The sequence below is a fragment of the Natator depressus genome, chromosome 7, assembly GCF_965152275.1.
Source record: "Natator depressus isolate rNatDep1 chromosome 7, rNatDep2.hap1, whole genome shotgun sequence".
Taxonomy (NCBI): Eukaryota; Metazoa; Chordata; order Testudines; family Cheloniidae; genus Natator; species Natator depressus.
Genome location: NC_134240.1, coordinates 7,501 through 72,613, shown reverse-complemented (window position 1 = coordinate 72,613; position 65,113 = coordinate 7,501). Strand labels below are relative to the sequence as shown.

The 65,113-nt window shown below is 43.1% G+C and overlaps 1 protein-coding gene and 1 long non-coding RNA gene across 4 annotated transcripts; one reads left to right on the top strand and one right to left on the bottom strand.

Moving 5' to 3' along the window:
- Positions 1–5,470: 5,470 nt before the first annotated feature.
- On the bottom strand, positions 5,471–44,365 carry CCDC51 (coiled-coil domain containing 51). Of its 3 annotated transcripts, none has more exons than XM_074957237.1 (4): positions 40,743–40,831; positions 31,835–32,181; positions 28,647–28,811; positions 5,471–7,053 (listed from the first exon to the last, which is right to left on the bottom strand). In XM_074957237.1, exons 1-4 carry the CDS (start codon positions 40,762–40,764, stop codon positions 6,271–6,273), a joined length of 1,317 nt encoding a protein of 438 aa, XP_074813338.1. In that variant the 5' UTR covers positions 40,765–40,831; the 3' UTR covers positions 5,471–6,270. The 3 variants fall into 3 exon arrangements, with proteins under 3 accessions (XP_074813338.1, XP_074813340.1, XP_074813339.1); XM_074957239.1 differs by lacking the exon at positions 40,743–40,831 and adding an exon at positions 43,742–43,805 and having other exon boundaries at positions 5,472–7,053; XM_074957238.1 differs by lacking the exon at positions 40,743–40,831 and adding an exon at positions 44,240–44,365 and having other exon boundaries at positions 5,473–7,053.
- Positions 44,366–44,381: 16 nt separating this feature from the next.
- LOC141990300 (uncharacterized) lies at positions 44,382–60,672 on the top strand. The gene is made up of 4 exons (XR_012640148.1): positions 44,382–44,485; positions 44,827–44,882; positions 54,861–54,944; positions 60,618–60,672. It is a non-coding gene; the product is annotated as an uncharacterized LOC141990300 (long non-coding RNA).
- Positions 60,673–65,113: the final 4,441 nt, after the last annotated feature.

Below are 65,113 nucleotides of genomic sequence, written 5' to 3'. Positions count from 1 at the left end.
GTCGAATGATGTATCTATTTTTAGAAATCTCACATTGGTACCTTCTTTGCATTTTGACAAATCTGCAGTGAAAGTGTTCTTAAAATGAACCATGTGTGCTGGGTCATCATTCAAGATGGCTATAACAGGAAATATATGGCAGAATGTGAGTAAAACAGAACAGGAGACATACCATTCTCCCCCAAGGAGTTCAGTCACAAATTTAATTAACGCATTATATTTTTAACAAGCATCATCAGCATGGAAGCACGTCATCTGGAATGGTGGCTGAAGAGTGAAGGGCCATACAAATGTTTAGCATATCTGGCACATAAATACCTTGCAACGCCGGCTACAAAAATGCCATGCAAACACCTGTTCTCATTTTCAGGTGACATTTTAAATAAGAAGCAGGCAGCATTATTGCCTGCAAATTGTAACCAAACTTGTTTGTCTGAGCGATTGGATGAAGTAGGATTGAGTGGCCTTGTAGGCGCTAAAGTTTTACATTGTTTTATTTTTGAATGCAGTTATTTTTTGTACATAGTTCTACATTTGTAAGTTCATTTTTCATGATAAAGAGATTGCACTACAGTACTTGTATTAGGTGAATTGAAAAATACTATTTCTGTGTCTTTTTACGGTGCAAATATTTGCAATAAAAATAAATATAAAGTTAGCACTGTATACTTTGTAGTCTGTGTTGTAACTGAAATCAATATATTTGAAAATATAGAAAACACCCACAAATATTTAATAAATTTCAATTGGTATACTGTGGTTTAACAATGCAATTAATCACGATTAATTTTTTTGAATTAACTGTGATTGACAGCCCTAATAATTATGTCACTAGGTGTGTATTTTTTTCATACCCAACAGACATAACTATGCCAGAACAAAATTTTAAAGGTAGAACAAGCCCAGGTATCTAACTTTAAACTTCCAAGGGTGAAAATTGTGATCAGCATTCTCAATGAGGCCGACTGATATTGGTAAATTGTATGATTTTCTATTTCTTTTTTTGTAAATGCATCTACGTATACTATTTTTTTAAACCTAAACATTCAGCAGACATCTTTATTGAGCTTCTCCATCAATGCTGACATTTAGACGCTCTTGCAAGACATATGAAATTAATATTACTTTACATTTATGGAAATTAAATTTAATTTGCATTTGTGCTGCCCTTGAATCCACTGGAATTTTTTCAATCATCAGTGGCACTTACCATCCCACGAAATTTCACCAACAAACGCTAACAATATGTTATTCACTTTGCCCTCGAAATAATTAATATATTAAAATGCAAAGGTCACAATACAAATTCTTAAAAGCTCTCACTCTTCACTGATATGCAGCCAACCATCGAAATGTTTCCTATTATTACTGTTTATTATTTATATTACAGTAGTGTCTGAATGCCCCAGATGAGGGTTGGGGCCCCACTGTGCCGCATTTTGTACAAAAACATAAGTGACAGCCCCTGCCCCAAAGGGCTTACGGTCTAAATATTTTACAATCTTATTGTGTAAATCTGAATACCGCATAACCAGTTTTCATCTATTTACGTCTTACCTTGTGCTTATTTTTCTTAATCTTTCACACAGGACCTTATCATAAACTTTTTAAAAAAACAGATACTTTTTTTTCACCTTCCTCTAAGCAACTGGCAGAAGATGAAAGATTCTGGACACGTGGGGAATGTCTAGTGGATACATTAGGGAATGGTATAGAAAATGGTCATCTTTAATGTAATGTATAGTGTTTAATGTACAGTCTAATGTATAGTGTTTGGTAAGGACATATTAATTAAAGTCACTTATACTAAATCTGGCGATGTAGCAAATACCAGTGAAGATAGAGAAATAATACAAAGGGACCCAAAGAGAACAGAAATAGGGGAAGGTAATAAAATCAGAGAAATGCAAACTAATATATCTTGCAAAAAGTAATCAAACAAAAACTAACTGGGCAGGAGAAACCTAGAATACAGGAACGCTGAAAGAGCCAGGTGGACAGCAAATTAAACAGGAGTTTGTCATTTTGTGATGCATACACAAAGGCATCACATCATGGAGCAAGGCAGACATAGTCTCTCTTCTATGCAGAGCTGTGTTGTGTATTCTTTCTAGAATACTCTTTTCAGTTCTGGTCATGCCAATATTTAAAAAAATTGAGAAAAACTGGAAAGTGTTCAGAGAAGAGCAACTATGAGGAGGAAAGAAAAAGGTGGTAATTGGCTAGAGAGTTAGTTAATAGACATGAACTGACTACAGCTAAGGGCTAAATCTAGGCCCTAACTACTCAACAAATGCTTTGCAATTATAGCTATATACTGGCACAGCCCCCAACGTAGACATCACTTATGCCAAGAGGAGATTTTTTGCTCAGCATAGTAACACCACCTCCCTGAGTGACATTAGTTATGCCAAGCATAGGCGCTGACTTTTATTTTTCCTGGTGGGTGCTCCAACCTCACTCCGCCTCTTCCTGCCCCCACTCCATGCTCTTCCCTGAGGCCCTATGCCAGCTGCTGAACAGCAGCCCAGCTGAACAGCTGTGACTGGTGGGTGTTGACCGCTCCCACTATTTTTTTCCATGGGTGCTTGAGCGCTGGAGCACCCACAGAGTTGGTCCTATGCCTGATTCTCTCCTCACTTGTAGCAGTGTAATGCAGGAGCAACCCCAATGAAATCAGTGGCGTTACACTGATATAAAATTATTGAAACACAGGTGGATCACCAGCCTGGGAAGCAGTCTGATGAGTGGCACTATGGTTCACCAGCAGATATAAACCCAATCTGACTAGCCAGAGAAGGCACGTCAGACTGGCAGTGCCAGCAGGAATTTGAAACACACTTCTTGAATTGAAGAGGGTAATAAGCAGGGGTGAATCTAGCCAGCACAACTATACTGTAGTGCTGTAGTGTAAATAAGACCTGTATTAACCATGTTTTTGGGCAGTTAATTTCCCTTGTTTCTTGAGGAAGAAGTGTTAGTGAGGGTGCATGATTGGAGGGCACCTATGAGAGGGGAATGATCTGTCACTTTAGATACCAGCTCTGCCCTCCTCCTGGCCCCACCATGCCCCCTGTAGGGCTGGAAGAGCCATGGGAAGAAAGGAAGATGGTAACCGATGGGCTGTGAGGAGCACCTCTACCAGTTGGAGGCAGCAAGATGAATAGGGAACCCAGACATTGTATCCACTTCAGGGAGCTAGTGCAAAGGAAGGGGCTCTGCAGTACAGGAGTACTGTTGATGTGTGGAATGGCCCATTCACCTCAGTCGGGTGTGCTCAGATGAATTAGGATGCTCCAAAGAGATGAACAGTCTAATACAATAGATCTGGGTGGTGTGAAATGACCCACTCATCTCAATGGGAGTTCCCCTCTACTTCAGTTTCAGTTGTGTAATACCATTGTTCAAGGTAATCTCACTATGCATGTCAGTTTTAGAGCAACTGGGATATTAAATGGCAGGTTTCAGAGTAGCAGCCGTGTTAGTCTGTATTTGCAAAAAGAAAAGGAGTACTTGTGGCACCTCAGCGACTAACAAATTTATTTGAGCATAAGCTTTCGTGAGCTACAGCTCACTTCATCGGATGCATTCAGTGGAAAATCGAATGCATCCGATGAAGTGAGCTGTAGCTCACGAAAGCTTATGCTCAAATAAATTTGTTAGTCTCTAAGGTGCCACAAGTACTCCTTTTCTTTCATTTTTAAAGGTGATCTGTAAAGGGGCAATAACTGAGATTGTGCCTTTGTTTGATTTTCTTCTGATGTGTTGTTTTGGAGAGGGACGAGACATTTATATTGCCTCCTTTTATATTAAAAATCCAGGTCCTGCCTAGCCTGGGGGATTTATGCTTTGTCTTTGTCTAGACTAGAGTTGATGGTCCTGTTATAATTTGAGCTAATAGATTGTAAATGCTAATTGTGTTGATAACTGAAGTTCTCCACAAATGTTTGTTCTGGGGCACAAAGTTTTGTGGTTTGCCTGAGGCTGAGCCACCATGTCTTGATAAAAGAAAAGGAGTACTTGTGGCACCTTAGGGACTAACCAATTTATTTGAGCATAAGCTTTCGTGAGCTACAGCTCACTTCATCGGATGAAGTGAGCTGTAGCTCACGAAAGCTTATGCTCAAATAAATTGGTTAGTCCCTAAGGTGTCACAAGTACTCCTTTTCTTTTTGCGAATACAGACTAACACGGCTGTTACTCTGAAACATGTCTTGATACTTTGCAAGTCTAGATTAGCATTTACAGTCACTTAACAAGGAATTGGCAATCAATTACAACAAGAGGACAAATGCCAGTCCAGACAAAGCCTATGATAACAGGAGAACTAGTGAAATGATAACATCATTCACAAGACTCAAGAGACAAAAAATTGAGCAAAGGAAAGGGGAAGGGATTTTAAATCACATTTTGCAAAACTCTGTTTTGTCTGATTTTGTTAACACCTATTTAACTTCAGTGCCAAATGAGTATTTTGGATAAAGGATGCATGGGTGCAAGGGAGAGATGAGAGAGACAAATTTGCTCCCAGATTTTTACTATTGTGGGGGGCCAGGACAGTCATCCCCCGCTTCCTCCCCTAAATGGCACCCTGAGGACAGACACTTCCCCACCTACGCAGAGCAGCTTGGCACTGGCAGAAATGCAGGAAGGGAGTGGCAGTGACTCTGCATGTCCCTCGACCACCAAACTGTGCCCATGGTGGACTCCCCTCCCCCTCTCCTGACACTGCAGCGTGCCCGCCCCCCTCCAGCTAGGCTCCCGCTGCCTGAAACAGGACTCATCTAGTGCTGCCTGCAGTTGGAGCCCTTGCCCAGGAGATATAGGTAGGAGGCGGGGTGACCAAGGTGAGCAGGGTCTCACTGCTGCTGATCAGACTGGGCTTCTGCAGAGCAGAGGGAGCCCTGCGCTCCTCCCCTCGCCCAACACTAACCCTGGCTGGAGCAGCTTCCTGAGGCTGCTGGAGGAGGGGCTGCATCCCCCACCCAGGGCTGAAGCAGGACTGGGTCAGCCTCTGCTACTGCAAGCCCAGGGGCTACAAAAGTTGAACAGCTCATAGGTGATTAACACAGCCATCTATTAGCTGATCGGTGGGGACCGGGCTGCTCAGGAACTACTGATCCCTGGCTGGGGCTGCAGCTCTATAGCTGGTGGGTGCTAAGCACCCGCTAATTTTTTTCCCCTGGAGCAGCCATGGAGTCCAGCACCGATGATGCCGAGAGAAGCACTATTCTGTCTCCATAGCTGTGTCTACACTAGGGGATTTGCCAGCATAGCAATGTTACCAAGAGTGGTTTTTTCCCCACACCCCTGACTTACAAAGCAATGCCAGCAAAACTTTATAGGGCAGCCAGTGATGGATAAGAGCTGCAGGGAAAGCATGGGATAGACTTGAATCACCAAAAGGAGATGCAACTGTCATATGCCAATCTCAATCACGTTTGTATACCTGTACCTGTCCTCTCATCATTTGGTTATCTGTCATCTATTTAGGCTGTAAACTCTTTGGGACTGGGAACAGTCTATAATTAGGCAGCTAAAGCATCAAGCATGCTTTTGAGACACTATATAATTAGTAATAGAAGTGAGTCAATAAGTTACCAAAAATATTTTAATTGCACCCTCAAGCTGTACACACATCTTGAATGGATAATCGCAGGATCATTTTCCTGTAACCTTCATCCTTCCTTGGACATCCCATCCCTATTGTTTGTCACTTCCACTCATTGTACCATATTTAAAATTTAGATAAAAATCTTCATGGTAGACATTTTTATTTGTTTGATAAATTGCCCAGCAGAGTTTTGGGTATGGACAAATTGAAAAATCAATAAGATAAGTAATAAGCTTGAATGAGGGAGAATTATATATGGAAGCCAAAGGGTATAAACACAAATAATGAAAAGTTAAAAAAAAAAAATCAATCTGAACATGAGGAACAGTCTCAGAGTAAACTCTACAGGATTGCAGAATAAACTAGAAAAAGATGATGGCAGAAGAATCTACCAAAATGAAGTTGTGGAACTCCCACTGCTTGAGACATTTAAACTCGACTGTACAAAGCGCTAGACAGAAAAAAAACAATGCAAAAAGTAAACCTGCCCGGGGGGAAGGACTAAATGTTCAAATGTGTTTTCCATTTCTATGAATTATGGAGAAAGCAAGATTAGAAACTGTTAATAGAGATTTTTAACTAGCACTAACTCCCAGTGTTTAGAGTACAAATGTAATTTTATTAACATAGGAAATTATGTTTCTCTCCATTGGAGACTAATTTCCTTTCAATAAAAGGTATAGCACGGGAAGAGTAACAGCAAACACAGTGCAGGTTAGTGCAGTGCTAAAGATTGAATTTCTTTTGATTTGTGTTTCCAGTCGCCGCTCTGCATCACACAATTCTAGAATCACATCCTGCATGGCTAAGGCCTGACCCTTTACCTCAGCTGAAGAGCCAAGCACCATTCTTTCAACAGGTCTAGAATGAACTGCATGTTTAACATTTTGTACCTCAGCAGTCATTTGTCCTAAACTTTTTTCCAGGGTGCTAAGCTGCTGTTGTAAACTCCCCATGCAGGAACTGACTTGTTTAGAGTAGTTTAGATTTTCTTTCAAAGAAACTAAAAGAGGGTCTGTGTTTAATGATGCAGTCGTGCCTTCTTTAGCTAAGGTAACATCCTCTTTCATTTCCTGTGATGTCCCAGCCCCAGCTTCCAACATGTTCCTCAGGGTCACAATGAGGTCACTGAGATCCTTCTGTTGTATGTAGTGGCTTGACGCCTGTTCTTTGATAGCCTCCTGTAAGCTTATTGGTCCCTTCTGTGCTTCAAGAACTAAGGCTTTTAATTCTTGCAGCCGTACTCGATTAATATAGGTGGAACCAAGGACACCGATAATAGCTCCCAGTACAGAACCAATAATGGACCAGTTCTTTGTTTTTTCTGCTCTTGTTCTCTCTTTTTCATGGCTTTCCCTCACAGCTGCAGAGAAGAGAGAGAACTTTTCCCGCTCAGATTCCTCTGCACTTACATAGGCAGTTCGGTACCGCTTCTCTTCCTGCAAAAAAACATGACATATTGAATAAGATGTGATGTGTAATTATAAAATCACATTGAAGTCTACATCTACAAATTAAATACTTGGTTTGGTGTATACATACCTTTTTCTCTATGCACAGAACTATAGTGGAATTTAATATACCTCAGCTGTGTCCCGGAATCATTTCTATCTCAGAAATGTCTTATTTTAGTGTCAGATTTCCTTAGTCAAATCTAGTTATAACAATCTGAGATGTAATTTCCAGTGAAAATTAAAGACTAAAAATGATGATCAAGAATTACACTTTAAGCTTTGCTGTGCAGAGATTTGTCATATATAGGTCTGTCCTTGGTATCTTCCTCTTCTCCCTTTACAATCTACCTGTGAGTCATCTTATGTGCTCCCATTGCTTTAAATTACCATCTTTACACCAATGACTCACAAATCTACCTTTCCACTCTTGATGTCTGTCTCCATTCAGTCCTGCATCTCAGTCTGTTCCTCTGATGACACCTCCTGGATGTCTCAAGCAATCTGAAAATAATGCAGCCAAACCTGCACTGCATTTTCCTCCAAAATTCTCTCTACTTACCTTCATTCTGTCAACACTGACACCATCATCTTTTCCTGTCAAATATAGCGGACCCTGTGCGGGGGATTTGGGATCCATGAGCGGTACCTTGTTAACGCGGGGACCGCATTATAGCGGGGACCATGTTAAAATGAATTGCAATTAAAGTAATTAAATTTGGGATCCATGGCCGTGACTGCGTTATATGTGAATTCGTGCTATATAGAGGTGCGTTCTAGCGAGGGTCCGGTGTAGTACCATAACCTTAGAGTCCTCTTCCAGTTCTTCATCTCTCACCCAAAACACCCAGGCTTGGTCTGAATCTTGACCAGAACATTTTTTGAGAGTCCATTCTCTTTTCTTTTTTCTACATTGCTAAAACTTGTCCAGGCCCGCATCTCCCAAATCTGGATTACCAAAATTGCCTCCTCTCTGGCCTTCCATGATACCCTGTCTGACTCAAACTCACCCATCTACGTTGCCTGACCCAAACAAAACACAGCTAATTGCTCTTCCTTGATCTTCACTGACTACAATCACTTAATCTCCCTTTGAATCACTCCACTGGCTTCCCCTCTTCCATTATATCAAGTTCCAATGTTTTCTCCTCACCAGCAAGCCCTTCACAGCTCTGTCCCTCAGTACTTAACCACTGCTGTTTTCTTACTGCTTTACCCTGTAGCCCACTTACAATCCTAGATTCAACCACCCATGCTTCTCAAACAAGAATCTGCAAACTTTCTTCTACTCTTCTACATTTTTATGGCTGACTTAGAACAACGCTTCCTCAGCTCTCGTCCCCAACGCCCCTACTCTACTTGCGCTATATTGATGACATCTTCATCATCTGGACCCATGGAAAAGAAGCCCTTGAGGAATTCCACCATGATTTCAACAATTTCCATCCCACCATCAACCTCAGCCTGGTCCAGTCCACACAAGAGATCCACTTCCTGGACACTACAGTGCTAATAAACAACGGTCACATAAACATCACCCTATACCAGAAACCTACTGACCGCTATTCCTACCTACATGCCTCCAGCTTTCACCCTGACCACACCACACGATCCATTGTCTATAGCCAAGCTCTGCGATACAACCGCATTTGCTCCAACCCCTCAGACAGAGACAATCACCTACAAGATCTCTATCAAGCATTCTTACAACTACAATACACACCTGCGGAAGTGAAGAAACAGATTGATAGAGCCAGAAGAGTTCCCAGAAGTCACCTACTACAGGACAGGCCTAACAAAGAAAATAACAGAATGCCACTACCGTCACCTTCAGCCCCCAACTAAAACCCCTCCAAAGCATTATTAAGGATCTACAACCTATCCTGAAGGATGACCCAACACTCTCACAAATCTTGGGAGACAGGCCAGTCCTTGCCTACAGACAGCCCCCCAACCTGAACCGAATACTCACCAGCAACCACATACCACACAACAGAACCACTAACTCAGGAACCTATCCTTGCAACAAAGCCCATTACCAACTGTGCCCACATATCTATTCAGGGGACACCATCACAGGGTCTAATAACATCAGCCACACTATCAGAGGCTCGTTCACCTGCACATCTACCAATGTGATATATGCCATCATGTGCCAGCAATGCCCCTCTGCCATGGAGATTGGTCAAACTGGACAGTCTCTACGTAAAAGAATAAATGGACACAAATCAGATGTCAAGAATTATAACATTCATAAACCAGTCGGAGAACACTTCAATCTCTCTGGTCACGCGATTACAGACATGAAAGTTACGATATTACAACAGAAAAACTTCAAAACCAGACTCCAGCGAGAGACTGTTGAATTGGAATTCATTTGCAAATTGGATACAATTAACTTAGGCTTGAATAGAGACTGGGAGTGGCTAAGTCATTATGCAAGGTAACCTATTTCCCCTTGTTTTTTCCTACCCCCGCGCCCGTTCCTCAGACGTTCTTGTTAAACCCTGGATTTGTGCTGGAAATGGCCCAACTTGATTATCATACATATTGTAAGGAGAGTGATCACTTTAGATAAGCTATTACCAGCAGGAGAGTGGGGTGGGGGAGAGAAAACCTTTTGTAGTGGTAAACACCCATTTTTTCCATGGTTTGTATGTATAAGAACATCTTCTGTATTTTCCACAGTATGCATCCGATGAAATGAGCTGTAGCTCACGAAAGCTTATGCTCAAATAAATTGGTTAGTCTCTAAGGTGCCACAAGTACTCCTTTTCTTTCTTCTACTCTGTTTCTTACACATAGATTCATAAATTTTAATCCCAGAAGGGACCATTACGATAATCTAGTCTGATACACTGTATAGCACAGGCCAGAGAACTTCAACAAAATAATTCTTACAGCAGATCTTTTAGAAAAACATCCAATCTTGTTTTAAAAATTGTCCATGATGCAGAATCCATCATGATCCTTGGTAAATTGTTCTCTTAGTTAATTACTCTCACCATTAAAAATGTATGCCTTATTTCTAGTCTGAATTTCTCTAGCTTCAATTTCTAGCCACTGGATCGTGTTATAGCTTTCTCTGCTATATTGAAGAGCCCATTATTAAATATTTGTTCCCTATGTAGGTTCTTATAGACAATCAGGTCACCCTTAACCTTCTCTTTGTTAAAATAAATAGATTAAGCTCCTTGAGTCTATCACTATAAAACATGTTTTCTAATCCTTTAATCTCTCTCATGACTCCTCTCTGAACCCTGTCCAATTTACCAACATCCTTCTTGAATTGTGGGCATCAGAACTGCACACAGTATTCCAGCAGTGGTCACACCAAAGCCACATACAGATGTAAAATAACCTCTCTATTCCTGCTTGAGATTCCCCTGTTATGCTTCCCAGGATCACATTAGCTCTTTTGGCCACAGCTTTGCACTGGGAGCTCATGTTCAGCTTATTAGCCCACCATGAACCCCAAATCTTTTTCAGAGTCACAGCTTACCAGGATACAGTCCTCCATCCTGTAAGTATGGCCTACATTCTTTGTTTCTAGAGGTATATATTTACATTTAGTCATATTAAAATGCATAATGTTTGCTTGTGCCCATTTTGCCAAGTGATCCAGATCATTCTCAATCAGTGACCTGTCCTCTTCATTATTTGCCACTCCCCCAACTTTTATGTCATCTGCAAACTTTATCAGCAATGATTTTATGTTTTCTTCCAATTTATTGATAAAGATGTTAAATAGCGTAGGGCCAAGAACCAGTCCCTGCAGGACTCCACTAGAAATAGACTTGTTCAGTGATGATTCCCTGTTTACAGTTACATTTTCAGATCTATCAGTTCACCAGTTTTTAATCCATTTAATGTGTGCCATGTTAATTTTATATCATTCCAGTCTTTATTCAAAAAGTCAAATGCCTTAGAGAAGTCAAAGTATATTATGTCAACACTATTACCTTTATCAAACTTGTAATTTCATAATGTAAAACAAATATGAAGATACCTTGACAGGATCTATTTTCCATAAATCCATGTTGATTTTCATTTATTAAATTATCCTCCTTTAGGTTCTTTATTAATTGAGTCCTATATCAGATGCTTCATTATCTTGCCGAGGATTGACATCATGCTGACAGGCCTATAATTACCCAGGTCATCCTATTTACCCTTTTTAAAAATTGTCACAACATTAGCTTTCTTCCAGTCATCTGAAACTTCCCCAGTGCACCAAGATTTATTGAAAATCGGCATTAATGGACCAGCGAGCTCCTCAGCAAGCTCTTCTAAAACTTTTGGATGCAAATTATCTGGAACTGCTGATTTAAAATTATCTAACTTTAGTAGCTTCTGTTTTACATCCTCCATAAATACTAGTGGAATGGAAGGAGTGTTATCACCAGATGACAAGATTGCATCATCTGCTTTTACCCAAATACAGAAAAGGAATATTTACTGAACACTTCTGCCTTTTCTGCATTATGATTGATAACTCTACCATTTTCATCTATTAATAGAACACTCTCATTGTCAGGATTCCTTTTGTCCCAATATAATTTAACAAACTCCTCTTTATTGTCCTTAACTCTGCTGGCCATAGATTTCTCCTTGTGTCCCTTGGCTTCTCTTATCAATTTTCATACATACATCTCTGTCGAGACAGACAGACAGACACACAGCTCCCTTCACGTCCCCTCTAAACCAGGTTGGTTTTTTACCAGCACAGCTTTCTTCCTCAGTTGTGGGATTGAGGCTTTTTGGGCATCTAGTAAGGTGTTCTTAGATGATGTCCAATAATCATTCAGATTTTTCTGATTAAATTCTTCCTCCCAGTTGATTTAGCTCATAACTGTTTTCAGCTTTGTGAAATTGGTCCTATTAAAGCACCAACTGTATATTACTGGTCTGGAATTTATTCTGCTTGCACATTATAAATGTGATCAGGATCACTTGTACCTAAACTACCATTAACTTCTAATTCTGTGATAAGTTCCTCTTTATCTATTAGGATAAGGTCTAATATAGTGTTCCCGTGTTGGCAGCAACACTTGTGGAGTTAGGAAATTGTCATCTATACGGTTTTGAAATTCCAGGGATGTTTTAGTACAGGCAGCATGAGACCTTCAGCATATGTCACTCAAATTGAAGTGAATGGAAAGCCCTCCCTAAGCACACCCATAAGACTACTACCCTCTCCTTCATATTCCTTTTCAAAACCCATTTCTGCTATGTGGCCTACAAGTCACCCAACATTTAATGACTAGGCTAAAGGTCTACATTTATGCTATAAAAAAGTTCATGCAATAAAAAAGTTATAACATTTTAAATGCATATACACATTTGGAATATTTGATTATCTCCTTCTTCCCCAGCCTACATATATCACTAGTCTTCCTAGGCTGTGAGCTCCATGTCAGCCTTTGTATTTGTACAACATCTAGCACAGAGAAGCCCTAATCCTAACTACGGCTTCTGGGTACTACAATAATGTGATCTGTAAATGAAATACAAAAAAATTCCTTATGTTAAAAGGGAAAGGATAAAGTTTCAGAGTCAAGCAATCAGAAGTTAAACACCAGAACCTTAATTTGGCCCCATAAAGAGGCACTCACCTCTTGAGCACCTCCTATTGTCTCAGTGGTATACCACAGTCCATTTCTCATCCTTGGAACCCCTTGTAGGCTGCCAGCTAAACTGAGCAGTTCTTCAGTGGCCAGGCCCTCTGGCAAGTCACAAAAGCCAAATGAACTCCTTCTGGAGTATTAAAGAGTTCAATAATTAAACAGTCTATTTGCCCTCACTGAGGTCTTCAGCCCCAACTCTGAGCCCTTTAAAATCAGCCCTTTGTTCAGACTCTCAAACAAGGCTTGTCCCCTTCTTAAGGTTTACACCGGGGCCAGTAGGGGAACCTGGGCCTGTCTGCTACTCCAGGTTCCAAACCAGGGACCAGCTGACACATACTACTTGATTCAATTTGTTGCTGCTTCTTCCCTGGGCCTTTTCCTACCTGGTCCTTTTAGCTTCACCCTTATCTCAGGATTAAGGTTCTTACATCCTCTCTCTCTCCTTGCAAACGCAGATCTTCAAAATGCAGTCAGAAAGCAAAACTCTGGCTTTCCCTCAAGTTCCTTTGGCCAGAGAAGAGCACCGTTCCTTGCCCTTCTGGTGTCAGCCAGGAACAGAACTGCTAAGGCCCTGCAACTCCTTTTATCTGAACCTGCTGAGCTCTGACTGGCTGTCGCTAGCCCTTCTAGCCCTTGAAGGACCAGTTCTCTCGAGCTTTCAAGACAGCTGCTCCAGTGAATTCTCTCTAAGCAGACCTGGAGGACTCAACTTTGCTGCTCTTTTCCTTCAACCTCACTGCTTCCTGGGGGTGTAGCAGAGCAATAGTGCCTCCAGTAGAGGCCACAAAGACCTGGTACACCTTGACACAGGCCCCCTAGTATAAGATTTTCCACCAGAGCTCTACCTCATTCTGTGCCCAGGAAGGACACAGGTCAGCAAATGAAGGAAAGTGTTTAATATTTCTTTTTAAATTCAATACTTTCTCTGCTGAATACAAAATTATTAATTTACTCACAGACCTTTCTCTGTTATCACCATATATCTGAATATGAGAAATATAGAGTTTTTTTTCACATCTTTGTGAGATAGGGAGGTATTATTAGCACCATGCAACAAAAGGGGAATTTAGGTAAAAAAGGATTAAGGCCAAATTTGCATGGACACTCAGTAAATGGATGCACAACTTGAAAATAATAATAGTACCTAGCTCTTATATAGTGCTTTTCATCCATGGGTCTCAAAGAGCTTTATAAAACGAAGGAAGTATCATTATACCATTTTACAGATAGGGAAACTGAGCTGGAGAGGTGAACTGACTTGCCCAGCAGGCCAATGGCAGAGCTGGGAGTGGAATCCATGTCTCCTAAATTCCAGTCCAGTATTCTATCCGCTAGGACACACTGCCATATTTGAGGCAATTTGGACCAATTTTTCAGAAGTGATGGGCATCCATGGCACCCAGTAACTTCAGTTGCATTTGTGAATGCTCAACAATTCTAAAAACAAGGCTGACAGTTTGAAGCTAGGCCCCCAATCATTGATACATCTAAAATTAGTGGATACTTATGCAACTTTGGCCTTTAATCTTTCTATGAGTCATTTTCCAGATAATACTATAAACTAGTGGATTAGATTTAAATCTGGAAGTCAGGGGACTGGTTCCAACACCAACTTGCTATGAAACCTTGGATGACTCGCATGCTCCAGAAGAGCAAGTGTTTCACTATCTGTAAAACAGAGATAACAACAACAACTGCAAACATTCAGGTCTAAGTGACTTGCCTAGCATGTCACAGGAAGTCTGCAGCAGATCCAGGCATACTGACGTGCAATTAACTGCCTTAGATACAATATCATTCTTTCTTCTTACAGTCCCCTTCCTTATTCACTACACACCTTCCAACTTTGGCAGCAAATGAGGCAGGGGACCTACAGACAACAGCTACAGACTCATTCAATACACTACCCTGAATCATTCACTGAGCACTGTCCACTCCGAGCATGGAATGAAGAAGTGGACCTGTGAAAAAATTGTATGTGATCACCAAATCATAGGGTTAGAAGGGACTGCAAATGCATCTGGTCTAACCCCCTGCCAAGATGCAGGATCACATAATTAAAGTCTTTATCATAATGCACATGCACATGGGGGAAGAAGTAACCTTGATTATAATATTTCCTAACTTTTGAGTGCTTGGCTTTTCAACCTTAAGATTCTTTTAAGATTGCATGTGAGGTATGGGACCACACACTGAACAAAGATTCCCCAAGCACCATCCATGATGTGCACTGAATAAAGCAAGAGTCCTGTGAAAAAATAGTATGTGATCATATAACTAAAGACTGTATCATTGTGCATATGCACCAGGGGGCAAATACAGGCTGGCAAAGACAACCTTAAATATAGCATTTCCTAATATTTCAGTGACTTTGCAACCTAAATAACTTTTAAATCATCGCTTTTGTATATATTTTTATATAAAACACACAGGATTATTAAAATCCTTCCAAGTCTAAATAAAGCTCTAATATCTATCCTAAAGTCTCAAAAGAAATAAACTCCAAATAAAAAGTTACTAATTTAACCAGATTTCATCTTGAAACTCGAGCATACTATGCATTTCTGATGCCTCAGCTTTTACAACTGTCTCCTAGATTCCCTCTATTCCACTGAAACAGTCCCCAGTAAAGTAATTGTAATGACTGCCTGTGACCCAAGAACTTCTTAATGCCAACTGAGAAGGAGGTGCAGAGGGGTTACAGGCCTCACATGGGTCTGGTGTATACATTTTAGATCACCAGAGTGTATCATGTGAGGCCTGTGTCACTCTGGTCATCAAAATCATTGTGAAATGTATATATAAATACTATGTAAGGAGTTATGTATACATACTGAAAATATGTTCTTTAAAAGTCTGTAGGTACAGGTCACCACCAAAGGTGAAAAGTGGTTTTCTGTCAGATGTTTATTCATCTATCTGTTCACAAGTAAACTGAGTATTGCCTCAATCACAATGGGCTTCTTACCACCAATCTGAGCTGAACGCTGATGAAGGATTGTGAAGCCTTCGGAGAAAAAAAAAAAATCTAACAGGAAGAGAAAAGCAACGGGGGGTGGGGGGAGAACCCTATTTGGTGGGCACACTTCAAAAGTTTTCTTAACTATATTTGCTTGTGAGTCTTCTCTGCCCCCACCCTTCACTGAGAAAGTATAAAAATAGCAGTTTTGCTTCATGAATAAGGGGTCTCCGCTAGTCTAGGCTGAAAACACTGAAGAGAACTTTGGGTGAGATAAAACTCCTTTAGACAGGAGGTTAACCTCCATATACTCTGCTTCTTTCTGCAGACCTGAAGAAGAGCTCTGCATAGCTCAAAAACTTGTAACTTCCATCAACAGAAGTTGGTCCAGTAAAAGATATTAGCTTCCCTACTTTCTCTCTCATATATTGCATACCCATACAGCTACAACAAAACTGCAAACAGGAAGTTAACCTTTTAAATTTAGTCTCTAGAAAGTGTTAAGATTTCGTCTCATATGTAGCCATTTGTTCCCAATATTCTTACTCACTATTACTAGAATCTTGGACAATAAACTTATTCTTTATTCATTATAAACATATCTAAGTTCTGTGGTGTTACCACAAGGTGGCAGTCCAGAGCTGAATCTTACAAGCTGGTGTGTTTTGTTCCTTTAAGAACATTGGGCCTGGTAATTTTGTGAGTGTTCCGTGGGTAAGAGGTTGGGTGCTGCAGGGAATTCTCCAAGGACTCACAGGTGTGTGCCTATTGCTATCTATACAGAGAAAGTGAGGCTTGCAAAGGTCTGGAAAGTAGTGCTTGTGTTGCCAGAAGCTGGTGCATTGAGGGAGCTGATTCACAGCAGGCACAGACACAGCTGCCTCATGCTAAGGGCAGGTGGTGATGGGGTACCTCAGAAACCTGGGTATCCCTGAGGAGTCACACCACCTTCTCAATACAACCAAAGCTCTCTCTTCTCTAATTATTCTCCTTGACTCCTTTCCACATAGTGAATCTCCCCTTTCTCACTGAAGCCTCTGTCTTCTGTGAGCTTCTGTGACTCTGTCCTCTCTTGGTTCTCTTCTCCAATGTAGCTGACTGCTTTTTTTCCAATGGTGGTTTCAATGCATCCTCCCTCCTCTTCTCTCCCTTCTCTAGGCATCACTAGATTCCTCTCTTGGGTCTGTTCTTGGTCTCCTCATTTTCTTTCCCTGTACTTCTCCCTGATCATCATGCAAAGTATGGATGGTCTAAACTCAGCACGAAGACTTGGGAGCACTGGAGCTGCCAAGCCCATTTCTTCACTTTGTCCATGATCCTTCTCTTTGAGTGCAAGAGTGAAAGCATGTGTACAGAACTGTTAATACATCCCTGTCACAGGGTTCAAGATGCAATCCAGACCAGTGAGGGGTTGTATCACTTCTCATCCTATAACCCTGAGTGCCTCACAATCCTTTGCTATTATAGCTCTCTGCCTGGGATGCTCACAATAAGCAATAAGTATGCAGCTTACACCATGAGTATCTGTGTGCTATGCAGCCAGTCCTGGTTCACCAACTGTAACCCACAACCCCACTTTGGCTTCAACCAGCCTTGGTTACAACCAGCAAGGTGACCCCAACACACTTCCAGTCCTGACTTTCCACAAAACTATGTGCCTTGAAGTGTCCAGCCCTCTCTTGGGCACTTCAGAGGAAATAATAAGGTGTGTTGGTCCTTTAAAGAAACAAAACACAGGGGACTGGACTAGATGACCTCTCGAGGTCCCTTCCAGTCCTATGATTCTATGACAAGCATATTACAACTTATTAACTTAACTGTGGTAAATACACCCTTCCCTTCAAACACAGCATTGAGCTGGTTTATAATAGAATAAAAATAAAACAAATTTATTAACAAAATATACATAGGATTAAGTGAGTTCAAGTATAAGGAATGAAGATAAAAAAAAGTTACAAGTAAAAACAGAATATGCTTTCTAGTGACTAAGACTTAAACTACAGTTTTTGTTCAAAGTAGATTTCTTACCAATCTTTTTTTTCCCCTGCCATCGATGACTCTCTCTCAGGCAGAACCTTCCACAGAAGCACAAAGGACTGGTTTTCCTTGTCTTTCTAGGAAAGATCTTGGCCTATGCAGGTGTCTCACCTATATGCAGTTTCCAGAGACTTCAAACCCCGCGCCCCCCCAGCTGAAGGGCCCATCTTTCTCAGCTTGCAAGAGTTCTGCTCCCTTATGTGTGCCTAGTGACGGATGCCAAAGACGGCTTCTGTCCTTGCTTATATCTTCCAAAGTTAATTGACCTTGTTTCAAGAAGCAGGATGACCTCATGTTGTTCTTCCCTTCCTGTGGACTTCCCATCCCCTTGCTGATTACTATGTAAACGGGTCTTCCGTTGTTTTTGGTCACACCTTGCTTAATCTCATTGGAGACAGGGAGATAGGTGCTTCCCTCCTATATGGGAGGGAACCATTTCCTTCTTGGCTTCGTCACAGACTGTAAAGCATAATATTAATGGGTATCCATAGCGCCTTATGTAGTGTTAATGCAGACAATTCACAACATCAATCACCAGTGTGTCATTAGGTTCCAGAAAAGACCTTACTTGATACACTTTTATAATACAGTAATATTGTATACAAGCAGTTGATTCAATTGCCTTTCACTTAGGGTTCAGCCCCCATGTCTTTACAGACCAGTAAACCTTTGCAATGTATTCTTTTAAAAGTAAAACTCAGACCAAGCTACTTTCTCCCACTGCGGTTTAGATGCCATGCTGTCTCCTTCCCCACTTGTTAGCTTGATATCTTTGTTTACCAAATTTGTAATTAGACCTTCATTGTCTCTGCCTGATGACTGGGCTGGACAGAGAAGCAAATACATATTTCCTTTGTCTAAGGGAGCCTGTGCTTATGCATTGCTCGCCAAACACATTTTAAGAATATAATTCTAGTACATATTTATAATTGTTTGTACATCCCTGTGCATGCACCATACAAGAATATTAATGAATGAGTTATTAATTTTCCAGTGATATATTTTACATGACAACTTTTAGATACATATTATAAGTACAGTGAGTTGGGGTACATTGAATTGGTCACTCCTTACCTGATACCAGTGAGTTCCTTCCCCTCTGGCACTGGGATGCTCTTAGGGTTGTAATTCCCCCACCACATAAAGAGATGGAGAAGTGGAGCTAGGTTACATATGAACAAGGAGAAAGCTATAGAGATACCCACTTTCCTTGTCAGAGGATGGAGGGAAATGGAGGAAAGAGTGGAAAGCCTCCAACAATATCTTCCCCCGTCAAGATACTTCATTGATGCCCTATGTTTTACCACATCAATTCACATTCTTTGTGTTGGCCTTTAAGAATCTGCACAGCTATACTTCTGTCTTCTTATATTTCTTCTTTTATGCACTATGCTTTGCGATTCATATCTCCTTGATACTCCCTTTGTCTCCTTCTCCATCCCCCACCCCAATAATCCCATGTCCCAGCAGCCAAGACAGTGTAAAAGAGGGTAGAAAGACCCCTTCCCAGCAACCAGGGCAGAGAGGAGGACAAGACGGAAAGTAGATTGAGCAGAGTCCATCTACATGCCAGCAGATAGGAAAAGAGAGAGAGAAAACTTTGTCTTTAAATTGCCCTGACATATTTCCAGCCCAAGTGATACAGATACTTTTACATCTGACAATTGACCTCCAACAGCACAAGCATAGACAAGCATTACATGGACAAGCATAGCCTACAAAAATAAATAAATACTACTCTTTACACAGATAAAGCAACTCTGTGGCTTTAGTATTATTCAGATTTATACATCTGTGTAATGGGGTGCAAAGATATTATCAGTAAATCTGAAGTTAACTTCCACCCAACTTTCCCTTCTCTTTACATAGGTGCTGAGAAGGGAGGACTATAAATATGGCTTGCCTGGGAGGCAGAGGCAAGAGAAAACCTTCAAAAAGGGAGAGTTCCACCCCCAGGGCTAGAAAGACTTTGCTGAACCTCTTACCTGGGGAACTGTATTGTTAACATTCCGATTATATTACATTATTTTAAGTTTTTTGCTGGGGGAGGGGGGAGAAGAGAAGGTTGTTACAAGCATTAACCCTTGAGGCAGAGACTTGGCTGACTATAAGTGTTTTTTCTCCTGTGTCATTCCATAATCGTACAGTCCCTTTCATGCAGACTGTTGGAAACTCTACACCCACCAGAGTGTTTTCACATAAGGGCCTCCAGCTCCATATGTTGCTGTTTCCTCTCTGGAACCCAACATGTCCATATGATTCCACCAAACAAACGATAAGGCTGTACCAAAAAACACTCAGGTCAGAAAAAGTCAGAATTAAGATTGTCTGCGCAATCTTAATTCTGCCCTCTTGCGTATATACATTATGATACAGTTTCTCAATTAATATCCTATACTTATGACTGCCCAATAGATTTGCAGCCAGGAGCACAGGTCTCATTTGAGCAAATCTATGCTATGTCAGAACCCAAAGCACTGAACCTCCGGCTCTGCCTAGATTACCGAACCTTGAATCAAATCACTATCAGGAATCAATACTCTCTGCCCCTAATTCCCAAGTTGCTAGATCACATGGGGACTGCCTGAACATTTACAAAGCTAGACCTTCAGGGGCCTACAGCCTCATGTGTATTACAGTGGGAAATGAATGGAAAACAGCATTTAGGCCCTGTTATAGCCACTTCAAATATTCAGTAATGCTATTTGGTCTAACAAACACTTGGGGCATTTTCTAACGTTTCCTCAGTAACGTGTTACAGGATATATTAGACAAATATGCTGTAGTCTCTCTCAACATACACATTTTTTCTGACAACCTAGAGCAGCATAATTTCCACGTCGCGATGATCCAGGAGAGTCTATGTCAACATGGCCTTCATGCTAAATTAGAAAAATTTGCTTTTGATCAAACCACTACAGAGTTCCTGTGTTGTATCCTGTCTCCTGAAGGAATCAAGATGAATCCGTGCAAGGTACAGGTGTTTGCAATTGGGTTGCGCTTCAAAATGTACATGATCTGCAATGCTCCTTTTAGGCTTTTCCAACTTTTATCATCAGTTCATCCCAAACATCTCAAAGCAAATCACACCTCTCACAGCCCTACTCCACAAGAATGTTCAGTTCCATTGGCCCCATGATGTCCAAACTGCTTTCAAACAATTAAGGCTAGCCTTTACTACTGCTCCTATACTGGCTCACCCGGACGCCATGCAGCTGTTTGTTGTAGAAGCAGACACGTCCAGTATGGTGATTGAAGCAGTACTCTCACAAAGACAAGGGGCAGAGCACATTTTACATCCCTGTGCTTATTATTCCCAGAAGCTCAACCTTGCAGAGAAGAAGTGTGAAATCCTGGACAATTAACTTCTAGTAATCAAAAAAGCCTTCAAAGAATGGCATCATCCCCTCGAGGGAGCCCAGCATCCAGTTCAGGTTTTTAACAACCATAAAAACTTAGAGCATCTGCGCAAGGCTAAAGTATTGAATCAGTGACAACTTGGGTGGGCCTTGCCTTTTTCATGGTTCAACTTCATTATCTCCTACTGTCCTGGCAAAGACTTAGAAATGGCAAAGCCACTACCTTATCCCAAAAGGGAGAATCAAAAGGGTCTGAGCCAGGAAATATCTCACATACTTAAACCCCATAATTTCCTGAATGTCTCCACCCCACAGGATTTATTTTCTATAATCCATTCTGCCTCTGCTTTGAGCATACCTTCTGATGAGTTAGCCACACTTTAAGAGCCATATGACCCTCAGGAGAGTCATATCTACGTTCTCCTTGGTCCCACACATGTGGGGGCACTACAAGTATGCCATGACTTCCTGCTAGTGGAACATCTGGGGCACCTCAAAACCCTATGTTCGGTATCCTCTTTCTTCTGGTGGCTCCAAATATATTCTACAACATAGCTGCTTGTTGCTTCCTGCAACTTGTGTGCTCCTGCCAAGACACCACATGGTAAACCCTTTGGCTTCCTTCAACTCTTGGAAACCCCAACAAGGGCTTCAGCAACTATCGCATTAGATTGTACTGTAGAACTTCCAGGGTCCAGTGGGTTTACAATGATCCTCACAGTTGCAGACCACCTTACAAAAATGGCCCATTTTGCTCCCTGTATCCAAAGAAACATTCCAGCTATATTTGCAGATGACACTAAATTGGGAGGAGTAGTAAACACACTGGAGGGTAGAGATAGAATACAGAGGGACCTAGACAAATTGGAGGATTGGGCCAAAAGAAACCTGACGAGGTTCAACAAGGACAAGTGCAGAGTCCTGCACTTAGGACGGAAGAATCCCATGCACCACTACAGACTAGGGACCAAAAGGCTAGGCAGCAGTTCTGCAGAAAAGGGCCTAGGGGTTACAGTGGATGAGAAGCTGGATATGAGACAACAGTGTGCCGTTGTTGCCAAGAAGGCTAACGGCATTTTGGGATATATAAGTAGGGGCATTGCCAGCAGATCGAGGGATGTGATCGTTCCCCTCTAGTCGACATTGGTGAGGCATCATCTGGAGTACTGTGTCCAGTTTTGAGCCCCATACAACAAGAAGGATGTGGAAAAATTGGAAAGCGTCCAGCGGAGGGCAACAAAAATGATTAGGGGACTGGAACACATGATTTATGAGGAGAGGCTGAGGGAACTGGGATTGTTTAGTCTGCAGGAGAGAAGAATGAGGGGGGATTTGATAGCTGCTTTCAACTATCTGAAAGGGGGTTCCAAAGAGGATGGATCTAGACTGTTCTCAGTGGTAGCAGATGACAGAACAAGGAGTAATGGTCTCAAGTTGCAGTGGGGGAGGTTTAGGTTGGATATTAGGAAAAACTTTTTCACTAGGAGGGTGGTGAAGCACTGGAATGGGTTACCTAGGAAGGTGGTGGAATCTCCTTTCTTCCGACAACTCGCAGAAGCTACTAGATCGCACGCCCTGGTTCTCATGGGCGACTTTAATCATCCTGATATCTGATGGGAGAGCACTACAGGGTGCACAGACAATCCAGGAAGTTTTTGGAAAATGTAGGGGACAATTTCCTGGTGCAAGTGCTGAAGGAGCCAACTAGGGGGAGAGCTTTTCTTGACCTGCTACTCACAAACCGGGAAGAATTAGTAGGGGAAGCAAAAGTGGATGGGAATCTGGGAGGCAGTGACCATGAGTTGATCGAGTTCAGGATCCTGACACAGGGAAGAAAGGTAAGCCGCAGAATACGGACCCTGGACTTCAGGAAAGCAGACTTTGACTCCCTCAGGGAACTGATGGGTAGGATCCCCTGGGGGAATAACATGAGGGGGAAAGGAGTCCAGGAGAGCTGGCTGTATTTCAAAGAATCCCTATTGAGGTTACAGGGACAAACCATCCCGATGTATCGAAAGAATAGTAAATATGTCAGGCGACCAGCTTGGCTTAACAGTGAAATCCTTGCGGATCTTAAACATAAAAAAGAAGCTTACAAGAAGTGGAAGATTGGACAAATGACCAGGGAAGAGTATAAAAATATTGCTCGGGCATGTAGGAATGAAATCAGGAGGGCCAAATCGCACCTGGAGCTGCAGCTAGCAAGAGATGTTAAGAGTAACAAGAAGGGTGTCTTCAGGTATGTTGGCAACAAGAAGAAAGCCAAGAAAAGTGTGGGCCCCTTACTGAATGAGGGAGGCAACCTAGTGACAGAGGATGTGGAAAAAGCTAATGTACTCAATGCTTTTTTTGCCTCTGTCTTCACGAACAAGGTCAGCTCCCAGACTGCTGCGCTGGGCAACACAGCATGGGGAGTAGGTGGCCAGCCCTCTGTGGAGAAAAAAGTGGTTAGAGACTATTTAGAAAAGCTGGACGTGCACAAGTCCATGGGGCCGGATGCGTTGCATCCGAGAGTGCTAAAGGAGTTGGCGGATGTGATTGCAGAGCCATTGGCCATTATCTTTGAAAACTCATGGCGATCGGGGGAAGTCCCGGACGACTGGAAAAAGACTAATGTAGTGCCCATCTTTAAAAAAGGGAAGGAGGAGGATCCTGGGAACTACAGGCCAGTCAGCCTCACTTCAGTCCCCGGAAAAATCATGAAGCAGGTCCTCAAGGAATCAATCCTGAAGCACTTACACGAGAGGAAAGTGATCAGGAACAGTCAGCATGGATTCACCAAGGGAAGGTCATGCCTGACTAATCTAATCACCTTCTATGATGAGATTACTGGTTCTGTGGATGAAGGGAAAGCAGTGGATGTATTGTTTCTTGACTTTAGCAAAGCTTTTGACACAGTCTCCCACAGTATTCTTGTCAGCAAGTTAAAGAAGTATGGGCCGGATGAATGCACTATAAGGTGGGTAGAAAGCTGGCTAGATTGTCGGGCTCAACGGGTAGCGATCAATGGCTCCATGTCTAGTTGGCAGCCGGTATCAAGTGGAGTGCCCCAAGGGTCGGTCCTGGGGCCGGTTTTGTTCAATATCTTCCTAAATGATCTGGAGGATGGTGTGGATTGCACTCTCAGCAAATTTGCGGATGATACTAAACTAGGAGGAGTGGTAGATACAGTGGCAGGTAGGGATAGGATACAGAGGGCCCTAGACAAATTAGAGGATTGGGCCAAAAGAAATCTGATGAGGTTCAACAAGGACAAGTGCAGGGTCCTGCACTTAGGACAGAAGAATCCAATGCACCGCTACAGACTAGGGACCGAATGGCTCGGCAGCAGTTCTGCAGAAAAGGACCTAGGGGTGACAGTGGACGAGAAGCTGGATATGAGACAACAGTGTGCCGTTGTTGCCAAGAAGGCCAATGGCATTTTGGGATGTATAAGTAGGGGCATAGCCAGCAGATCGAGGGACGTGATCGTTCCCCTCTATTCGACATTGGTGAGGCCTCATCTGGAGTATTGTGTCCAGTTTTGGGCCCCACACAACAAGAAGGATGTGGAAAAATTGGAGAGAGTCCAGCAAAGGGCAATAAAAATGATTAGGGGTCTGGAACACATGACTTATGAGGAGAGGCTGAGGGAACTGGGATTGTTTAGTCTGCAGAAGAGAAGAATGAGGGGGGATTTGATAGCTGCTTTCAACTACCTGAGAGGTGGTTTCAAAGAGGATGGTTCTAGACTATTCTCAGTGGTAGAAGATAACAGGACAAGGAGTAATGGTCTCAAGTTGCAGTGGGGGAGGTTTAGGTTGGATATTAGGAAAAACGTTTTCACTAGGAGAGTGGTGAAACACTGGAATGCGTTACCTAGGGAGGTGGTAGAATCTCCTTCCTTAGAAGTTTTTAAGGTCAGGCTTGACAAAGCCCTGGCTGGGATGATTTAATTGGGGATTGGTCCTGCTTTGAGCAGGGGGTTGAACTAGATGACCTCCTGAGGTCCCTTCCAACCCTGATATGCTATGATTCTATGGATAACCCATGTTTGTCCATATCCATGGTCTCCCAAATCTGATTGAGGGATGCAATTCATCTTTTGGTTCTGTTGGGAGGGACTGCACATTTTGGGGGTCCATGCCTCTGCTCTGCATAACATCCTCAGACCAATGGTCAAACAGAGAAAGTAAACCAAATCTTGGAATAGTATCTATGATGCTACACCAACTATCATTGGGATGACCAGTCCTCACTATTACCATAAGCAGAAAAAGCTTCTACAGGTCAGAGCCCTTTCTTTGCAAACTACAAGTTCCACACAAAATTACCTGTATCCTCCTCCTATCCAGCAGCATCAGATTAGATTCAACAGATCAATCAGACTCAGGAGAGACTGAAGGGCCATCTTGAAAAAGCACAACTGGATTATAAAAGGCATGCAGACCAGCACAGTCAACCAAGACTCCCTTATTCAGTAGGGGATCAGGTATAGCTCTCATCAAAACATCTTTGTACAGACAGACTTTCCTGCAAACTAGTTCCTGGGTCCCTATCGAATCTGATGACAGATCAACCCAGTCACTTTTGAGCTCCACCTGCCTCAACCCTCAGGATCCATCTGCTTTTCCATGTTTCAATGCTAAAACATATGCAGAAAACCCCTTCCCTCAGTGGGAGCAACCATCTCCTCCACTGGTGTGCACGCAAGGCCATGAAAGTATATCATTGAGGAGGTCCTTGATTCCAAGTTTAAGTGGGACAAATTCTGGTACCTATTCAACTGGGAAGGGTATGGCCCAAAGGTGCATACATAGGAACTGGCAGAAAACATTCATGCCTCTACTCAAGGTGTTCCACAAAAACCACAGAGAAACGCGGTTCAGCACCCCACCAGGATACCCCTAGGGGAGAGGATACTGTCGTGACCCCCTGGGTCTTGAACCTGGGTCTGCTGGGTTCCCAGTTGACTGTCAGCTCCCCGCTCCCACCCAGCAGCTCACTACTAACTGATTGACCAAAGAGATGATGAAACCTGAAGCTACATCTGGGTCCTGATTGGAGGAACACCAGAACCTCTGATTGGGTTTAAATAGGAAGCCCTGACCAAAGAGAGGCACAGGAAGTTGTATGCACAACTGGGCTCTACCTGGCTGCTATTTCGGATCCTGCCTTCTCAACTCACTCCCAAAAAAAAAAAAAAGTCACTAGAATTTTTATTGTAATCCAAAAGGAATTTTCCCCCTTAAATAAAAAACCAAAAACATCAAACAGAACAAATCAAAAACAAAACAAAAACAAACAAACAAACATCACCTTCAGGAGAAAACAAAACAGAGTATTCTAACTCAAAAGGTGAAAGTTTCAGACCAGTTTTATTACTTTGCAGTTATATAGTATTTTACAAACAATGAGCCAGATTATCTGCCCTGCTGTGTGCAAAAGGGATGGAGTCTTCCTCTAATTTCCCTGCTGAGGATACCAACAGCATGGGGGAGTCCCCAGAAGAGAAAAAGATGACACAGCTAGCTCATAATCACCATTCCCTGTAGCCTGTTATGGGGGTGGGGGGGTGGGGGGGGGTCTATTGCAGGCATGCAGAGGATGTGGCTAATGTACACTATGCTCCAGCTATGCTCAGCTGGAGAGCGTCACTTAGGGACCACTGCCAGCTAGCACAAACTAGAGTGGCATGTAAACTGCTCTAACTTGCACCAGGGACACAGCAAGAATCAGGAAGCCATAATCAGCTCCTTAACAGCGTCTCTTCTCTGCTGTATTCAGTCTAGGCTGAGTGCAGCATAGAATTTAGCTACTTCACAGATCTTGCCTTAACTGTCTATCCCACCCCAGCCCTCTTGCTAAATTCAAATTTAGTATTCAATTTACTAGCACTAATTTGTTGATTAAGGAGGTAAGTAGTAAACAATTAATCTCAACATAAAAGATGATTAACTGTCAGACCATTAAGACTGCGTGTGTGTGCATGCATTCACTGAGGACGAAAATGTGTACAGTGAGAAGGATAGGGTCAATACCACAGCAGCATCCAGTATGATGCCACATGGCATACATGCAGAAAATTGGGATTTAGAAGTTAAAATACTTACTCAGCAGGCACTTTAGTCTTAATGGATGAGACACAAACTTGGAAATCATGAGACTGGTTTTGATATCAAGTTCCTGTGAAACCCTCTGTGAGTCACTCTCTCAGAGCCTCTATTTCACCATTTGTACAACTGGGATAACAACAAACTATATCTTAGCCTTGACCTAGACAGTGGTGACAGCTTTATCCCTACGTCACGTATGCAGTCACATGAGGCCCTGTTCTTCCAGGGGTCTCATAACACATTGACCTGACCCATCAGCTAGAGTGCGATCCTTAATTCTTTCTCTTGTCCTATCGAACTCTGGTGCCAGGAGTAGTGGAAGTCCTCCTCACATCATTGCTTGGAAAGCTGCATGTCAGCTCCACCTAGTGGGAGAGTGAGTTTGTGTGTGTGGTTTTTGGAGGGGGGTGTGTGTGTGTGGGGGGGTGGTGGTGGTGAGAAAACCTGGATTAGTGCTGGAAATGACCCACCTTGATTATCATGCGCATTATAAAGAGAGGTTTCAAAGAGGGATGGGCTATTACCAGCAGGAGAGTGAGTTTGTATGTGTGTCTGTGGGGGGGGGGGGGGGGGAGGGTGAGAAAACCTGGATTTGTGCTGGAAATGGCCCTCCTTGATGATCACTTTAGATAAGCTGTTACGAGCAGGACAGTGGGGTGGGAGGAAGTTTTGTTTCATGGTCTCTGTGTGTATATAATGTCTTCTGCAGTTTCCACAATATGCTATGCATCCGATGAAGTGAGCTGTAGCTCACGAAAGCTCATGCTCAAATAAACTGGTTAGTCTCTAAGGTGCCACAAGTACTCCTTTTCTTTTTGGTCCCAGTAGAAGTGCCACTTGTTTCTGAAAAAAGAAAAGGAGTACTTGTGGCACCTGAGAGTGAGCTGTAGCTCACAAAAGCTTATGCTCAAATAAATTTATTAGTCTCTAAGGTGCCACAAGTACTCCTTTTCTTTTTGTGGATATAGACTAACACGGCTGCTACTCTGAAACTTGTTTTTGAGTCTGCACAGCCTTTAATAAGGTTAAGGAGTTCTGCAATCAAACACCCAGGTGGGAATGGACAACATCGTAAGTGGGGAAGAAGATACATGGGCCATGCAGATATTATTTCACCTAGAGCCAGTCCTGTCAAACAGATTAGCTGCTCATGAACTAAATTCTGCCTTTACAACTGAATTCAATTCTAGATTTTCTTACTGAATTCCAGCTTTACAGGGAACACTGTCCCAACTATCCCTGCCTTCTTAGGCAGACAATTTATTCTCTTTGTTCCATTAATCTTGGGTTTTCTTCCACAGCTTTACTAGCATATTCCAACCCTAACCTATATGAGCCATCTCTCTAATGTGTAGTGTACCAAATTCATTCCAAGCCAATGGCACTAGAGATTAATTTAGGTTTCAATTTTGGAAACAGGATTGGCTATTTGCAATAATGATCAGTAGAGGTAAAAACAAGGGACACACTGTCCCCAAGCACCAACTCTTGGCATATCCCTTACCTGCAGCAATCTGTGTTCCAGGGTAGCTAGTTCCAAGTACTGGGTGTCTTCCCGGGATACTCGATCCAAACGATCGCGAACTTCCTTCAGTTTGATTTGCTGGGCTTCTACGCTCTCACGAGCTTCTCGTACAATTCCTCGAGCTACCATAAACACTTTTTCAGCCTGAAAAGAGGGAATGTAAGCAGGTTCCCGTTTATCATTGAGTAGGTCTAAATTGCCGACTTCATGGATGTGAATTTGGAGAAGGGAGATTTCTCATTTAACAGGTCCAGAAGACAAGCTACTAGGCCTGAACACATTCATAATATTAATTCATTCCTCAGTTCATTTCCAGCAAAGAAGATATACAGCTGCTCGGTTTCCGAAGTTCAGTGAAGGAATTTCCTTTGTACTGGCGAACTGAGTACTGTATCTGCAGTCTCAGTGACCCACGGACCTCAGTGTCAATTAGCAGAGGACACAGGGATGTATAAGGTTTACAGTAGGGCTGTCAAGTGATTAAAAAAATTAATTGTGTGATTAATTGCACTGTTAATAGAATATTATTTATATAAATATTTTTGGATGTTTTCCACATTTTCCAATATATTGATTTCAGTTACAACACAGAATACAAAGTGTACAGTGCTCACTTTTTGTTTATTTTTTATTATTTGCACTGTAAAAACAAAAGAAATAGTATTTTCCAATTCACTTAATACAAGTACTATAGTGCAATCTCTTTATCATGAAAGTTGAACTTACAAATGTAGAATTATGAACAAAAAATAACTGCATTCAAAAATAAAACAATGTAAAACTTTAGAGCCTACAAGTCCACTCAGTCCTACTTCTTGTTCAGCCAATCGCTCAGACAAACAAGTTTGTTTACATTTGCAGGAGATAATGTTGCCCGCTTCTTGTTCACGTCACCTGAAAGTGAGAACAGGCATTTGCATGGCACTGTTGTAGCCAGCGTTGCAAGATATTTACATGCCAGATGTGCTAAAGATTCATATGTCCCTTCATGCTTCAATCACCATTCCAGAGGACATTCATCAATGCTGATGATGGGTATTGCTCTATAACAATCCAAAGCAGTGCAGACCGACGCACGTTCATTTTCATCATCTGAGTCAGATGCCACCAGCAGAAGGTTGATTTTCTCTTTTGGTGGTTCAGGTTCTGTAGTTTCTGCATCACAGTGTTGCTCTTTTAAGACTTCTGAAAGCATGCACAACACCCCTTCCCTCTCAGATTTTTGAAGGCACTTCAGATTCTTAAATCTTGTGTTGAGTGCTGTAGCTAGCTTTAGAAATCTCGCATTGGTACCTTCTTTGTGTTTTGCCAAATCTGTAGTGAAAGTGTTCTTAAAACGAACAACATGCTGGGTCATCATCCGAGATTGCTATAACATGAAATTTATGGTAGAATGTGGGTAAAACAAAGGCAGGAGACATATAATTTTCCCCAAAGGAGTACAGTCACAAATTTAATTAACGCATTATTTTTTTAACAAAAGTCATCAGCATGGAAGTATGTCCTCTGGAATGGTAGCCAAAGCATGAAGGGTCATTCGAATGTTTAGCATATCTGGCACATAAATACCTTGCAATGCCGGTTACAAAAGCATCATGCAAATGTCTGTTCTCACTTTCAGGTGACATTGTCAATAAGAAGCCGGCACCATTATCTCCCATAAATGTAAACAAACTTGTTTCTATTAGCAATTGGCTGCACAAGAAGTAGGACTGAATGGACCTGTAGGCTCTAGAGTTTTACATTGTTTGTTACATAACTGCACTCAAAAACAAAAAACAAACAAATCTACATTTGTAAGTTGCACTTTCCCGATAAAGAGATTGCACTATGGTTCTTGTATGAGGTGAATTGAAAAATACTATTTCTTTTATCATTTTTACAGCACAAATATTTGTAATCAAAAATAAATATAAAGTGAGCACTGTACACTTTGTATTCTGTGTTGTAACTGAAATAAATATATTTGAAAATGTAGAAAACCATCCCAAATATTTAATAAATTTCAATTGGTATTCTATTGTTTAACAGTGCGATTAAAATGGTGATTAATTGCAATTAAAAAAGTTAATTTTTGGAGTTAATCGCGTGAGTCCTAGCTCACACAGATCCCCTAGATCTGGTATTTACATACTAGTTCATCAAAGAGTGTCATGTGAGGCCTTTACTGAAACCCTGTGTCACACTCGTCTTCATAATAATTGTGAAAGTGCTGATAACATGTAAGGAGTTACATGTATATACTGAAAACTATGCTCTTAAGGTCTATGTCTTTGGTCTGGTCACCAGAAGGTGAGAAAACAGGTTTCTTCAGGCAAGAGATATTTATCTATATGTCTGATTAACTGGAAATTGAGTATTATATGATTCACAATGGGAGCCCATTTACATTCTGAGAGGGAATTTACAGAAGAAATAAACCAGCAGGAGGAAAAGTCCTGTTTACAAGTGAAGACAATGGATTTTTGAACTATTATAACAGTACCTATAGGTACAGAGCTACACTCTGAATCTTTTATTGAGGGGACAAGCTGAGAGCATGGCAGAGTAGGATCACAGCCTATCTGGCTGAAAAAGGCTGGTGGGCATTAGTAGGTTCTAGAATGAGTGTTATGATTTTATTTTATATGTAAACCTTTATTTCCAATACCTCCATCGACTTATTACTTGAATCTCTGTTCAGTGTGAAATAAACTTCTTGTGTTCATTAAAAATGTGTTTAAGGGCTGTGTGTTGAGCAGAGTGGTGATCCTGAGGTGAAACTAGTAAATTGGTGTGTACTATTCTTCTGGAAGTAGTGGATCTGTTAATTCTGGGAGCAACCAGTGGAATAGAGGCTGGGCACTCCAGAGGGATACGTGGAAGTCTCGGAGGTTGGAATGTACCTATCATTAACCTGTAAAGAAACAGCAGGGCCCGCGGAGCCCTGGAAGGCAGTGTTTGTGTAACCACAGGCTGGTGATGTTGGGGAACTGAACCACAGCAAGCATAGACAAGACTTCCTTGTGCTAAAGGCAGGTGTTGGTGAGAAGCCTCCCAACCCCGGGTGCCCTAGAGAAGTGTCACAGTTTTCCTTTCTATTTCAAAGCTAGAACTTATGTTTTAACAAGACAACTCATCACTAGCCTTCCACGTTGTCTCCGTATGTTAACGATGCAAAGGATTACCTCTGTCACTTTTCCTTGAGCATCTCGAACTTCATTAAGACCAACAAACTCTTCATATCTATCCCACCAACTTTTGACCGTTGTAGAGATTCTTTTGAGGGAGTTTCTTCCCAAAACTTTCCCTACTTCCGTCATCCGATGAAAAAGTACCATGGCCATTTCCATTGCTGGCTTAGTCTCAGGCCTCTTAGGTCCTGGTGAGCAGTAAGTCCTCACTACATGTAAACTCATTCTTTGGCTCCTCGGTATAAACGAATGGCGATATTGCATGCCATACCATACTGAGGATACGGTAGCATTACACCTCATGAGATCTAAATCTTGAATCCAATCACTGATTAAAACCACTGCAAGGATAAAGAAGCAAAGAGTTACAAAATGAAAAGGAAAAAAATAAATACATACCTCTTAAATCTAATGTACATAAGGCTGTAAAAAGAGACATACGTGCTTGTTAAAAATTAAGACATTAACACTAATGATGGCTCCACAACCATTACTTACTTAGGCTGCACTAGGATACTTTCCATGGTTTTCATCAAAATGTTTATGTATGGCAGTTCTGCCATATATTCTTGCCTTCCTGCTACTCATAAGTATTCCCATGATGCCTCCTGATTACTAATTCACTCAAAGGACCTTGAGTAGTGGACTTTTGCAGAACTGGTAGCAATATAAACTGCCACAAAGAAGCATAGCACTCTAGCACAGAAGCAATTTACCTATGGATCTGTTTATTATACATTTCCACACTTGAGCTTAGCACTATTCTATTCCTGCTACTGATCCTGGGAGGAGGTGGGGGGAAGCAGAGGAAAAAAAGGGAAAGACAAAAAAAAAAAAATCAATGAAGGGGGAAACAAAGACACCTTCCCCCAAGAGAAATTAAATACTGGAGTGGGGAAAGACAAATACACAAGGGACAGAGGTAAAACAGTGGGAGTGCCAAATTTAGTTTTCAACATAATTTCTCCACCTGTGAGTATCTGGAAAACTAAAATCTAGACACGAACCACCAAGATCATCAAATTAGCTCGTAGTGGCTCCACAGAAGGGGTTGCTTTCTGAAATAGGCTAGAAAGGTATATATGTTGTTCCCCCACTCCCTCCAAAAGCAGATGCCCTATCAGTGTGAAATTTCAGTATTAACTTCTATGCCTTTTGAATTTTTGTTTGGCTTCACTTTACAGTTTTTAATTGGAAATCTTTTAAATTGGACTTCGGCTGAAATTTATCCATAGCCATTTTAGCTTTCATTGTTGACAGAAATCTTACAAAAACATTGACTCTCTATAGAAAACTTGGTAGCAAGTTGGGTCCCAAGTAGATCTGGTGCACACAGGTAGTTAAATAGGATTTAGGGGGTCTTATTAGCTAATTGATGAGGCTGGGTGCGTATAGATAAAACCTTCTCCACCAGAAGCTGCACTTTTTTTTTTGGTCAGATTTTATCCTACAACGGAGAAGCAGTCATGTAGAGCTGCTTAAGGATAAAACAGTCTCATCAGCAGCTGCACTTCTATCCACCACAGGACTGCCTCCTGGTTAAGCTTTTTTTTTCTTTAAACCCATGGAAATTAATACAAGCTTTTTGCATGGGACTGCTGATAAACTGCCGCACAAACACATCTCGTTACATTAACTTAGAGTTAAGATTTTTTTCAAATATATTTTCTCACACCAGTGCAAACACTAATTGGAAGGTCACAAGTTTCATTGCTCAAGTAGGCTGAGCTCTGTGTTATCCAGCTTAAGTGAAAACAGAGGGCTGGCTGCGGGGGACTGGCTTAACTGGAGGGAAGGGCTCGCCTGTCCATCCACTGTATTGTGATGCAACATAACCACTGCATTTTGATGCCACATAACCACTGCAGGTAGTGAGTTCAATGAATGTAGAAGACACCTTGCTACAGTGTTGACAGCTTGTGGAAAGTTGATCACCTGTTCACTATAACTAAGGCTAAGATTTTGTCATGGTTATTTTTAGTAAAAGTCGCGGACAGGTCACGGGCAATAAACAAAAATTCATGGTGGGGAGATCACAGCATGGAGGGACACTGGAGCACAAGTGTCGGCTATCCATACTTCCTTAGTGGACCCCAGTTTAATCGGCCCAGATGTCCAAGTGACGATTCAACCCTTCAAGTCAAACTCTTTTGACTTGCCTACAGCCAAGTTGCCGGTCCAGTACAAGGGCTGGTCAGGAACGTGGACTTTTGCAGTCTATGATGATTATCCCATCCCCATGCTGTTGGGGGAAGACTTGGCCAATCACGTGAAGCTAGCCAAGAGTGTGGGAATGGTCACCCGCAGCCAGGCTAAGCAAGCTGTCACACCTAGCTCTGTTTCAGAAACTTCTACCAGGACCCAGTCAGAGGTAATGGAACCGGACCCCATGCCAACGTCTGCAACAGCAGTAGTGGATCCAGTCACAGAGACCCAGACAGAGTCAGTCCGAGAACCGGAACCAGCAGAACAACCAGCACCAGAACCATTGCCAGCACTGAATCCAGTACTTGCAACCCCAACACCAGAAGACCCCACCGAACCTGCACTGGCGGCAGCAGATATCCCTACACAAGAGGCTCAGCCGAAGCCTGAACCCCAACATAGTGCACAGTCAACGGAAACAGCCCCATCACCTGCATTGCTTCCAGAGGGACCAAGCCCAGGTCCACAATCCAATGAGGAACTGGTGTCTCCAGCATCAAGGGAACAGTTCCGGACCAAACAGAAAGCAGATGAAAGCCTCCAGAGAGCTTGGACGGCGGCACAGAGCAACCCACCGCCTCTCAGCTCTTTTAATCGATCCAGGTTTGTTGTAGAAAGAGGACTTTTATACAAGGAAACGCTTTCTGGTGGACACCAGGAAGACTGGCATCCTCAGAGACAATTGGTAGTTCCAACTAAGTACCGGGTAAAGCTATTAAGCTTAGCCCACGATCATCCTAGTGGCCATGCTGGGGTGAACAGAACCAAAGACCATTTGGGAAAGTCGTTCCACTGGGAGGGAATGGGCAAGGATGTTTCGACCTATGTCCGGTCTTGTGAGGTGTGCCAACGAATGGGAAAACCCCAAGACCAGGTCAAAGCCCCCTCTCCAGCCACCCCCCATAATTGAGGTTCCATTTCAGCGAGTAGCTGTGGATATTCTGGGTCTTTTTCTGACAAAGACACCCAGAAGAAAGCAGTACATACTGATTTGCATGGATTTTGCCACCTGATGGCTGGAAGCAGTAGCTCTAAGCAACACCAGGGCTAAAAGTGTGTGCCAGGCACTAACGGACATTTTTGCCAGGGCAGGTTGGCCCTCCGACATCCTTACAGATGCAGGAACTAATTTCCTGGCAGGAACTATGGAAACCCTTTGGGAAGCTCATGGGGTGAACCACTTGGTTGCCACCCCTTACCACCATTAAACAAATGGCCTGGTGGAGAAATTTAATGGAACTTTGGGGATACGTAAATTCGTAAATGAGCACTCCAATGATTGGGACCTAGTGTTGCAGCAGTTGCTCTTTGCCTACAGAGCTGTACCACATCCCAGTTTAGGGTTTTCACCATTTGAACTTGTATATGGCCGCCAGGTTAAGGGGCCATTACAGTTGGTGAAGCAGCTATGGGAAGGGTTTACATCTTCTCCAGAAACTAACATTTTGGACTTTGTAACCAACCTACAAAACACCCTCCGAACCTCTTTAGCCCTTGCTAAAGAAAACCTAAAAGATGCTCAAAAAGAGCAAAAAGCCTGGTATGATAAACATGCCAGAGTGGTCCTTCAAAGTAGGGGACCAGGTCATGGTCTTAAAGGCACTCCAGTCCTATAAAATGGAAGCGTTGTGGGAAGGGCCATTCACGGTCCAAGAGCTCCTGGGAGCTGTTAATTATCTCATAGCATTCCCCACCTCCAACCGAAAGCCTAAGGTGTACCATATTAATTCTCTAAAGCTCTTTTATTCCAGAGAATTAAAGGTTTGTCAGTTTACATCCCAAGGAGAAGATGACGCTGAGTGGCCTGAAGGTGTCTACTACGAAGGGAAAAGCGATGGTGGTGTGGAAGAGGTGAACCTCTCCATGACCCTTGGGCATATGCAGCGATAGCAGATCCAGGAGCTATGCACTAGCTACACACCGACATTCTCAGCCACCCCAGGACTGACTGAACGGGCATACCACTCCATTAACACAGGTAACTCTTACCCAGTTAGAGCCCAACCTTACCGGGTGTCTCCTCAAGCTAAAACTGCTATAGAAAGGGAGATCCAGGATATGCTACAGATGGGTGTAATCTGCCCCTCTGGCAGTGCATGGGCCTCTCCTGTGGTTCTAGTTCGCAAACCAGATGGGGAGATACGTTTTTGCGTGGACTACTGTAAGCTAAATGCTGTAACTCGCCCAGACAACTATCCTAAGCCAAGCACAGATGAATTACTGGAGAAACTGGGACGGGCCCAGTTCATCTCTACCTTGGACTTAACCAAGGGGAACTGGCAGGTACCGCTAGATGAATCTGCCAAGGAAAGGTCAGCCTTCATCACACGTCGGGCTGTATGAATTTAATGTGCTCCCTTTCAGGCTGCGGAATGCACCCGCCACCTTCCAAAAACTTGTAGATGGTCTCCTACCGGGATTGGGAGAATATGCAGTCGCATACCTTGACAGTGTGGCCATATTTTCGGATTCCTGGGCAGAACACCTGGAACATCTACAAAAAGTCTTCGAGCGCATAAGAGAGGCAGGACTAACTGTTAAGGCTAAGAAGTGTCAAATAGGCCTAAACAGAATGACTTACCTTGGACACCAGGTGGGTCAAGGAACTATCAACCCCCTACAGGCCAAAGTGGATGCTATCCAAAAGTGGCCTGTCCCAAAGTCAAAGAAACAGGTCCAATCCTTCTTAGGCTTGGCTGGATATTACAGGCGATTTGTGCAGCAATACAGCCAAATTGCCACCCCACTGACAGACCTAACCAGAAAGAAACAGCCAAATGCCGTTCAGTGGACTGAAGAGTGTCAGAAGGCCATTAACCAGCTTAAAACGACACTCATGTCTGACCCTGTGCTAAGGGCCCCAGACTTTGACAAACCGTTCCTAGTAACCACAGATGCGTCCGAGCGTGGTGTGGGAGCAGTCTTAATGCAGGAAGGATCAAATCAAGAGTTCCATCCTGTAGCGTTTCTCAGCAAGAAGCTGTCTGAGAGGGAAAGCCACTGGTTAATCAGTGAAAAGCCATTGTCTACGCTCTGGAAAAGCTACGCCCATACATTTGGGGACGGTGTTTCCACCTGCAAACCGACCATGCGGTGCTACAGTGGCTTCATACCGCCAAGGGAAATAACAAAAAACCTATTCGGTGGAGTTTAGCTCTCCAAGATTTTGATTTTGACATACAACACATTTCAGGAGCTTCTAACAAAGTGGCTGATGCACTCTCCCGTGAAAGTTTCCCAGAATCAACTGGTTAAAATCGTCCTTGAGATGTGGAAAATATTCTTAGTTTTTATACAGTTAGTAGTATATTTAGAGGTGCATGTGTCTTATTAACTCTGTTTTCTCCTAGAGTTCCAGGAAGAAATCACAGCCAGTGTTTCACCCTATCTGTGATTTGGGGGGCGTGTCATAAATATAAAGGGAAGGGTAACCACCTTTCTGTATACAGTGCTATAAAATCCCTCCTGGCCAGAGGCAAAACCCTTTCACTTGTAAAGGGTTAAGAAGCTAAGGTAACCTCGCTGGCACCTGACCCATAATGACCAATGAGGGGACAAGATACTTTCAAATCTTGGGGGGGGGGAGAACGACGACAAAGGGTTCTTTCTGTCTGTGTGATGCTTTTGCCGGGAACAAATCAGAAATGCAAGCCTTCCAACTCCTGTCAAGTTAGTAAGTAATCTAGCTGGAAAAAGCGTTAGATTTTCTTTTGTTTAATGGCTGGTAAAATAAGCTGTGCTGGAGGGAATGTATATTCCTGTTTTTTGTGTCTTTTTGTAACTTAAGGTTTTGCCTAAAGGTATTCTCTATGTTTTGAATCTGATTACCCGGTAAGGTATTTACCATCCTGATTTTACAGAAGTGTTTCTTTTACCTTTTCTTTAATTAAAATTCTTCTTCTAAGAACCTGATTGCTTTTTCACTGTTCTTAAGATCCAAGGGTTTGGGTCTGTGTTCACCTGTACCAATTGGTGAGGATTATCATCAAGCCTTCCCCAGGAAAGCGGGTGTAGGGTTTGGGGGGATATTTTGGGGGAAGATGTCTCCAAAGTGGGTGTCATAAAGGGAAGGGTAAACCCCTTTAAAATTCCTCCTGGCCAGAGGCAAACTCCTCTCACTTGTAAAGGGTTAAGAAGCTAAAGGTAACCTCGCTGGCACCTGACCAAAATGACCAATGAGGAGACAAGATACTTTCAAAAGCTGGGAGGAGGGAGAGAAACAAAGGGTTTGTGTGTCTGTCTTTATGCTGCTTTGCCGGGGATAGACCAGGAATGGAGTCTTAGAACTTTTAGTAAGTAATCTAGCTAGGTATGTGTTAGATTATGATTTCTTTAAATGGCTGAGAAAAGAATTGTGCTGAATAGAATAACTATTTCTGTCTGTGTATCTTTTTTGTAACTTAAGGTTTTGCCTAGAGGGGTTCTCTATGTTTTGAATCTAATTACCCTGTAAGGTATCTACCATCCTGATTTTACAGAGGTGATTTCTTTACTTCTATTTACTTCTATTTCTATTAAAAGTCTTCTTGTAAGAAAACTGAATGCTTTTTCATTGTTCTCAGTTCCAAGGGTTTGGGTCTGTGGTCACCTATGCAAATTGGTGAGGCTTTTTATCCAACATTTCCCAGGAAAGGGGGAGTGCAAGTGTTGGGAGGATTGTTCATTGTTCTTAAGATCCAAGGGTCTGGGTCTGTAGTCACCTAGGCAAATTGGTGAGGATTTTTACCAAACCTTGTCCAGGAAGTGGGGTGCAAGGTTTTGGGAAGTATTTTGGGGGGAAAGACGTTTCCAAACAGCTCTTCCCCAGTAACCAGTATTTGTTTGGTGGTGGTAGCGGCCAATCCAAGGACAAAGGGTGGAATATTTTGTACCTTGGGGAAGTTTTGACCTAAGCTGGCAAAGAGAAGCTTAGGAGGTTTTTCATGCAGGTCCCCACATCTGTACCCTAGCGTTCAGAGTGGGGAAGGAACCTTGACATGGGCTCTTTCCCTGTTCTTTGTTTAAAACGCTTGGTGGTGGCAGCATACTGTTCAAGGACAAGGCAAAGTTTGTACCTTGGGGAAGTTTTTAACCTAAGTTGGTAAGAATAAGCTTAGGGGGGTCTTTCATGCAGGTCCCCACATCTGTACCCTAGAGTTCAGAGTGGGGAAGGAACCTTGACAACTCCAAGATCTCTTTCTTGAGTGGTAACAGTTAATTTAGACCCCACCATTTTGTATGTAGAGTTGGGCTTACTTTTTCCAAAGTGCATTACTTTGCACTTATCAACATTGAAAGCTTATGCTCAAATAAATTTGTTAGTCTCTAAGGTGCCACAAGTACTCCTTTTCTTTTTGCGAATACAGACTAACACGGCTGCTACTCTGAAACCTGTCATTAAGCAGGGCACCGAATTTAGCCGTATGGAATGGAAATCTATCAACTTCATGAAAAAACTCGTACAGTGTGTATGGTAACACCCATTGTTTCATGTTCTCTGTGTATATAAATCTCTCCACTGTATTTTCCACTGAATGCATCCAATGACGTGAGCTTTAGCTCACGAAAGCTTACGCTCAAATAAATTTGTTAGTCTCTAAGGTGCCACAAGTCCTCCTTTTCTTTTTGAGGATACAGACTAACACGGCTGCTACTCTGAAATCTGCCATTTTGTCACCCAGTTTAGTGAGATCCCTTTGTAACTCTTTGCAATCAGCTTTGGACTTAACTATCTTGAGAAATTTTGCATTCCTTGCAAATTTTGCCACCTCACTATTCACCCCCTTTTTCCAGATCATTTATGAATCAGTACTGGTCCCAACACAGATCCTTGGTGGAACCCCTTATTTACTTCTCTCCATTGTGAAAAATGACCTGTTATTCCTATCCCTTGTTTTCTATCTTTTTACCAGTCACTGATCCATGATAGGACCTTCCCTCTTATCCCATGACTCCTTACTTTGCTAAAGAGCCTTTGGTGAGGGACCTTGTCTAAGGCTTTCTGAAAGTACAAGTACATTATATCAACTGGATCACCCTTGTCCACATGCTTTACTCCTGAAAGCCCATGAAAGCTTATGCCCAAATAAATTTGTTAGTCTCTAAGGTGCCACAAGGACTCCTCGTTGTTTTTGTAATAAAGCGGTGAGGCATGATTTCCCTTTACAAAAGCCACGTTGACTCTTCCCCAATGTATTCTGTTTATCTATGTGTCTGAGAACTTAGTTTTTCCTATAGTTTCAACCAATTTGCCTGGAACTGAAGTTCAGCTTACTGGCTTGTAATGGACATGTGATGGTGCCCCCCATATGGCTTTATGGAAATATTGTTATGAATATAGATATGACATAACTGGACTATGTTTTATGCTACATATGCCATGTAACACATCTATGTAAAGGTTATGATCTACTGAACCTATTAATCCTATTCGCATGCATGTATCGGTTTTGTATTTGAAGTTATGACTATTGGCTGTGTACTGGCTTGATTTTTTAAGTAGCCTTTGTAAAGTATTTGGTCAGTGTCTTGAGAAAGGAATGTGCAAATTAAGTACCCAATCAAGAAGCATTTAAAAAACAATGGATGTTGGAAGGTTCCAATCCACATAAGAAGTCTTCCTGGAGACATTCAAGATGCCATGTGGGCAACGGCTGTCACTCGTAAGTTCTGAGTTATGCATGGACATGCGACTTGCCCATGTGACTCCAAAACTCACATCTTGTAGCTGGACTTTGCATAGGAGAGAGGAGGGGGTTTCCACCCACAAGAGAGTCTATTTAAGCCCATGGGAGACCCCTCCATTTTGTCTTCAGCTTGCTCAAGAGATGGCCTCTCCACCCCAAAGGTTACCTGAAAGAAACTGGAACAAAGGACAGTAACGGGGGTGTGAGTGACTGCTGGACCCAGATTAGAAGGAGACTAGTCTGTAAAAGGAAGCTTACTGAGTGAGGATTTTATCTGTATTCAGTTTTATTACTGTACTAGACTTAGACTTGTGGGTTCTATTTTATTTTGCTTGGTAATTCACTTTGTTCTGTCTGCTACTACTTGGAACCACTTAAACCTCACTTTCTGTATTTACTAAATCACTTTTTACTTATTAATTAACCCAGAGTATGTATTAATACCTGCGGGGGCAAAAAGCTGTGCATATCTCTCTATCAGTGTTATAGAGGGTGAACAACTTATGAGTTTACCCTGTATAAGCTTTATACAGTTTGGACCCCATTGGGAGTTGGGCATCTGAGTGTTAAAAGACAGGAACACTTAAGTTGCTTTCAGTTAAGACTGTAGCACGTGCTACAGACCCTGGGTCTGTGTTGGAGCAGACTGGCGTGTCTGGGTCAACAAGACAGGGTGCTGGAGTCCCCAGCTGGCAGGGAAAGCAGGGACAGAAGTAGTCTTGGCACATCAGTTGGCAGCCCCCAGGGGGTTTCTGTGATCCAATCCGTCACAGTACAAGACTGCCTCAGAAGCTTAAAGGCTGATTTAAGTGATAGGTTACATACCATAGTTCAGGGGTGGCCAAACTTACTGACCCTCCAAGCAGCATACGACAGTCTTTAGAAGTTTGAGAGCCAGGGCACAACTGCTGGACCTCAAGGCTTCAGCTGGCAGGAGGCGCCTGCTGGGGCTTGGGGCTTCAGCCCTGCTCCTGCTGAACCCCCGAGCCCTGTTGTGCATGGCCTTTGGAGCTGAAGCACCAAGGCTCCCCCTCCCTACTGGGCAGAAGTCCCTACCCTAACACCCTGCTGCAAGGCAGAGGTCCCAAGAATTGTGCGGGGGGGAGCAAGCACCACGAGCTGCACTTTACCTGTAAAAGAGCCGCATGTGGCTCATGAGCCATAGTTTGGCCACCCTGCTATAGTTAGTAGTTCTATAGTTTCATATCTGAGTTCCTTCAGAACACTTGGTTGAATATCATCTGGTCCAAAACCTTCTCTATTCACACTTCAGTCTGGGATAGTTCCTCACATTTGTCACTTAAAGGGAATGGATCAGGTGTAGGGATATCCCCCACATCCTTTGCAGTGAAGACTGATGCAAAGAATTCATTTCATTTCTATGCAATGGCCTTGTCTTTCTTGAGTGCTCCTTTAGTACTTTGATCGTCCAGTGACCCCACTGACTGTTTGGAAGGCTTCCTGCTTCTGATGTACTTAAGAGTTTATGCTCTTCTATGTTCCTCACTAGGATTTGCCTTCCAATTTTTAAAGGATGTCTTTTTGCTTCTGTGACACCCTATGCTTCAGGGGAGCACCCTGTAACCTCCATATTCATCATTTGTATATAATTGTGATATTTCTTATAAAGCATGCTGTGTAAGGTATCATGGGAAAAGTTACTATCTGCTGAAAGCCACTGTTCTATCCAAATATGTATATCATTAGTACATATGAAGTTATGAGATTGTGCTGTATGGTTGTCACTACAATATGCTGTGAGTTGGAGATTGACCAGATATTAGTTCCGCAGAGACAACAACAAAGTTGATAATCAACGCCCAGGCGAGTGTTGAACAAGAAAGGATCTTGAGTGGTGCAAGATTGTATATCCCTGTGGTACAAGGCTGGCAGCTGGGGGGGATTTGGCTGGTGCCTTTCTCTGTGTAATTCGTGAATGGCTCTGGGAGCATTCAAGCAATCTGGCTGGATGGGGTTGTACTGAGTGATAACAGCACCTGCAGGGATTTGCTGTTTGTCACCAGTAAGGCATTTGGAGAGACAGCTCAGATTTGTGAGTTAAGGGGGCAGAGCGGTCCCACAATCTCAGGTTGCACCCTGGGGATCCTGACACAGCTTCTAACTGACTCTTTTACTCCGCTGTGTAGCCATGGTGGAATTTTGTGGTTCTCTTACTGGTTTTTTTGGTGTATACATCTAGTGTGAGTCTCTGTTATGGTGTGTTTAAATAGTCTCCACACAGTTTGCAAGCACTTCACCCTTGTGACAGTTCCTTTTAACTCACTTTTTTGTGTGTGTGTTTCCCTTTTTTAAGTTAAATGCTACCTTGGTAGGTTTCTTAGGCATTTTCCCCCAAGCAGTTCAGCTATAGTCACCTCCTGGACCAGATGCTATGCTACACTTAGGACTACATTAAGAACTGCCTCTCCTATTGTGGTACCCAAGACAAGCTGCTCCAAGAACCAGCCATTTACGGTGTCAAGAAAGTGTGTGTCTGCATCCCTTTCTGAGGTGATTTGTACCCAGTCAACATGAGAATAATTGAAACCCTGCATTATTATTGCATTTCCTGCTTTTGCAGTCACTTTAATCTCCCTGAGCATTTCACAATCATCATTCTAGTCAGGTGGTCCATGTTATGGCTGGTCCCACTGCAATACTATAATTGTTCAAACATGGAATTTCTAGCCATAGAGATTTTAGGGTACAGTTTGATTCATTTAAGATTTTTACTTTATTTGAATCTATGCTTTCTTTCACATACAGTGCCACTCCCCCACCAACGCACTCTGTCATTCCTACATATTTTGTACCCTGATACAGTGAAAGCTCTTTTATCCGACACTTCACCAACCGGCAAGCTCTATAACCTGGCATTTCTGATCTGCTCCGAAAGTCTGGTTTATAGTGCAGTTGGTGGAGGGCCTGCAGGGGGCTGGGGTGTGGGAGGGGCTGCGGGGCATGCTCTGGGAGGTAGTTTGGGTCCGGTAGGGGGCTTGGGGTGCCGGATTTGGGGGGGGGGGGCACTCACCTCCAGCAGCTCCCTGTCTCTGCTGTTCCTGACAGAGGTGTGGCCAGGAGGTTCTGCAGGCACTCTGCCTCTGTCCCCCCTCCCCGAGCGCTGACTCCACGGCTCCTAAACCGTTGGCCGGGAACCGCAGCCTATGGGAACTGTGCGGGGCGGCATCTGCAGATGGAGACAGCTTACCTGCTCGCAGAGCTGCCTGGCTGTACCTCCGCCAGGAGCAGCAGGGAAGGGGAGCCGCCAGAGATGAGCACCCCCCATCTGGCACCCCAAACCCCCTCCTATGCCCCAAGCCCATTCCCGGACCCAAACTCTCCATGGAACTAATGACAAACTAGTCTGAACGCTTGCATAATGCAGACCATTGAAATTAATCTCACAAGCACTTCCCCCCAATACTCCCTCTAATCCCCCCTCCGTGCCTCCCTCCATTACTCCCTCTACGCCCCCCGGCTCACCCCTCCCTCCCATTCTCCCCATCTGCCTGCAACCCCTTATCAATACCTGCCCGGCTTGACGCGCGTCCCCAACAGACCCCTTCTCTGCGCGTGCCGCGGTACCCCACTCTTGTCTCTCCTATCTCGGGCACGCGCTGACCCCTCTCGGCTGAACTCGGAAGTGGGCACCTAAAACTGTACGGTGGCCGCAAAAAGTCAGACGGAAGTGATAAGCCGACGGACTTGTACTTCCGGGCAGCGCTGTGGTTGGGAGCGTGTTGAGACTTGGACTGCGCTATGTCGGGCAGAGACGGTAATAGGGTCTCTAGAAAGCCATTGTCCCTTTTTCTCCTGCCGGCCCTGAGGGTTCGCTTTCATGCGGCTAGAGGCTGAGCCCGTCCCATTTCCCGGATCGGCCGCAGAGGAAACAGAGACTTGCTGGGCTTTGTGTTTCCGCCGTCCCTTCGTGCGTGGCTCTGGAGTGGGCGCCGCTCGCGCTCCCCCGCTCTTTTCCCTTTCTCCCCGTGAGGGCTCTGGGGCGAGCGTCCCTCTCCTCTTTTCTCCCTCCTCCCGTGAAGGGTCCGGGGGTGGGGGTGGAGCTCTCATGCGAACACCCGGCTCTGCGTCTCACTTTTTCCTTTTCCCTTGGTGTAGGCGGTAAGAAGAAACCTCTGAAGCAACCGAAGAAACAGACAAAGGACATGGACGAGGTGGGAGTCAGTGCTGAGCTCTTCCCTTCGTGGGTGGGCTGAGGGTCGGGCTACTGGTAGGGGACTTTGCTCACCTTGGACTAGGGTCTGGGGAGCAGTGGTACCTATAACCGGGTTTTTTGGAGGTAAACTTGACTAGTAACGTGGCCACAGTGGAGCTGTGGTTTAATGCAGGGGTTCTCACAACAAAAAAAACTCTTATTGATGGTCGGTCTGACACATTTTCCTGAAATGCTCGGGGCAGGGGGTTGAGGTGCAGAAGAGGCTTGGGGTGTTGAAGGGGGGGGCGCTCACCTCCAGCAGCTCCCTGCAAGCATGAGAAAGGCCATACTGGGTAAGACCAAAGTATCCTGTCTTCTGACAGTGGCCAATGCTAGGTGCCCCAGAGGGAATGAACAGAACAGGTAATCATCAAGTGATCCATCCCCTGTTGCCCATTCCCAGCCTCTGTTTGCCAGAAGCTAGGGACACCATTCCAGCTCATCCTGGCTAATAGCCATTGATGGACCTATCCTCTGTGAACTTATCTAGTTTTTTTTTTAATTCTGTTATAGTCTTGGCCTTCACAACATCCTCTGGCAAGGAGTTCTACAGGTTGACTGCATTGTGTGAAAAAAAACTTCCTTTTGTTTGTTTTAAAACTACTGCCTATTAATTTCATTTGGTGACCCCTAGTTTGTGTGTTATCACAAGGAGTAAATAACAGTTCCCTATTTACTTTCTCCACACAAGTCATGATTTTATAGACCACTATCATATCGCCTCTTAGTCATCTCTTTTTCTAGATGAAAAGTCCCAGTCTTATTAATCTCTCCTCATATGGCAGACACTCCATACCCATAATCATTTTTATTTCCCTTTTCTAAATCTTTTCCAATTCCAATATTGTATATCTTTTTTGAAATGGGGTGACCACATCTGCACGCCATATTCAAGATGTGGGCATACCATGGATTTATATAGAGGCAATATGATATTTTCTGTTGTATTATCTCTCTGTTTCTTGATGATGCCCAACATTCTGCTTGCTTTTTTGACTACAGCTGCCCATTGAGTAGATGTTTTCAGAGAACTATCCACAATGACTCCAAGATCCCTTTCTTGAGTGGTAACAGCTAATTTAGACCTTCTCATTTAATATGTATAGTTGAGATTATGTTTTCCAATATGCATTACTTGGCGTTTATCAACATTGAATTTCATCTGCCATTTTGTTGCCCAGTTACCCAGTTTTGAGAGATCCTTTTATAGCTCTTCGCAGTCTGTCTGGGATTTAACTATCTTGAGTATTTTTTTGTATCATCTGCATATTTTGCCACCTCATTGTTTACCCCTTTTTCCAGATCATTTATGAATATGTTGAATAGGACTGGTCCCAGGACAGACCCCTGGGGGACACCACTATTTACCTCTCTCCATTCTGCAAACTGCTACCCTTTGTTTCCCATCTTTTAACCAGATACCAGTCCATGAGAGGCCCTTCCCTCTTATCCCATGACAGCTTACTTTGCTTAAGAGCCTTTTTTGAGGGACCTTGTCACAAGGCTTTCTGACAATCTAAGTGTACTATATGTACTGGATCCCCCTTGTTCACATGCTTTTTGACCCCTTAAAGAATTGTAGTAGGTTGGTGAGGCATGATTTCCCTTTACAAAAACCATGTTGACTCTTCCCCCAACAAATCATGTTCATCTATGTGTCTGACAGTTTTGTTCTTTACTATAGTTTCAACCAGTTTGCCCGGTACTGAAGTCTGGCTTACTGGCCTGTAATTGCTGGGATCGCCTCTGGAGCCCTTTTTAAAAATTGGCATCACTTAGTTACCCTCCAGTCATTTGACAGAAGCTGATTTAAATGGTTGGTTACAAACCACAGTTAGTAGTTCTGTAATTTCACATTTGAGTTCCTTCAGAACTCTTGGCTCAATACCATCTGGTCCTGGTGACTTATTAGTGTTTAGTTCATCAATTTGTTCCAAAACCTCCTCAAATGACACCTCAATCTGGGACAGTTCCTCAGATTTCAGAGTAACAGCCGTGTTAGTCTGTATTCGCAAAAAGAAAAGGAGTACTTGTGGCACCTTAGAGACTAACCAATTTATTTGAGCATGAGCTTTCGTGAGCTACAGCTCACTTCATCGGATGCAGTGAGCTGTAGCTCACGAAAGCTCATGCTCAAATAAATTGGTTAGTCTCTAAGGTGCCACAAGTACTCCTTTTCTTTTTCCTCAGATTTGTGACCTAAAAAGAATTGCTCAGGTTTGGGAATGTCCCTCTCATCCGCAGCCATGAAGACCAATGCAAATAATTCATTTAGTTACTCTGTAATGGCCATATCGTCCTTGAGTGCTCCTTTAGCATCTCGATCATCCTGTGGCCCCACTGGTTTAGCAGGATTCCTGCTTCTGTTGTACTTAAAAATTTTTTTTGCTGTTACTTTTTGAGTCTTTGGCTAGCTGTTCTTCAAATTTTTTGGCCTTCCTAATTATATTTTTACACTTCATTTGCCAGGGTTTATACTCCTTTCTATTTTCCTCACTAGGATTTAACATCCACTTTTTAAAGGATGCCTTTTTATCTCTCTCTGCTTCTTTTACTTCGTTGGTTTGCCATGGTGGCATTTTTTTGGTTCTCTTACTATGTTTTTTAATTTGGGGTATATATTTAAGTTGAACCTCTATTCTCGTGTCTTCAGAAAGTTTCCATGCAGATTGCAGGGATTTCACTTTTGGCACTGTACCTTTTAATTTCTGTTTTACTAACTTCCTCATTTTTCTGTAGTCCCCCTTTCTAAAATTAAATGCTACGGTGTTGGGGTGTTTTCCCCGCCACAGGGATGTTAAATTTAATTATATTATGGTCACTATTACCAAGCGGTCCTGCTATTCAACTCTTTGACCAGATCCTGTGCTCCACTTAGGACTAAATCAAGAACTGCTTCTCATTTTGTGGGTTCTAGGGCTAGCTGCTCCAAGAAGCAGTCATTAGTGGTGTCTAGAAATTTTATCTCTTCATCCTATCCTGAGTTGACATGCACCCAGTCAATATGGGGATAGTTGAAATTGCCCATTACTATTGAGGTTTTTAAAAAAAATTTTTAGCCTCTCTAATCTCCCTGAGCATTTCACAGTCACTTTCACAGTCCGTAATATAGCCCTACTGCTATATTCTTATTATTAGAACATTGCATTACTATCCATAGAGATTCTGTGATACAGTTTGGTTTATTTAAGATTTTTTCTTCATTTGATTCTATGCTTTCTTTCACATATAGAGCCACTCCCGCACCAGCACAAACTGTATATTTTGTTCCCTGATATTACTGTGTCCCATTATTCTCATTTCACCAAGTTTCTGTGATGCCTATTATACCAATATCCTCATTTAATACAAGGTACTCTAGTTCACCCATGTTATTATTTAGACTTCTAGTATTTGTATATTAACACTTTAAAAACTTGTCACTTTTTAGCTGTCTGCCATTACATGATGTAATTGAATGGGATTTTTTTTCATTTGACTGTTTCTCATCAGATCCTACCTGTATTTTATCATATTCCATCCTCTCCTCCTTACTAGGACATAGAAAATCTCCATTAATAGATCCTCTCCTAAGGGATGTTTGTCCAAACCACGTGCTCCTCCACACCTGTTGGCTTTCCCCCAGCCCTTGGTTTAAAAACTTCTCTACAACCTTTTTAATTTTAAGTGCCAGCAATCTGGTTCCATTTTGGTTTAGATGGAGCCCATCCTTCCTGTACAGGCTCTCCCTTTCCCAAAAGTTTCCCCAGTTCCTAATCTATACTCCTCCTCCCTACACAATTAAATTTGGCCTCCAGGACCTCTCTCCTATCCTTCCCTATGTCACTGGTACCTACATGTACCACAACCACCAGCTCCTCCCCAGCACTACACATAAGTCCTTCTAGATGTCTCGAGAGATCTGCAACCTTTGCGCCAGGCAGGCAAGTCACCGTGCGGTTCTCCCAGTCATCTCCCAGCTATCTATGTTTCTAATGATCAAATTCCCCATAACTATTACCTGTCTCTTTCTAATAACTGGAGTTCCCTCCCCTGGAGAGGTAACCTCTGTGTGAGAGGATACCACAACGTCATCTGGAAGGAGGGTCCCAACTATAGGATTGTTTCCCTCTGCTCTAGTTGGATGTTGTCCTTCCCTGAGACTTTGATCCTCCTCAGCAGCACAGAGGCTGTCAGACTGGGGGATGGGACCGTTCTACTGTGTCCCAGAAAGTCTCATCTATGTACTTCTGTCTGTCTCAGCTCCTCCAGTTCAGCCACTCTGGTCTCCAAAGTCTGTACTCTGAGGGCCAGGAGCTTAGCTTTAGGAAAAACAAATATGCACTGTGACATGTTCCCCATGGGGTGCCACCTGAAACTGGGGTACCGCTGAGCCCTCTGACCCACCAGCCTGGGCTCCCTCTCACACTGTGCTGCTGTGACAAGCTGCAGACACGCTCCCGGTCTTACATTTCCACCAGCATACCCACAGGTACGGACACACCGACCCAGCTGCAGTTATATGCAGGCTCTCTGACCAGCCACTGCATGTGAACGAACAATAGAGAGGCTACAGCCAAAATAACCACCAGCTTCCCAGCCTAGGACCCCAGAGCTTTACTGTCCTTCCTCAGTCCAAACCCCAACCAGTATGAATTTATTGTCCAGTTCACCTCCCCCTCAATGTGGAGAGGAATATGCAACAGCCTTTGCCCCTTGAGCTACGATTTCCCATGCATTTCACTCAACCTCACTGGTCTAGATAAAGCAAAAACAAGTTTATTAACTACAAAGGATAGATTTTTTAAGTGATTATAAGGGATAGTGAACAGATCAAAGCAGGTTACCTAGCAAATAAAAAAAACAAACCGCACACTAAGCTTAATGTACAAGATAGATTGGATATGAATTAGCAGATTCTCACCCTAACTGATGGTACAGGCAGACTTACAGATTCTTAAGGCACAAGCTGCGTTAGCTTTACAGCTTGGGTTTCTCAGGTTTACATATACAACTGTGGTCTCCAACCTTTTTACTCCCAAGATTACTTTTTGAGTTTAAAGGCAACTGAGGATCTACCCCGACCCTTCCCCAAAACCCCGCCCCACTCATTCCCTCTCTCACCCCCCCCGTCACTTGCTGTCCCCGGAAGGGGCCACATGCTGCTCCTGGAAGGGGCCAACACACCCCTGTGGTCCCTGGGAGGAGTGGGGGGCAGCATGTGGGTCTATGCGCTGCCCCTTTGCAAGCACCACCCCCGCAGTTCCCATTGGCCACAGCTCCCTGTTCCCAGCCAATGGGAGCTGCGGGAGCAACTCTTGCAGGCAGGAGCAGTGTGCGGAGGGAGACCCCTGCCCCCGGGGCTGCACTGGCCACTTCCGGGAGTGGCATGGGGCTGGGGCAGGCTGGGATCCTGTCTTAGCAGCAGTCCTGCTGTGCCGCCGGAGATCACGATCAACTGGGAGATCCTCTAGGATCAACCAGTCGATCGCAATCGACCGGTTGGTGACCACTGATATACAGGCTAGAAATCCCTTTAGCCTGTGTCCAGCACTTCCCCCAGTTCTGTCTTTGTTCCTCAGGTATTTCCAGGGGTCTCTTTGTGTGGGGAGTGAAGAACAACAGATTATGTTAGTCTCTATCTTATATAGCTTTAGCGTATGGCAGGAACCCTTTATTTCAAAACTTGGTTCTCAGTCCGGTTTGTGGAAAAAACACAGACATCGCAAGATGGAATCCAAAAACATGTGGTCTGGTCACATGCTCATGCAGTGTTATAGCAGCCATTGCTTACAGGCTGGCCAAAACTTTCACAGGAAGGTTAAGTTCTACCAGGGTCCATTGGCTTTGCTGGTGGCTGATCAGCAAAACCGTCTGGCTTCTTCATTTTCAGGGCTAGCTGTAGGTGTCACGCAGAGTAAGCATGATTGAAATGTAGATATAGTTAATCACCCCAAGCTCCCTTCTATGGCCTCTCACCCCCCTGCTTGCCTCTTGACCATGGTGCCAGGTAAGGCTGGCACTGGTGAAGCCCTGCTACTGTGGGCTGAAGCCCAGAGCCGGAGCCCTATGGCTAGAGCAGGGGTGGGGGGGCTGAAGCCAAGAGCCCTGTAGCTGAAGCCCAGAGCCCTGAAACTGGGAGGGCGGGGGCCTGAAGCTCAGAGGTGGCTGCCAGAGCTCCAAGGCTGATGGGAGAAGGGGGAGTTAAGCTTGCCCCTGGAGCCCCTCAATGCTGCAGGGAGTGGCCACTGCTTTGCCCCCTCCCCCATCTCTGTCAGGTGGGCGCATGCAGCCACAGTGGCAGCATTTGAGAAGCTGGCTAATGGAATGTGCTGAGACTGCATAGAGCCAGTAAGCAGCTGCCTCTGTTGTAAATCCCGGACTCACTGTAACTTTTTGGTCTGCGATGTGGCCTGCTTGTAGGCAAGCTTGTAGCAGGGCTTGCCTACACTTAGAGCACTGCAGCAGCTGCTACAGCGAATGAAGACGCTTTACCGTTGGCACAGGTACTCCACCTTTCCAAAAGGTGGTAGTGCTGTCTACACTAGAGGTTAGGTTGATATAACTGTTGCTTCAGGGTGTAGAAAATCCACACCCCTGAGCAACGTAGTTTTACTGACATAAATTTATAGTGTAGACCAAGCCTTAATTGTGGACAGTGGTCTCTCCTTACTCTAATCCAGTTTTGCAGCAGAATTTTCATTGATATGAATAGCATTTTATGGCTACTTAATGGCTCGCTTCTGGTCTTAAAAATCTGTTAATCTATAGGTAGATAAGAGGAAGGAGAGCTTCTCCTGCTGACATAGCTTTTGCTGTTTGTGGAGGTGGTTCTCCTATGCTGATAGGAGAGCTCTTCTGTTGTCATAGAACTTCTTCACCAGATGCGCTGCATTGGTGCCGCTGTACGTATAGACATGGCCTGTGCCACTGGGTTGGTGTTATTCCACACATTTGAATTCCAGCATTTATCTGCATTCACTCCAGCTGCATTCACTGTTAGGTGTAGCTCTATTGAATGGTGGAGTGATTAGTTGGACCATCTTGGCAGAGTTGTTGCTATGATGTGAAGAGAAGTGCATGTGCATCTTGCGGGATCAAGTATGTCTCATCTCAGTGCTGAGTTGTGTAGATTGCATCAACAGAGGTGCCCAGGAGTTTTCTTGTCGTGGGGATTGTTTTAAAGGGCATAATTGTTTTAAAATACAAAATGCATCGCTAACATGTTTGTCACCCACCATTCTACAAATATATTGCATCCCTTCTGAGGTTGGATTGTTTTAAATCAAACCAGTACATGTCACTGATTTTAATCATAGTTTAAATCAGCAAACAAGAATTCTTGATTTAAATAATTTATTTTAATTTTGTTTTGCATTTGTAATTTTGGTTATTTTCCTAAAGAAAAGGTTGATTCTCATTGGTTGGTAACCATTACAAGATTTTAATTTGTAACTAAATATTGCCTTTATGGTAAACTTGGTACTTCTTGCTAACGAGGAGGATACACTATTGATGCAGACTTATTGAAGCAATTACATAACTTAATATGTATTTCTTCAGATTCTTAAGTTTTACATTTTTATTATGCTAGGAAATCATAAATGATGCATTTCTCATTTACTTGGTTATTTTTGTGCTCATGAATTGTGTCCAGCTGGATTTGGATGGAAATTAGAATTATTTTAAAATGCATAAAAACTGCATTTATATTAAATCAAACTACCTTAAATGTGCTGGCTACATACTTTTTTTTTTCTTAGGTCTAACACAATATGCATTTTCATTTAAAACAAAATGATTTTTTTAAACAAAGGAAGTAGTAACTGTAGTTAGTTAATTGAACTGATGGTTTCTGGCCTTCATGTCCTTCAAGATTTTAGAATTAGTAGATCTCATCCTTTCACACCGATCTTTTTCATTCGTAGACTGCAAGAGAAAAACGAGCTTTCCAGGTCTTTCAGCTCCCAATCGGTTTCTTAACTTTTAATTAACTAATTGTTGAACTAGTTGACTAAACTGAAAAGAAGAAAATATTCTCTTTGCATGTGCAAAAGAGGCTAATGCTGTCAGAAGTTTTCGTTTAGCACATCAACAGACTCTGATTGCAGGTGCTTAATAAGTGACTTCTACCAGTTCAGTAGTTTGATGTTCTTCAAAATTTAAGCAGCAGACATATACTGGTCAATACTTTCTATTTAACGTAAAAGATTCTAATAGATTGTAGTATATTTAGCCCTTAACATATGTTGTCATAACTTCAAATTTAATTTTAAAATGGTTTTATTTAAAAAAGGGCAAGTAATATAATTTCAATTAAAAATAACACTTTGTTGTTTTTTTAAAAAGTTAAATTGATTATTTTTTTTTAGCCAACCTGTAACAGTGTTCCTTAGCAGCACTCCATCCTTAGAGGAGCTATGTGTGGTGTTAGCATGTTGGGGTATTGTGCAAAAAGGGAAGGGTTAAGGTTACGTTGAGAGTCTGGTATGTATTTAACTTCGTATTTCCTGGTTTCCAGAGGTTAAAGTTTAGCCACTCTCCATAGTCTGGTAGGGCCCATGGCTGCACTGGGCAACCTTCATTTTGTTAATTTTTGGGCATTTAATATTATATGAAATGGCATATCAAGGGTCCATCAGGGATCAGTCCTGATCCAGTCCTGTTCAATATCTTCATCAGTGATTTTAGATAACTGCATAGAGAGTACACTTGTGAAGTTTGCAGACGATACCAAGCTGGGAGGGGTTGCAAGTGCTTTGGAGGATAGAATTAAAATTCAAAATGATCTGGACAAACTGGAGAAACGGTCTGCAGTAAATAGGATGAAATTCAATAAGGACAAATGCAAAATACTCCATTTAGGAAGGAATAATCAATTGCACACATACAAAATGAGAAATGACTGCGTAGGAAGGAGTACTACGGAAAGGGATCTAGAGGTCATAATGGATCACAAGCTAAATATGAATCTACAGCATAACACTGTCGCAAAAAAGTGAACATAATTCTGGGATGTATTAGCAGGAGTGTTGTAAACAAAACACAATAAGTAATTCTTCTGATGCACTCAGCACTGATTAGGCCTCAACTGGAGTATTGTGTCCAATAAAAGCCCAGAGGAGAACAACAAAAATGAATAAAGGTCTAGAAAACGTGACTTTGAGGGAAAATTGAAAAAAAAATTGGGGTTGTTCAGTATGGAGAAGAGAAGACTGACAGGGGGCAGGACGGGACACACACATGATAACGGTTTTCAAATACATAAAAGGTTGTTACAAGGAGGAGGGAGAAGAATTATTCTTCTAAACTTCTGAGGATAGGACAAGATGCAATGGGCTTAAATTGCAGCAAAGGAGGTTTAGGCTGGACATTAGGCTGTCAGGGTGGTTAACCACTGGAAGAAATTGCCTAGGGCAGGATTTCTCAAACTTCATTGTACCGCAACCCCCTTCTGAGAACAAAAATTACTACAAGACCCCAGAGAGAGGGACCGAAGCCTGAGCCCCCCCATTGTGGGGGTACTGAAGCTTGAGGACTTTATGGGCCTTGGACTTGGGCTTCAGCCCAAGCTTAACAGCCAGCTTAACAGCACTGGCGACCCCATTAAAATGTGATCGCGACCCACTTTGGGGTCCCAGCTCACAGTTTGAGAACCGCTGGATAGGAAGGTTATGGAATCTCCGTCATTGGAGGTTTTTAAGAACAGATTAGACAAACACCTGTCAGGAATGGTCTAGTTATTACTATTGAGGTCCCTTCCAGTCTTACATTTCTATGATTCTATGGCTATATTGCTTTAGTTTAGAAGAGATTTATAGTTTTGTGGGTTTTCTTGTTTTCTGTAATTTTATGATTTCCAGTTGCTTACCTCCAGTTTACTGTTTTTCACAAAACCCTTGTCTACTGCAGTGGTCAGAGGGAAGATGCTAACAAATGTTGACTTTTCTTCAGGAAGATTTGGCGTTCAAGCAAAAACAGAAGGAAGAGCAGAAGAAACTTGCGGAGATGAAGACAAAAGCTTCTGGGAAAGGCCCCCTTAGTAAGTGGCCCACTCAATAACTGGCTTGCCTGAAGGATAGGAAAAGTTAAGAAATTATTTTTAATGTTTTTTGCTACACTGCCATAACAAGGACTATACTTGAGGTTATTTTTAGGGCTGTCAAGTGATTAATCGCACTGTTAAACAATATAAGAATACCATTTATTTAAATATTTTTTGCCGGTTTCTATATTTTCAAATATACAAATATAGGGTCAGGCCTGGGGACTCGAGGCTCCAGCCTCTTCTCTCCCCCCCCCCCCCCCATCCCCCCCCGGTGGGGTTTGTGGCTCAGGGCTCCAGTCCCCCCATCACCCAGGAAGCTGTGAGTTGGGGTTGCTTCAGCCCCCCTGCCGCCGATGTCTCCCACCCTGTCCTAGGTATGCAATTAACATGTTAAAAAAATTAATGCATTAACTTTGCTTTCAGTTAATTAATTGCAGTTAACACCTGCACTTGACAGCCTTAGTTATTTTAAATTCCAAAGTGAGCTGGTTTTAACTGCAGATTACTCAAGTTATTAAACACACACAAGAAATTAGGAGCAACAAATGGAGACCAGAATGATTCAATTAAGATTTCTTGATTGATCCAAACTAGTCCATTCTAATAACTGTACCCACTGACAATCTCATTAGTACTTCATCTCGCCAACACTGTTTTATTAGAAAAATAAAATTCTATCTTAAATATGCAGGATACATAAGAAAAAGTTGATCAAACATGTTTTGTATTTAAAACTGTTTAATATAATAGTTTCGCTATAGTTAGTGAATTTAACTGATTGTTTCTGATCACCTTGTCCTTCAAGATTTTGGAACGACCAGGTCTCATCCTCTCACACCATGTTATTACTCACAGATTGGAAGAGTGAAACAAACTTTCCTGTTTTTTTCAACTCCCAATCAGTTTCTTAACTTTGAATTAACTAGTTGTTGAACTGAACTAAACTAAATGAATAAATTGAGATAAAATTATTCTCCTTGTATCTGCAGAAAGTGGCTACTGCTGTGAAAAGCTCATTTAGCACTTCAGCCAACTCTGGTTCTGTGTATTTAACCATTGACTTCCAATAGTTCATTGGTTTGACTTTCTTTAATACTTGGGTAGCAAACATGTACTGCTTATATTTTTTATGTAATGTACATGATTCTAATAGCCTATGTTAAGGCCTAAACATACTGTAATCTATCATAATTACAAATTTATTTTTAAATGTTTATTTTTAAAAACTGTATTTAAATACAAAAAATGATTTTGTTGACCTTTTTAAAAAATCTTTTTTTTTTTTTTAAATTCACCGTCTCTTCTCCCTACCTTCTGTTGTCTGTCTGCTCTACATAGTCCCTGCCCTGAAGATCTTAAAATGTCTCATGTTTCCACATTGCTTAGTCTTAGCATATGCACAACATGCCTCAGGTGGTACATCACCAGGATTCATCACTGAATTTGGTGTGCTGCTTGGATCATTAGCTTCCTTTGTCCCAGCCAGGTACTAACAGGAAGTGTGATATGAATGCTGATCCATGTGCACACCCACCCCTGCCCCCCAGTTCTTAATACAGCAAGGCCTTGATTCTGATTGGGGCCCCTAGTTGCTATTGGAAGGTTGCTGTTGTCTATATTCTTACAGCCTCAAATACACCTTCATAGAATCATAGAATATCAGGGTTGGAAGGGACCTCAGGAGGTCATCTAGTCCAACCCCCTGCTCAAAACAGGACCAATCCCCAACTAAATCATCCCAGCCAGGGCTTTGACCTTAAAAACTTCTATGGAAGGAGATTCTACCACCTCCCTAGGTAACGCATTCCAGTGTTTCACCACCCTCCTAGTGAAAAAGTTTTTCCTAATATCCAACCTAAACCTCCCCCACTGCAACTTGAGATCATTACTCTTTTGTTCTGTCATCTGCTACCACTGAGAACAGTCTAGATCCATTCTCTTTGGAACCCCCTTTCAGATAGTTGAAAGCAGCTATCAAATCCCCCCTCATTCTTCTCTTCCGCAGAATAAACAATCCCAGTACCCTCAGCCTCTCCTCATAAGTCATGTGTTCCAGTCCTCTAATCATTTTTGTTGCCCTCTGCTGGACGCTTTCCAGTTTTTCCACATTCTTCTTGTAGTGTGGGGCCCAAAACTGGACACAGTACTCCAGACAAGGCCTCACCAATGTCGAACAGAGGGGAACGATCACGTCCCTTGATCTGCTGGCAATGACCCTACTTATACATCCCAAAATGCCATTGGCCTTCTTGGCAACAACGGCACACTGTTGTCTCATATCCAGCTTCTCGTCCATTGTAACCCCTAGGTCCTTTTCTGCAGAACTGCTGCCGAACCATTCGGTCCCTAGTCCGTAGCGGTGCATGGGATTCTTCCGTCCTAAGTGCAGGACTCTGCACTTGTCCTTGTTGAACCTCATCAGATTTCTTTTGGCCCAATCCTCTAATTTGTCTAGGTCCCTCTGTATCCTATCCCCACCCTCCAGCATATCTACCTCTCCTCCCAGTTTAGTGTCATCTGCAAACTTGCTGAAGGTGCAATCCACACCATCCTCCAGATCATTAATGAAGATAGTGAACAAAACGGGCCCGAAAACCGACCCCTGGGGCACTGCACTTGATACCGGCTACCAACTAGACATGGAGCCATTGATTGCTACCCATTGAGCCCGACAACCTAGCCAACTTTCTATCCACCTTATCGTCCATTCATCCAGCCCATACTTCTTTAACTTGCTGGCAAGAATACTGTGGGAGACCATGTCAAAAGCTTTGCTAAAGTCAAGGAACAACACGTCCACTGCTTTCCCCTCATCCACAGCGGCAGGTATCTCGTCATAGAAGGCAATTAGATTAGTCAGGCATGACTTGCCCTTGGTGAATCCATGCTGACTGTTCCTGATCACTTTCCTGTCCTCTAAGTGCTTCAGAATTGATTCCTTGAGGACCTGCTCCATGATTTTTCCAGGGACTGAGGTGAGGCTGACTGACCTGTAGTTCCCAGGATCCTCCTCGTTCCCTTTTTCAAAGATGGGCACTACATTAGCCTTTTTCCAGTCGTCCGGAACCTCCCCCGATCGCCATGAGTTTTCAAAGATAATGGCCAATGGCTCTGCAATCACAGCCGCCAACTCCTTTAGCACTCTCAGAATCAGTGCATCCGGCCCCATGGACTTGTGCTCGTCCAGCTTTTCTAAATAGTCCCGAACCACTTCTTTCTTCATGGTGGACTGGTCACCTCCTCCCCATGCTGTGCTGCCCAGTGCAGCAGTCTGGGAGCTGACCTTGTTCGTGAAGACAGAGGCAAAAAAAGCATTGAGTACATTAGCTTTTCCCACATCCTCTGTCACTAGGTTGCCTCCCTCATTCAGTAAGGGGCCCACACTTTCCTTGACTTTCTTCTTGTTGCTAACATACCTGAAGAAACCCTTCTTGTTACTTTTAACATCTCTTGCTAGCTGCAACTTCAGGTGTGATTTGGCCTTCCTGATTTCACTCCTGCATGCCCGAGCAATATTTTTATACTCTTCCCTGCTCATTTGTCCAATCTTCCACTTCTTGTAAGCTCCTTTTTTGTGTTTAAGATCAGCAAGGATTTCACTGTTAAGCCAAGCTGGTCGCCTGCCATATTTACTATTCTTTCTACACATGGGGATGGTTTGTCCCTGTAACCTCAATAAGGGTTCTTTAAAATACAGCCAGCTCTCCTGGACTCCTTTCCCCCTCATGTTATTCTCCCAGGGGATCCTGCCCATCAGTTCCCTGAGGGAGTCAAAGTCTGCTTTTCTGAAGTCCAGGGTCCATATTCTGCTGCTCTCCTTTCTTCCTTGTGTCAGGATCCTGAACTCGACCGTCTCATGGTCACTGCCTCCCAGGTTCCCATCCACTTTAGCTTCCCCTACTAATTCTTCCCGGTTTGTGAGCAGCAGGTCAAGAAGAGCTCTCCCCCTAGTTGGTTCCTCCAGCACTTGCACCAGGAAATTGTCCCCTACACTTCCTGGATTGTCTGTGCACCGCTGTATTGCTCTCCCAGCAGATAGCAGGGTGAGAGAAGTCTCCCATGAGAACCAGGGCCTGCAATCTAGTAACTGCCGTTAGTTGCTGGAAGAAAGCCTCGTCCACCTCATCCCTCCGGTCCGGTGGTCTATAGCAGACTCCTACCACGACATCACCCTTGTTGCTCACACTTCTAAACTTAATCCAGAGACTCTCAGGTTTTTCTGCAGTTTCATACTGGAGCTCTGAGCAGTCATTCTGCTCTCTTATATACAGTGCAACTCCCCCACCTTTTCTGCCCTGCCTGTCCTTCCTGAACAGTTTATATCCATCCATGACAGTACTCCAGTCATGTGAGTTATCTCACCAAGTCTCTGTTATTCCAATCACATCATAATTCCTTGACTGTGCCAGGACTTCCAGTTCTCCCTGCTTGTTTCCCAGGCTTCTTGTATTTGTGTATAGACACTTGAGATAACTTGCTGTTTGTCCTGCTTTCTTAGCATGAGGCAGGAGTCCTCCCCTCTCGCGCTCTCCTGCTCGTGCTACCTCCCGGTATCCCACATCCCCACTTACCTCAGGGCTTTGGTCTCCTTCCCCCGGTGAACCTAGTTTAAAGCCCTCCTCACTAGGTTAGCCAGCCTGCTTGTGAAGATGCTCTTCCCTCTCTTCGTTAGGTGGAGCCCGTCTCTGCCTAGCACTCCTCCTTCTTGGAACACCATCCCATGGTCAAAGAATCCAAAGCCTTCTCTCCGACACCACCTGTGTAGCCATTCGCTGACTTCCACGATTCGACAGTCTCTACCCAGGCCTTTTCCTTCCACGGGGAGGATGTACGAGAACACCACTTGCGCCTCAAACACCTTTATCCTTCTTCCCAGAGCCCTGTAGTCTGCAGTGATCCGCTCAAGGTCATTCTTGGCAGTATCATTGGTGCCCACGTGGATGAGGTGACACTCATGCTGTACCCACGTGAGCATTTGCCCTTCTGCCAAAAGGTTTCTCAGGACTAATTAGGGTCCCTGACAAGGGAGTGGAGCCATTGATGGGGACTCATTTTTTCTGATCTTTTGTTAATCTGTATGGCTTTCTTCCCCAGACATGGTGTGGGAGGAGGAGAGGAAAAAAACTTGTTATTGAAAAAGCTGTAGGCAAAGCCTTTCAAGTATATTTTCTGACTTAGTGGGCCAAATTTTGCTGTTACACCCGTGTGAGCCCACAGTGGTTACCAGGACCGGAGAGGTGAATGAACAGATTTTCAGTGGTGGTAGCACTGTTTTGTGTGCTGTACATCTTATGTAATAAGAGGACAAAGTAGAGGATTTTCTTGAATGGATGCAAGAGGTCTCTGGATGCATAGTCCTGCTGACTAAAATAGGTGCGTAACTGATGTAACAGGAATTCGGTCTTAGTGCAAAGCTTGTAATACAAAATAAAGCATGTGTTGATGAGGAAGTTGAGAAAGTAGTAAAATAAATTATGCATAAAACATTAACTCAAAGTCAGGTGGACTGTAATACAAACAGTGTGGTGGTTGAGGTGAAGGTTCTTAGATAGGGGATTGAGTCGACGTGGTAATAAAGGAAGTTGTTGTAGAAGAAATTTGGCATGTGGGACTAAACCTCTGTATAGGCTTCAGATGTCTGTATTGTGGTTTTCTTTCTTTTGGCAGCTGGTGGTGGCATCAAGAAGTCTGGCAAAAAGTAGTTACATGCTGTAGAAGAAGCAGTCTGCTCCCATTGGTTGCTTGTCTACGCAGTGGATCTGCAGATTCATGTAGTGAAGAAAATTCACTGTCATTTGAGTACCTTGTACATTTTGCTCAGTCAAAATAAATTCTTTTGTTAAGATATGGTGTCTCTCTTTATTGCTCTGTAGACTGACTTTCAAAATGCATTACCGATTTAACTTCATAGGAGACTACAGTTGAAGACCATTTGAAATTATAGTTGGCCCATAGTGTAGCTGGTGTTTAGTTCCAAGAACAAACTTATTCAACTTCTGCACTGCTGATATCTGTATGCAATTCAAGGTGTCTGATTTATACAGCTCTATAGTACATGAGTCCTGGATAGCAGAGAGACTGCCTCTCTCCCCATGTACTGCTGTGACTGAGATGCTTGAATAGTGAACGGACTTTCTCATTGGAGGGTCCCTGTTCCTTCCCATGCCCCATCTGCTTCCTGAAAAATTCCCACTGTTCTCTCTTTGCTTGGGGAATTGGGATGGGGTATTATCTAAGAAATGCCGTTGTCTTGCTCTAATTTTAATAAATTACATTAGTGTATCTTGTACAAATCTATTATGTGATTGGTTGCACTCTTTAATACAATTTTCCAGTGATTAATACCTGAAGTATTAAGTAGGCTGAAAAAATCCACTATAAAGCAGAAGCATAGGGAGTATTTAAAGGTGAGCATGTACGGAGGAGCTGGTTAAGGTTGGGTTTGAGGGTTTGCATGTGGGGGTGGGAGAGAGACCACTTGCTGTGAGCACTGGGAACCAGAGGACACTTAATGCAAGTAGCCAGGGAAGACTAGTTTGTCTTTCTGTATGGGATGAGTGGTTTAAGATGGCTGCTACTTTGTAAGTAAGCATGGTGGGAGGAGCAGATAAGTGAGGAATAAAATGTGAAGAGTGGTTTATGTCAGTCTCTTGGGGCATGCTTCAAGGTAAGTGTCTGGAGAGGAGTGGTTAAGTGAGCACCAGGAGAGAAAGTTTAGGGTGGAGACAGAGGAGGACATTTTTAGTGTGAGCAGATGGAGGATAAGGGTGCAGAGTGAGCAACTGGGGACAGGAATAGCTTACAAAATGAGCACCATGGGAGGAATGGGTTAGGGAATCTGGAAGCTGTTTTGGGTGAATGCATGGTGAAGGGTGGAGAACCGTTTAAGTCAAGTACAACTGAAGGAGTGGTTTATGGTTCAGCACATAAGGGTGATGGCTTAACTTAAACCTGTGGTTTAGCCTAAGGAATCTCCACACTCAGGGCTTGTCTCCACTTATTGATGGATCTTGCATCTGCTGGAACAGATAAGAACATAAAAACATAAGAATGGCCATACTGGGTCAGACCAAAGGTCCATCTAGCCCAGTATCCTGTCTACCAACAGTGGCCAATGCCAGGTGCCCCAGAGGGAGTGAACCTAACAAGTAATGATCAAGTGATCTCTCTCCTGCTGATGACAAAAGTGACACAGGACAAGGAACCTGTAAGTGAAACTGGATGGAAACTCTTGAGCCAAAGATTTTTCCTGTGTAAGACTAAGTGGACCTAGGGTTTAATAGATGTGAGCCTTTTAATTACATGAGAGATTTTAATGCTGCTCCTAGTGAGGAAGAGCATCAATAGTGTCATCAATGTTCATGGGCTTTAGGGTCAGAAGGAACCATTATGCTCATCTAGTTTAACCTCCTTCATAACACATACCAGAAAATCTCATCCAGTCACTCCTGCAGTGGAGGGAATTACTCTTTCCTACTACATAAGTGATACTATTGAGCCCAATAACTTGTAGCTGAATTTCAGTATATCTTTTTAAAAGACTTATCTCACTTTAAAGACTCACAAGTTATAATAAATTTACCACTTCATTTTGGAAAGTGTTCCAATTGTTAATTTATCTCTCTGTTAAAAAGTAGTCTTTCCTTCCCCTGCCCCCGCACCTCATTTGAATTTGTCTAACTTCAGCTTCCAGCCATTGGAAGTTGGTATAGCTGTCAGTTACATGAAAGAGATCCACAGTGTTAAATGTTGGGGAAGAGGAGCCTTTTCTGAGGCGAGCTATACACAGAGTCTATCTCCGGTACTAAATGCTTTTTCAGTTTGGTTTTAAGAATTCACAACAATTGATGTAGCAGGTTTGACTCGGAGGTCAGCAGGCCTAGTGGACAGGCTGTGGCTCAACAGACTTTCCATCCTGTAACAGGTTTGACTCAACAATCAACAGGCCCAATGCACAGGCTGTGGCCCATCAATTCTCCAGTGCATTAGAGTTCTGGACAGAGCGAGGCGGTAAGGAGATGTGGGCTCTCCCTCTCCTCTAGGTCCTGGTGTGGAATTTCTCGTGCAGCTGACCAGCCTCCCCTGGGCCACTTCCTACCTCCCTGATCTCTTTTTGGTTTGGGGTAGGGTTGCAGCCCACTTTTCCCCCAGCAGGAGGTCCTGATCAGTCCCACCGGCTCAGTCAGTCACATGAGCATTCCCTAGTCCTCTTCCTAGTGTTCAGTTATTCTCTCTCAGCATGGAGTGGGGGTGGGAAAAGTGGCAGGCCTCTACCTTCCTGATTGGGTCTTACCCATGGTCCAGACAAACTTCTGTGGATTGCTTTGTCACTAGAAGCTGTTAACTGGTTTTCTCTCTTTGGACACACTCCTTTGTTTTCCCCTTGTTTGACTGTCTGAGTCCCCTTTTGCACAGATCCTCCATTTGGAGCATGTGCAACAGCTGCTGAGGAGACATAAGAATGGCCATACTGGGTCAGACCAAAGGTCCATCTAGCTCAGTATTCGGTCTTCCGACAGTGGCCAATGCCAGGTGCTCTGGAGGGAATGAACAGATGAGGTAATCATCAAGTGATCCATCCCCTGTCGCTCATTCCTAGCTTCTGGCAAACAGAGGCTAGGGACGCCATCCCTGCCCATCCTGGCTAATAGCCATTAATGGACCTATCCTCCATGAACTTGTCTAGTTCTTTTTTGAACCCTGTTATAGTCTTGGCCTTCACAACATCCTCTGGCATGGAGTTCTATGGTTGACTGTGCCTTGTGTGAAAAAATACTTCCTTTTGTTCATTTTAAACCTGCTGCCTATTAATTTCATTTGGTGACCCCTAGTTCTTGTGTTAGGAGGAGGAGTACATAACAGTTCTTTATTTACTTTCTCCACACCAGTCATGATTTTATAGACCTCTGTCATATCCCCTCTTAGTCATCTCTTTTCCAAGCTGAAAAGTACCAGTTTTATTAATCTCTCCTCATATGGCAGGCGCTACATACCCCTAATCATTTTTGTTGCCCTTTTCTAAATCTTTTCCAATTCCAATATTGTATATCTTTTTTGAAATGGGGTGACCACATCTGCACGCAGTATTCAAGATATGGGCGTACCATGGATTTGTATAGAGGCAATATGATATTTTCTTTCTTATTATCTGTCCCTTTCTTAATGGTGCCCAACATTCTGTTCACTTTTTTGACTGCCGCTGCACATTGAGTGGATATTTTCTGAGAGCTATCCACAATGACTCCAAGATCTTTCTTGAGTGGTAATAGCTATTTTAGACCTCATCATTTTATATGTATAGTCGGGATTATGATTTCCAATGTTTTTTACTTTGCATTTATCAACATTGAATTTCATCTGCCATTTTGTTGCCCAGTCACTTAGTTTTGAGAGATCCTTTTGTAGCTCTTCGCAGTCTGCCTGGGACTTAACTATCTTGAGTATTTTTTTGTATCATCTGCATATTTTGCCACCTCACTGTTTACCCCTTTTTCCCAGATCATTTATGAATATGTTGAATAGGACTGGACCCAGTACAGACCTCTCAGGGACACTACTATTTACCTCTCTCCATTCTGAATACTGACCATTTATTCCTACCCTTTGTTTCCCATCTTTTAACCAGTTACCAATCCATGAGAGGACCTTCCCTCTTATCCCATGACAGCTTACTTTACTTAATAGCCTTTGGTTAGGGACCTTGTTAAAGGCTTTCTGAAAATCCAAGTACACTATATCCACTGGATTCCCCTTGTCCACATCCCTGTTGACCCCCCTCAAAGAATTCTAGTAGATTGGTGGGGCATGATTTCCCTTTACAAAAACCATGTTGACACTTCAACAACAAATTAAGTTCATCTATGTTTCTGACAATTTTGTTCTTTACTATCTTTTCAACCAGTTTGCCTGGTACCAAAGTCAGGCTTACTGGCCTGTAATTGCCGGGATCGCCTCTGGAGCCCTTTTAAAAAATTTATGTCACTTAGCTATCCTCCAGTCATTTGGTACAGAAGCTGATTTAAATGGTAGGTTACAGACTACAGTTAGTAGTTCTGCAACTTTACATTTGAGTTCCTTCAGAACTCTTGGGTGAATGCCACCTGGTCCTGGTGACTTATTACTGTTTGTTTGTTTTTTCCAAAACCTCCCCTAATGACACCTCA

Excerpts from the sequence above, each read along its gene's own strand:
- CCDC51 (XM_074957237.1), bottom strand. The coding sequence starts at position 40,764 with ATGCAAAGTCCAGCTACAAGAT. Across the intron at positions 32,182-40,742 it reads GCAAAGTCCAGCTACAAGAT|TGGTTTTAATCAGTGATTGG; the intron begins GTGAGTTTTGGA and ends TTATCCTTGCAG. Across the intron at positions 7,054-28,646 it reads TGGAACACAGATTGCTGCAG|GAAGAGAAGCGGTACCGAAC; the intron begins GTAAGGGATATG and ends GTTTTTTTGCAG.